The sequence below is a fragment of the Schistocerca americana genome, chromosome 6, assembly GCF_021461395.2.
Source record: "Schistocerca americana isolate TAMUIC-IGC-003095 chromosome 6, iqSchAmer2.1, whole genome shotgun sequence".
In the NCBI taxonomy this organism is placed as follows: domain Eukaryota; kingdom Metazoa; phylum Arthropoda; class Insecta; order Orthoptera; family Acrididae; genus Schistocerca; species Schistocerca americana.
This window is the reverse complement of record NC_060124.1, coordinates 105,697,165-105,769,253: the sequence shown is the minus strand read 5'-3', so window position 1 is coordinate 105,769,253 and position 72,089 is coordinate 105,697,165.

The following is a 72,089-nucleotide window of genomic DNA, read 5'->3' as shown; positions in this document are numbered from 1 at the left end:
GTGGGTCAGAACATGAAAAAAATACATAAAAATGTTCTCAGAATCGCGCAGATGTCGGCGGCATAGCGGAATCTGCATTTGTGCGTCTGCTTCTCGTGGTGCGATAATTAGGCTGCAGAGCATTTCTCCCCTACGCTCCACACTGCCCAACACGTTGAGTGACACACCGAAAGCGTCATCTCTTACTTGAAAATACCTTGCCTCGTGCCATGTAGTCCGGCTATCATGGTACCTCCTCAACTCTACTGTTGTTTCCTACGTAATCAACTTTATACCATATTTCTTTGTCGTAAACTGCTCTACTCAAATTGTTATTGATCCTTGTCCTGCCAACACCACGAGTAAGGTATTACAAGACTACATGTTCTGTACTATACAGTCGCGTATGCTTGTGTGCCGGTCGGAGTGGCCGAGCGGTGCTAGGCGCTACAGTCTGGAACCGCGCGACCGCTACGGTCGCAGGTTCGAATCCTGCCTCGGGCATGGATGTGTGTGATGTCCTTAGGTTAGATAGGTTTAAGTAGTTCTAAGTTCTAGGGGACTGATGACCTCAAATGTTAAGTCCCATAGTACTCAGAGCCATTTGAACCATTTTTATGCTTGTGTTGCGCCTCTTAATCTTATGCAGGTAAACTGAGTACGGGGCAAGTCCCGTATGAAAATAGATCCTTCCTTGTGTGTGGTTAATGTAGTCCATCCTCATTTTTTCCATGATGGTCGAAAAATTTCACGCAGTCTCAGACCCGAATCTAATGCGTCCTAGTCACTTTGCCATTAATCTAATCTCCACTGCTTTACTTGTATATTCGTGTCCACGTTAGACCCAATTATTTGTTGAGTCTTAGTTGGTTTTCAACCTGCAGCGAGTAAAATGCTGCCTCGTATATAGGCAACGAAATATACCTGAAATGACAAACGGTATCGCGGTGAGCGTAGTACCGAAAGCCCCGGTCAACTACAGGGCCATACCCATCTGCACCTGTCGAAGGATGGTCCTCTATCGCTGTTACCAAAGCAGATGCGCCCACACTCTATCCACGAGGACAGTATGACGACGTCTGGATCCCCGTGGACTGTTATTATCGTAAGAAGCAGAAGAAATGTGGCACATACTTGCTTAGCCAATTGCCAGGGTGGGGATTAGGCGGAGCATGTGGTGGGGCACAAATTCACAGAACTGAACGGCAACTAGCACTGTATTCTCCAACTCTCTCTAGACAGTGGGCACCGTGCAACCGCCTTCTTAGATGCATTCCATTTTACCACTAGATATTTTGCCACTTCTTTCCTGTAACAAAGACCTCTGGTTAGATACAAGAAGATCAGAACACCTGTTTAAAGGAATGAACAGTATATTATGTTGGATAAAATACGGATTAAGGTTACACAAATTCAGATAAAGATGAATTAGACTTGATTAACATCAAAACTTGCTAACGACAGAGTACCCTGTGTGTAGGAAGCAGGACAAACGTGCGATTCCGAACACGATCACAGGCGACAGATTCACTGACCGGCTGCATGTGATATCACTCGTCCCTGTTGTTTCCAGTGCGAAGCATGTGGTAGGCGACAGCAGCGTAATATGCCGCCGTATACCTGCTTCGGTAACAGATGGCCCCTCAGCTCAGGAAACAGTAGGACTGTACCGCCGAACTGCACCGCCACCGGAGACTGCTTTTACTAGCCAAATACGCCGAATTCATCAGCCAAAATGAGAGCTTTTCAGACTCAGATTAAGAGAAGTTCATGAACAGTATGGCAAAATATGATGCAGAACATAAAATGTTTTAGTGAAATATAAAGTATGGAAAGCCGTAGCGCAGGAGGTTTTATTTAAGCATATTATTCATATGTGCCCTGTTTATGACAATTATTATACGAATATGTAAGAAAAATGGGAAAAATTGAAGATCTGTTAGACGACCAACAGATTGACTTTAGGAAAGGTAAAAGCAGCAGAGAGGCATTTCTGACGTTGAGTTTGATAATCGACTCAAGACAGAAGAAAAAATCAAGACGTGTTCGTAGGATTTGTCGATCTGGAGGAAGCGTTCGACAATGTAAAATAGTGCAAGATGTTGTAAATCTTGAGAAAACTTGGGGTAAGCTGCAGGGAAAGGCGAGTAATATACAATACATGCAAGAACAAAGAGGGAACAATAAGAGTGGAAGACCAAGTACAAAGTGCACAGATTAAAAAGGGTGTAAGGCAGCGATGTAGACTTTCATCCGTACTGATCAGTCTGTCCAGTGAAGAAGCGACGACGGAAAAGTTCAACAGTGGGATTAAAATTCGAGGCTGAAGGATATGCACGATAATATTCGCTGATGACACAGCTACCCTCGGTGAAAGTAAAGAACAATTACAGGATCTCTTGAATGGAGTGAACACTGTAATGAATGCATAATATGAATTAGTAAATCGAAGAGGGACGAAAGAAATGAGAAGTAGCAGAAATGAGAACAGCAAGAAATTTAACATCATAATTAGTGATCACGAAGTAAATGAAGCTAAGGAGATCTGCTACCTTGGCAGCAAAATAAACAATGACGCATGGGGCAAGGAGGACGTAGAAGGCAGACAAGCACTGGTAGAAAAGGCGTTCCTGGCCGAGAGAAGTGTAGTAGTGTCAAATGAGGTCTTAATTTGAGGAAGGAATTTCTGATAATGTACCGTTGGAGCACAGCATCACACGGTAGTGAGACACGGGTTATGGGAAAATCGGAACAGAAGAGAACTAAAGCATTGGAGATGATGCCACAGAAGAATATTGAAAATTAAGTGCACTGCTAAGGTAAGAATGAGGTGGGTATCCGTAGAATCGGCGATGAAAGGAATGTATGGAAAACACTGACAAGAAGAAGGGACAATATGATATGACATCTGTTAAGACAGCAAGAAATAACTACCACGGTACTAGAGGGAGCTGTAGAGGATAAAAACTATAGAGGAAGCCAGAGACTGGGGTACGTCCAGCAAATAATTTGCTGCTCTGAGATGAAAAGGTTGGCCCACGAGAGGAGTTCGTGGCGCATCGCATCAAAACAGTCAGAAGACTGATAACTCAAAGAAAGCAAAGGAACAAAAAATGTAGAGCCGGCCGGGGTGGCCGAGCCGTTCTAGGAGCTACAGTCTGGAACCGCGCCACCGCTACGGTCGCAGGTTCGAATCCTGCCTCGGACATGGACGTGTGTGATGTCCTTAGGTTAGTTAGGTTTAAGTAGTTCTAAGTTCTAGGGGACTGATGACCTCAGAAGTTAAGTCCCATAGTGCTCAGAGCCAAAAAAATCAGAGGGCGCACACGACAACAGCCGACTGTGGAGCAGCAAATATTAGCACAGGTTACACGCTTGTAGGTCCTGAGTGCACTGGCCAACATTCCATGGGCGGTCATCTGTGATTGTTGGTGTCAGAGAGCTACAGCTTCACCTCTCCAAATTTTTGGAAACTTTACCGGTTTTGGCAGGGTCCTATTACGCGGCACGTCAACAGGGCTCTTGAGGCAAATGTTAGTAGCTCTAAAGGAACTTGAGGAGACAACATTTTCCGTTCAGACTGGTTCTGAAGGGAACTTCCTTGTATATAATAGTATAGACTCAAATTCGGACTGTCAATCGTCAGGTTATCGGACCTAGACATTGTATCTCAAGTCATTTGGCGGCTGGTATGCCTGATTAACCTATATTTTTTGTTGTTTGATTGTTGCGCCTAATTAATTAGTTCTGTTATGTCGCAGACAAACTTAAATTTAAATATTTGGGCCTGATCATTAAATTTTGTTTAAAGTGTAACTGCGCCTAATCAGTATGTTCAAACTGTTGTTATTACTATTATTGTCCCTGTTTACTTTGAAACTCTTCCTTGCCAAACTGAATTTTCGTATTTTTGGTCTTTTTTAATCCAGTTTTAAAATTCTATGTAAGGTGGCCACTGTGCCTGAGGAAACTCATGTTCAGAACAAAACAGAACACCTCGAACGACTACAGATAGGACGTCGATATTTACAGAATATATACATTATTGTGCTCTGCAGAAATGATTGACATTTGAACCTTGTTGGCGGGCAAATTCGAGGTCAACATCGATATCGCGGCGCAACATCACCTGCCGGTAAAGTGTTGTTGTAGCTACAAAGCGAAGGTAACTGATCAGTGTGACTTGAGCAGACGTGCAGCATATCTCACAGACGGATGCGCGAACCGTACCGTCAAATCAGAGTATTTGAAAGAGGACTCATTATTGGCATTAGAAAATGTGATGCGTAAGTTTGGGGAATTGCTGCTCGTGTGAGATGAAGTGTTTCGGCATTGAAACGGGTGTGAGACGAACAGTTCACGAAAGATCGTAGGACACGACGAGATGGGTCAGGTCGCACCACACAGACCACCCCCGGAGAAGGTCCACACCTCATCCGAGTGGCATTTCAGGACATATCTGCGCCCTCCTCGGTTCTAGTGGAACAGTGGAACACATCGTACAGTCCGTCGCCGTTTATTAAGGCCTGGGTTACGTGCGCGTCTTTCACTTCTCCGCCTACCTTTGACGAATGTGCAGAAACTTGTTAGACGGCAGTAGTGTATGAAACGACATCAATGAGGATAGCAATGGCATCAGATAGTATTTTCGAACGAAACGAGGATGTCTGAAACGAGGTGACTTAAATGCTAACAATCTCTGCTGAACATACTGATTTACATGTCCTGTGAATATGAAAGTCCAATCTCTAGCCGTTCCAGGTGTTCTGCTTTTTCTGGACATGATTGTACTTATTTGTTTTGATAAATATTGGTATTAAAACAAACCCATTTAATCATCCAGCCATTTCACTCAATTTTCTGTTACGACTGGTTACTTTGATTAGCTGGATTTTTGTTTATTAGTAAATAATTCTGTGTTGATAATATTCGAGCATGTATACTGTTCCTGATTTGTTTATTTCTGGTGTGTGATAAACGGGAGCCTGGTGTAGGCGGGCTGGGAAAATTAGAATTACAGCTTTGTTTTAGGGGCTTTGAGCCTCCTGGGAGCGTGGTCAACCAAGTACAAAAACCGAAGGAAGAGCTGCATCGCCAGGTTGTCGAACATCTACGCATCGGAATGAGGTGAGTGAGGCCGTCGACCTTGTTCATCTCCCTTCAGCAGAAATAGTGATGTGTTGGTAAATGTGCCAACACCTTGTAGATATAGGAGGCCGAAAGGCACGCTATCTAACGCAGACGGGCGTGAATTCTGGAACAGGATAAGTAGTGAATTCTAATAAGAAAAGTATGCAGCTCCTCGAATACTTATCTTTTATTCTTTGTTGTGAATACAGCATTCCGGATGAGACATTTCATACGATAACTATCAAACTATCACTTGCTATGTAAGGCTAATGGCGCCTTGCTAGGTCGTAGCCATGGACTTAGCTGAAGGCTATTCTAAATGTCTCTCGACAAATGAGAGAAAGCTTCGTCAGTGTAGTCGCTAGCAAAGTCGTCGTACAACTGGGGCGAGTGCTATTCCGTAACTCGAGACCTGCCTTGTGGTGGCGCTCGGTCTGCGATCACACAGTGGCGACACGCGGGTCCGACATGTACTAAATGGACCGCGGCCGATTTAAGCTACCACCTAGCAAGTGTGGTGTCTGGCGGTGACACCACATTTAGCACCGGCTGTGTCATTCCCCCCCCCCCAATTTCCCCCCCCCCCCCCCCCACAAGCAAGACGTCTGCGGGCTCGAATAACGTATTGTTTGCTTAGGTCGCATGATTTGCATTGCATGAAAGGGAGTGAACGGTTGGGTAAACAGATAGATCTGTTACAGAAACAAGCTTCCGCCTTTCCGGCACGTACTGAGGAAATGTCTGTCTCCAATATGGGGGAGAAATCAGAAGTGAAGCGCGTAGAACCTACTGCAGAGGAAACGAAACACCGTAGCCAGAATGATAGGGGAGTTATTGACAGACAGCGAAAGGGTATGTCAGGCCGCAAGTGCAACGATTTGATTGGTAAGTTATCTACACCTTCAATTGGGTTATTACGAGAGAACAGAAAACTGTCAGTTGATACCCCAGCTCAGATTCAGTATCTATTGTGCTTCCTAACTGAGTTTCAGGAACAATGTGAAAATTGTGGTTTGAGAGATATGTTGCGATATTCAGAGTGTACAGCGCAATTATCGATGTATGTCACTACAGATAGAGTGCTGCAGTATGGCTGATATCGGGAGTATTTCACTAGGCAATTGATATCCTCGTGGGCACTGCTGGAATTAGTGCAAACGAACTGCTGGTGAAGCCGCCAGCACGGAGTTTGTGGGATATCCGGCGAAATGTAAATGCGTCATGTTCGCCGTATAGCGAAGCAGAAGTTATTGGCATATTTCCGAAGGGATAAATCCGAAGGAGAGGTCTAGTTATTGTTAGTGACAAGACCAAAGACAGTTGCTGTTTTTCGGGCCGTATTACAGTAGATAGACGCTGTCCATTACACGTTGGTCCGATTACTTATTGAAGGGAACGCGAATTTTCATTCCGTTTCTCTAGAAAGTGATCTTATAACTTGTGCACCCATCTTCGTGAAATATGGACCAAGAACAAGTGAGTGACTACTTTTGTCATCTTGCTCCGAAGCAAGCCACACAATTACGGAGCGTTTATCAGGCTATCCCGACGTGCTTACCGATATTTTGAGAGTTGCACAATTCGGCGAGTACGAGATCGAACGTATCGACAATATCCCTGTTAGGGCTCCTTCATCCAGCCATGAAATGGGTCAAATCGATTGTTGAGGAAATGGTTAATGTCAGAACCTTTTACCCCTCCCATTCTCCGTACTCTTCACTCATTCTTAGTTCGAAAAGAATATGGGGATGTTTGTCCTGTCGTAGATTATCGTGCATCCCTGTTTTTCCTGGTTTTGTAAGGCGAAATTTTTCACTGCCTTAGATCTCAACCAGGCCTGCTAAGACATTCCGCTGTCTGAAGACTCTAAATCTATCACAGTCCTTGAAGCTGAATGGAATCTCTATGAGTTCAACCGCGTCTTGTTTGGACACGACTGGAGCGGTGGTATTGAACTGTCGTCTCCTGAACAGTATTTTTTTCAAATATTAAATTTAAATTTGTTTGACATTACGTGGGTGACTTGGTTATATACAGTGAGAATTTTTCTGCCAATTGAGGGGTGGAGGGCAGGGATCACAATTAAGCTTTCTAATAAAAATTTGCTCAACCACATACGTCGTTTTTGGGACATATAGTTTCTTCTAAGGGTATTACTGTGGATCAGATCTGCGCTGAAGCTATCCACAATTTATTGTCCACCATCTGAGCGTCCCAAAGCTATGTCGAGGTTCATTGGAAAGATTAGCCTTTTTAGAAGTTCGCCCATATGGCATTTCTATTGAATGAATTAAGAAAGACAGGAAGGAATTTTGAATTGAATCTGTCCCAGTAGCCGGCCTTCGGTGATCTTAATAGGGCGTTAGCATCGATAAACCCCTGGTCATTCCGTAAAGTTTGTAGTCGAAACGGATGCCAACGTCAGATATCGCGGCTCTTCATTTACAACAACTCCCAACTGAGAGAGGACCAGTAACATATGCCACTCACGGATTGTCAGGACTACTGACTAAATACCTTTTGTACCAGATGTAATGTTTGCCCTTGAGAAATCTCGTATATATCTGGAACACTGTCCCTTCATACTAGAACCAGATAACTAGCTACTGAGTTGGGTGCTGGAAAATCCAAGGCAGATAGTGTGGATTGACAGATGGGCAACTCGAATCTCCACCTTCCAGTTTAGAGAGCGCCATACACACGGATGAAATAATTTGATGCTGACAGCCACAGTCTTATGTTTCGGAAAGAGGATGACCCTGTGTTGGGTACAGGGAAGACAAAAGCGGAGAGGGTGGATCGCCAGATGAGCAGTTTGGGCCTTTGCCTTCTAGAGTACGTCATGTACATAGAGGGGATCAGATTTTTGCTGATAAACTTAGTCGTATGTTTGGCGAAGACGATGAGAACAGCAAGGCAGATGAATGGATCGGCAGATGGGCAGTTCGGATCTCTTCCTTCCAGTTTGGAGTGTGTTATATAAGCGGTAGTGATAACGTTGTTGACACCCTTAATGATGTACGCAGAGGGGATAATGGTGTTGCTGACAGCCTTAGTCCTATGTCTGGGAGAAAACGTGGCCCTTAGTTAGGAACTAGAAACACCTAGACGGACAGAGAGTGTCGTTACATGGGCAATTCGGATCTCTGCCTTCCAGTTTATAGTGTGTATTATATGTGGAGGGGACTATGTTATTGCCGACACGATTAGCCGTACGTTTGGGGCAGAGGATCGTGAATCATCTAGTAACGGACCATTTACGGCGGTAGGCAATACGAAGCGGAATTCGCTGGCGCTGTGCAGACTCGTCTTCCGTGGGTATTTAAGAGCATTCCGGAACATCAAGATGCCAATGTGGGTTTAAAGAAAATTAAGGACAAGATAAAGGCGGAAGAAAAAGTGAAGCCATACCGTTTAAATGGTAATATTTTGTGCTATCCAGTCAGGGTAAGTAAATGGGTTGGTTCAAATGGCTCTGAGCACTATGGGACTTAACATCTATGGTCATCAGTCCCCTAGAACTTAGAACTACTTAAACCTAACTAACCTAAAGACGTCACACAACACCCAGCCATCACGAGGCAGAGAAAATCCCTGAGCCCGCCGGGAATCGAACCCGGGAACCCGGGCGTGGGAAGCGAGAACGCTATCGCATGACCACGAGATGCGGGCAAGTAAATGGGACAAAATAGTTTTATCCCAGAATTACTACCCTTAATCTGCAAATATTACCACGAGTCGCCAGTCGGTGGCCATTTAGCAATATTAAAAACGAGAATGAAGATTCGCTAAAATTCTATCTGGTATGGGATGGACAATGTAATTAAAGAATGAGTTCTGTCTTGCAAGGTCTGTGCAATGGCTAACAGGACAGAGATTGCCGGCTTCTGAGACGGTGACGTCAACTAGGAAAAGGTTACACATAGCTTACTTAGGCCCTCTACCACGGTCGCGAATCGGGAATAAGTTCATTCTGGTTCATTTGGATGCGTTTACCCCTTTTCTTGCTGGTTATTTCTGACCCGCCATATGACCGCGTAAGGTACTATAATAGTTTACAGTCCCTATATAGTGAAATAAAAAGCAACCGTTTCATAAAAGAAATTTAATTTCTTTATCGGTTTCGAACACTTAGTGGCCTCTTTCAGAATGTTATACCTATCGAATTATTTGCTAGTATCAACAGTAAACGGGTAAAGGATTAAATTCCTTTTATGCAACTGATTGCTTATTGTTTCGTTTTATACGACTGCAGTTGCTGAGGGTGGATAACATACAAAACTTTATAGTCCTTGTTTGGTATCTTCAGGCAACCCCAATATTTAGCATATGATAGTGCTGTAGCATTCACGTCGAAACTGTTTCAGGATTTCTGTTTCAAGAAGAGCTTTTCGTACACCACCACACTACCCTACTATCCTAACTCTTCATTTACTGAATGGGTCAACCACAATTTCCGATCCACATCACAGTAAACAACCTTCAAGATCATTCTAGGTGGGAGCCATTGCTTGATTGCTTAGTTTCAGCCTTCAGATTCCCGTTAGACTTAGGTTTTGATACAAGTCCAACTCGCCACTAGGGAATTCTTTATTAGTCAACCAACTGTTACCTGACAGAATTGATGCACTGAAGGTCAGAGACGGCTGGAAGAGTGTAAGAAATAACCTGAAATGTAGTCATGAAAGAGAAACCCAACAACGAAGGTAGGCTTCATTCTTTTTTATCAGTCCTCCTAATGGTTTGATACGACCCTCTCCTGTGCCTTCTTTTCATTTTAGAGTATCAATTCCAAGCTACATTCTCAATTATTTCCTGAATGTATTCCAATCACTGACTTTCTCTACAGTTTTTTTTTCCCTTTACAGCTCCCTCTAGTACCATGGAAGTTATTTCCTGATGTCTTAACAAATGCCCTACTATACTGTCCCTTCTTCTTGTCAGTGTTTTCCATATATTACCCTCGTCGCCGATTCTGTGGAGAACTTCCTCACTTCTTTCCTAATCATCCACCTAGTTTTTAGGATTATTCTGTAACACCACATCTCAAATGCTTTAATTCTCTTTTTACTACCAAACGATGCTGTGCTCCAAACGTACGTTCTTATACATTTCTTCCTCAAATTAAGGCCTATGTTTGACACTAGTGACTTCTCTTGGCCGGGAATTCTCTTTTTGCTACTGCTGTTGTGCTTTTTATGCACTCTATCCTCCGTTCATCTTGGGCTATTTTGCTGCCTACGTAGCACAATTCCTTAATTTCTTCTACTTCGGAATCCCCATTTCTGATATTAAGTTTCTCACTGTTCACATTTATACTATTTCTCGTTATTTTTCCTTTTTTCGATTTAGTCTCAGTCCTGTTATCAGCGAATCTTACCATTGGTGTCCTTTCACCTTGAATATTCATTACGTCGTTGATTCTTCGATGTACAGATTGAACAGAAGGAGCGAAAGACTACGTCCCTGCCTCAAACCCTTTTTAATCCGTGCACTTTGTACTTGGTCTTCCACTCTTACTGCTCCCTGTGAGTCTGCTACTATAAAACATAGGTCTTAATTTAAGGAAGAAATTTCTGAAACTGTACGTTTGGAGCACAGCATTATTTGGTAGAAAGTAGAGAATCGAAGCATTTGAGATGTGGTGCTACTGAGGATTGCTGAAAGATACGTGGATTGATAAGGAAAGAGATGAGGACTTTCTCCGCAGAATCGGCGAGGAAAGAAATATGTGGAAACTACTGACAAGAAAAAGGGACAAAATGGTAGGGCACTTGTTAAGACATCGGGAAATAACTTCCATGGTACTAGAGGGAGCTGTAGAGGGTAAAAACTGTAGAAGAAGTCAATGGTTGGAATACATTCATAAGTGCAGAAGTTTCAGCAAATCAGTAAGGCCAAATATATAATAATGGTGAAGTTGCTGCCCGGATTTACGAGACCGGTGCAAATCCCTCGGTTGTGGCTCTAGTCACTCCGCAGATAAAAAAAATTGCGAGTAAACGAATATTTGGTGTATTTTACCTCAAGCGAAACACTATATTAGTGTTAAAAGAATTTAATGGATAAAGTGTCTGAATTTATGCCTATAAAGGTGTGGTTAGGGGCAAGTTCGATTGTTTCCTTATGTACATTAAGATTTGTATTCTTGACGATGAGGTCATGGCTCTGTAACACTCTACACAAGCCATTCGCAGTTAGAGTCTCTATTGTAGAGAAAGTTAGTAATATCGTCCTTCCAGTAAGCTGCTACCTCATGAGGACGGTTTTTCGCGCATGGCTTCGTATCGCGGCTGCTATCCGCACCAGTTTCAATTTCGCAACGGTCGTGATAAAGCGCGAACGCGGCGACCGCGGATTGCGAAGCAGTAAGGATTCGCACTGGCAGAACGCTTCTGGGAAATGAGTGAGTTGGTCAACAATAACGGGCCGCCGACTGCGACCGGTGCTGGCAGAGAGCTATGGCTTCATCTGTGTTAACACTTCGATGTGGCAGGGTGTTACTGTGCAGCTCGTGAACGGGAATCCTGAGGCAATTAGCAGCAACCCAGAAGCAACCCGAGAACTCTACAGTTTCCTCTCATCTGGTGCTGAAGGAAACTTCCATGCCTTTAGTTCCATAAACTAAAACTCGGCCTGTGAAGATTCAGATTACAGGAGCTAGAAATTCTATATCGAGTCCTTTGGAGGCTGGTTTCCTCGCTTACAAGGGGACGCTCCATAATGTAAATCACGGATTTTGACGCGCTTCAAATATGTTGCAGAGGCTCTTACCCTGAGTACCTGGTTTTTTAACGACGGGCCTTGGTTTTTGAGGAAATTGATTGGGAAGTTCATTGCGTGGTTTGTATACCTGTAACATTACATATATTCCGAGCAAGTCAGCGTAGCGCAGCGGTAAAGGTTCAAAGCTATTGCGCTGGAGGAACCGTGTGCAAATCTTGTTCGTGTATTTTTTTTTTCAACATAGACCGAATTATTCAATTATATTTCAGAGAATATAAACAAACAGTATCAGGTCTGCGAAATTATAAAGATATGTTCAGTTACTAATTTTTTCAAATATTCATTCCGTTTGTGGGTCGTAGTTGGAGTTCCAAATGTTCTCACAACGGTCGCTTCTTGTATTGCCTGAAATCGATCTCCGCCCATTATCGTCCCCTCTCCCGTGAATACTACATCGCCAGTTGCTCGCAAAGCTTCTCTAGTGCCGTGTGTTAGAAAAATCCTGTGAAATGGAAGAACCAAGTGTTTCTGCAGTAGTGCAGCCAGAAGAAGATCCACAAGTAGAGGAGTTGAACGAAGTACCAAAAGGTGAAATCACAAATGCCATTAAATACGCCGAAAATCTAATCCCCTATTTAAATCTCGTAGCGAATACGCCGCATAGCGAGATCTCTGTCAATTCCGTTGCAATTGGCGATGAGTTTTATATGGCAATGCAGGGTCTCTTGGCCCAAACACAGATCACTATTGATGATGAATTGATCGATTTCAACGAAGAAGATGAATTGGGAGAATTTGATGCGGTAAGTTTTATTTATGAATATTTTCTCATTCGGTCGAATAAAAAAGAACTCTTCACTTTGCCGTGTAGGGAGATAGAGGAAGATTACGATTACGTTCCTGAAGAGTTCGCGCCAGGCCGGCCGGCGTGGCCGAGCGGATCTAGGCGCTACACTTTGGAACCACGCGACCGCTGCGGTCGCAGGTTGGAATCCTGCCTCGGGCATGGATGTGTGTGATGTCCTTAGGTTAGTTAGGTTTAAGTAGTTCTAAGTTGTAAGGAACTGATGACCTCAGAAGTTAACTCCCATAGTGCTCAGTGCCATTTGAACCATTTGAGATCGCACCAGAACCGACAGATTATGTGCCTCTGTCCCACAAGGAAAAAGCAGTCGCTCTTACAGCAGCTAATTCTAAATGGAGTTTGGAAAGTCTGCAATCTCACTGAGTTTCTCGATTAAAACACAAATCCATACTATATCGATGGGAAGCTGATATAGGACGAGGTGGAACTCGTCTCGATAAATGGAGAACTATTGATTGTGAGACTTATGAAAGTTCGTCGAAGCAAGGCAGAATTTGGAATAGGTAAATCATATTGACATGAAATATATGTCTAGTATATCGTAAAAAAGAGAATGGCTTGTGAAAATAATATAAAATTTGTCGGAAATCTACAGCAGTGGGTGATGAACGCTGCTCTTGGATTGAGCGACTCAAGAAAAAACATAAGATTCGGCAAAGAAAAATCACAAAGTTCGTCAGCTCTAAGGAATGTGCGACGATAGACAAAGTTTTAGCAGCTGCCGAACAATTCTGCATACAAACGAGAATACTTATGGAGAATTTCGACCTTGACTTCATAATCAGTACTGATAAAACTGGCTGCCAGTATCAGGCAACGTATAATAGATCACGAAAGGGAACGAAAACCATTCTCGTCCGAAAAAAAGATTTAAACAAGACTACTCATTCTTACACGGCCCAATATACCATAACAGACTCAGGAAATGTGATGCCGTTCGGGAAATCACTTACACCCTAAAAGTGATCCCACTGAAGTGCCCTCGTTATTGCCAGGCCTGCGATGTTTATTTTTACCGAAAATTATTCAGAATACTCCCGACTTGATGAAAGACTATAGAGGGATCGCTTCTAGGGAAGATTCAGTAAAATTACATTCACTAATTCTACATCAATTCAGTGAACCCAAGTTTGAAAGCATGGTTAAATACGCATGGTTCGCATCAAAATTAGCGGATGAAAGAGAAATCTTTTTGAATGGAAAAGAATTGTGTTTCCCAGTATCGCTCATGAAGAAACCGTGCGCCTGCAAGACGGTTGCTTTCATAAAATGCGCGTGGTGCTGCGAAAATTTGTGCTTCGGTTGTTACTATGATAAGTATCATCCACAATATTATTCTGGCACATCAAGCAATGTGGACGATGAAAAAAAAGATTTTGTAATTTTGTATGACAGAAAAAATTAGTAACTGAATATGTCTTTATAATTTCGCATACGTTACACTCTTTGTTGATATTCTTTGAAATAAAATTGAAAAATTCCGTCGATTTTGATAAAAAAAAAACGTATACGAGTAGAATTCGAACACGGATCCTCCACTGCGCTACGCTAACTGGCTCAGGATATATGTAATGTTACGGATATACAAACCCCACAATGAACTTCAAAATCGATTTTCTCAAAAACCAAGGCCCGTCGCTAAAAAACCGGATAGCCAGGTACTCAGGGAAAGCGCCTCTACAACATTTTTTAAGTGCATCAAAATCCGTGATTTTTGGTATGGAGGGTTTCCTTGTTAGTTAAATTCAGTCTTGCCAATGTTTTTTGGTATATTGACCAATGCGCCCAAATACTGATTTCAAATTATTGGAGCTACTACATCGTTATCAAATTAAATTTTAAAAATTTGGTAATGTGATCATACAGCCTCATCTTCAAATTTAATGTAGATAATTCTAAACCAATGCCGATCACTGCTAAAATACTTATCCAAAGTTTACGGAACTTCCAAGCAGTAAAATGTAGATGTAAATTCAGTAAAACTGATGGACATAGATGAATGAAAGCTCGTTAGTCCACTGCAGCTGTGTTTATTGAAGGCCTTGTAGAGTAGCACTATTTTCAGTTGTGTCTTCCGGTGCATCTATTGCTGTTACATGTCGCTATTGTAGTTCACGATTGACAACATCTAATGATCGACGACGAATCGAAATATTCTCAGCAGTTGTGAAAAATTATAACTTTCGTGACCACCTTTGCGAAACCGATAGTGCGATTCTACAAAGACTTCAATAAATCTGCTGAGAGTTTAATGAGTACAGGATATGGATTGAGCGTAAATCGAAAAAAGACGAAAGTAACGAGAAGTTGCAAAAATGAGAGCTGCGAGACTCAACATCAGAATTGGTCCTCATGAAGTAGATGAGGTTAAGTAATTTTACTACCTCAACAGCAAAAAAATCCATCATTGACGGAGTAAGAGGGCCATAAAAAGCAACCTGCCACTGCTGAAAAGAGCATTCCTGGCCAAGAGAATTGCACCATTTCAAGCATAGGCATTCACCTGAGGAAGAAATTTCTGAGTGTGTACGTTTGAAGTGAAGCATTGTCTGTTGGTGAAACATGAACTGTGGGAAATCCGGAACAGAAGAGAATCTAAACGTTTAGAGGGTCTGCTACTAGTCTTTCGCCTCTCAATCTCTACATCGAAGAAGCAGTGGTGGAAATAAAAGAATGGTCAGGAGTGGGATTAAAATTCAAGGTGAAAGGATATCAATGATAGGATTCCCTTATAACATTGTTATCCTGTGTGAAAGTGAAGAATTACATGATCTGCTGAATAGAATGAATACTGTAATGGGTACAGAACATGCGTTGAGAGTAAATTGAAGGAAGACGAAAGTAATGAGAAGTAGCAGAAATAAGAACAGCCAGAAATTTAACACCAGGATTGTTGGTCACGAAGTAGATGAAGTTAAAGCATTCTGCTATGTAGGTAGCAAAGTAACCAACGACGGACGGAGCAAGGAGCGCACCAAAAGCAGACAAGCATTAACAAACAGGACATTCCTGTTCAAGAGATCTCTACTAGTGTCAAACATAGGCCTTAAAATTTGGGAAGAAAGTTCTGAGATGTACGTTTGGAGCACAGAATTATATTGTAGTGAAATATGAATTGTAGGAAAACCGGAACAGAAGAGAATCGAAACATTTGGGATATGGTGCTACAGACTAATTTTGACAACTAGGTGGACTTACAAGGGAACCTTCCCAACCCATCCCCCTCAGATTTAGTTATAAGTTGGCACAGTGGATAGGCCTTGAAAAACTGAACACAAATCAATCGAGAAATTAGGAAGAAGTTGTGTGGAACTATGAAAAAAATAAGAAAAATATAAAAACTGAGTAGTCCATCCGCATAATAAGCAACATCAAGGAAATAATAAGCAAAAGAACGCCGTGGTCTCGTGGTTAGCGTGAGCAGCTGCGGAGCGAAAGGTCCTTGGTTCAAGTCTTCCCCTGAACGAAAAGTTTAACTTTTTATTTTCAGACAATTATCAAAGTTCAGGCACTCACACATAATCATCTTCGCTCTCCAAAATTCCAGGACATGTTCAGATTTGCTTGGGCATATGCAGGATTTGACGGTCTACACACGGAAAAATTTGAAAACGTTAAAAGCATATGTTTTGACAGAGCACAGGGAAAACTGTGCGACTGGGAAACTGTTGCATTCATTTGTTGCAGTTTATGTGACAAACTCTTATGTTTTCATCACTTTTTTGGGAGTGATTATCACATCCACAAGAAAACCTAAATCGGGCAAGGTAGAAGAATCTTTTTACCCATTCGCTAAATGTACAAGTTAGGTGGGTCGACAACATATTCCCGTCATGTGACGCACATGCCGTCACCAGTGTCGTATAGAATATATCAGACGTGTTTTCCTGTGGAGGAATCGGTTGACCTATGGCCTTGCGATCAAATGTTTTCGGTTCCCATTGGAGAGGCACGTCCTTTCGTCTACTAATCGCACGGTTTTGCGGTGCGGTCACAAAACACAGACACTAAACTTATTACAGTGAACAGAGACGTCAATGAACGAACGGACAGATCATAACTTTGCGAAAATAAAGAAAGTAAAATTTTTAGTCAAGGGAAGACTTGAACCAAGGACCCCTCGTTTCTCAACTGCTCACGCTAACTACAAGACCACGGCGCTCATAAGGTCGTATTATCCTTGATGTTGCTTATCTTGCACATGGACTACTTAGTTTGTATATTTTGCTTATTTTTTCATAGTTCCACACAACTTCTTCCTGTTTTCTCGATTGATCTGTGTTCAGTTTTTCATGGCCTATCTACTGTGTCAACATATAACTAAATCTGAGGGGGGTGCGATGGGGAGGTTCCCTTGTTAGAAGGTAAAAAGTGAGGAGGTTCCGCGCAGAATCGGAGAGGAAGGGAATATGTGCGGAAAACGCTGAGAACGGACATGATGATAGGACATCAGTTAAGATACCGTGGAACGTCTTCCTTTGTATAGAGCAAGTTGTAGAGGACAAAAACTGTAGAAGATGGAGACTGGATTACATCCAGCAAATAATTAAGGACGTATGTTGCAAGTACTACTCTGAGATGATGAGGTTGGGACAGGAGAGTAATTCTTGGCCGGCCGCGGAATGCATGAGATGAGTCAGAAAACTGCAGAAAAAAGCGGCAATGAAATATGAGAATAAGAATTCGTGACACTATGAAGTGCGCAGTGAAACTGTATTTCGCAGCACGCTTCTATCTCTGCTGAGCCAGCCGGTCGCACTTCTGCACGTCATAGGTTCGATTCCAGCCATAGGACAACTGCAGAAGCATAATGGCATCCACAGCATCACTATGAGCTTTCCTGCCACGGTGTGAGTGAGTGAAAATTGGTCTTCGCTACGATGAGGAACCGAATATAATATGGAGGTCGGTGCCGGACGGCTGTGGAAGCGGCTTACAATCCTGCGACATATCACTTGGGGCCTGGTAGCAGTTTGACGGCCGAGATCATCGGCAGGCTTGGCCAGGAGTAGCTGGAGTCAGAAGAAGAGTCTTCAGTTCTGCAAAATTGACTTGAGACAGTACCAGAGGCTGTTATGTCCCAGCAGGCCTGATGTATGGGGCGCCGGCTGTAGTTGTTTTGGTTCAAGTAGCTGCCTCTGGCCGCAACTGAAAATATCGCACAGCAAGGGGAGTTCATTCATGGACAGACTGTCTATAATCAAGTGCGCGTAACTGGACCGATTAGAACTGCTGTGATGATCATTTTCGGCGTTATGGTGTCCAACATTCGTCTTCATTCTCTCCTGTAGCACACAACGTGTCCAGGGCGTCCACAGTGGAAACAGAATTTTGTCCCCTGTCCCTCAAATGCCAGTTCATTTACGGGACGTTTCACTTGGCATAGTTGTTTGTTATGTCTACTTTGGTAGGATGCTGGGTTGTCGTTTGACGGCTGCGCCGAGGGTCCGAATTAGCCAAGTGCATTTTTAAGGTGCGTTCGACTGGTGGTGGAGTTTGGTTCTAAAGATCGGTCCACCTCTAATTTTTTGTGATACCTCCTGATGTATCAAGCCTACACTTAAGGCTGGTATCTCTTGTGTACTCGGTCCGACATTTCTGGCTGCCATTCACTGAGGTATCTCTTCCCTTACATCTGGCATAACAGACAGGCGAGCTCACAGTGGTCTTCTACAAATGCCATGGGAACCACATTCGGCAGTCGATCGTATTTCTTTCGCCCGACGCTCTTTCAGACTCTTATACTCGTCTTCTGTGACTACTTTCATCAACTGTGCGGTTTTATCGGCTTCTGTTGATAAGAATGTGGTATAGGATGAAAACTATCTGTATATACGACTCTGTCGTTCGCCATCACGCTGGGCCTTGTTCTTTAATTTATTGTATTTTTGATAAGAGGAGTTTCCTTTGATTATCATCAAATGCTTTCTTCAGTTCGGCCTGGGCTCTGCCCCAGCTATTGACCTTTTCTTCGTAGTCCTCGAACCATTGTTTGGCTGTGCCGGCCAAATAGAAAACACTTCATGTCAGGCTACCAGTTGTATTTATCGATTCGGTCGAATATCTTGAGTCCGGAAAACATTGAAAGATGCCTGAAGTGCAGCTGACTTTCTACTGTTTTGCAATCCATCTGTGTCCAGAATACATGGGTTTTGGGAATGATGTACTGCATATTTTCTGATTTCTGTGCGTGTAGACGACGGTATTCATGTTGCTTGATTGGAGCCACTGTGATGTAAATAAACTGAAATACCCGGCACCTCTAACAAATAATGTCACGTCAAAGCCACAGTCAAATTCATATTCGGGCGCAGAGCGGTCAAATAATTACCGCACTTAGAACTGAAAGCACGTTTGTTAGTGACACCAACTTATAGGCGGAATGGAACTCACCTCCTGAACAGAGAGTGTAGTTATTTATACAAATATCGAATACTCCAAAATGCTGTCATTTATACAAGCATCGGATATTGTAGCATATACAAACGTTGCAAACATATGATACTTCAGAAACTTTCCAGAAACTATAAATAATAAGCATTTGCTGGTGGCTGTGTTTGAACTGGCGACCCACAATACGCCAGACATCTATGCTCACCACTGAACAGCATGTCACAATTCGTGACAATATGTTTAAAATACTTTAGAAGAGAGCAGGGTGGTTGCTATTTATAAAACTAAACCATTGTTCTGAAATGTTCATAGATAGTGGATACTTACGGGTCGTATCTACCTAACTACCATTGTTAAGTACTGGGTGGTTATAATTAAGGTGCACCTACTCAGAGAGTTCCAATGTAGGCTGTAATTGTCATATGGCAGCGAAACTCGGTAGACATTCTAATGCATTAATGCGAATCTGATTTATGCTGCGAAAAAAGGAAGAAAAGTAGTTCCAATCTTTGCCACTAGGTACAAATCTGGCTCCGTCAATGCAAGAGAGACGTATATAAATTTCCATATGTAATGGATTAGGAACGGGACTAGGGTAGAAAAAGTAAAACAAGTCAGAAAGGCATAATGATGGTGTTATTAACCGCTGCTTAAACAGCTTATTACCGAGCGAGGTGGCGCAGTGGTTATCACACTGGACTCGCATTCGGGAGGACTACGGTTCAATCCCTTGTCCGACCATCCTGATTTAGGTTCTCCGTGATTTCCCTAAATCGCTCCAGGCAAATGCCGGGATGGTTCCTTTGAAAGGGCACGGTCGATTTCCTTCCCCGTCCTTCCCTAATCCGATGAGACCGATGATCTCACTGTCTGGTCTTCTCCCCCACAGCAACCCAACCCAACAGTTTATTTAGTATGACCAGCAGAGACGTCGACGAGAAGCTGCATCCGTAAAATGACGTGACCTACAGTTACTCACAGTAGTTCCGATTGAATCCCAGCTGTACGTTTAGTGTACAAGATTCCATCCTTTAGAGTAAGTACAGACCGATCGTGTCCCTGGTAAATGCGTTCTTTTAGATACCACCAGAGTCACATGGATTCAGATCAGACGATCTTGCAGACCATGTATCTGAGAAACTTCTGGAGCTAACAAGTGCGTGGAATGTTGCATTAAGCATACATTTCACTGACCGAGCGACATATGGTGTTCCCTCATCTTGCATGAGAACAGTAGTTTCCACACAGCTGCGCTCTTAAAAAGCAGGAATAGCTTACGGACAAGTAGGGCTCGATAACGTGCAGACGTTACGGTACGCCAAACAGGTCCTACGGGTGTATTCTCTTCAAAGAGCAACGGACCGAGGAGAAAGTCCTTGTGAATCCACGCCAAACAGTCACATACGTCGAGTGCAGTGTCTCTTCCCACACAATACGCTGTTTAACAGTACCCAGAATTGGGCAGTTCTGTGTATTCACTACGCCCAGCAGTGAAAAACAGGTCTCGTGACTGCGTAGCGTATCGTCCGGTCACATGACTTCCACTTCGATCCGTGCCAGTAACAATACAGAAACACAGCAAATACAGAACGTTGCTGCAGATCATTAGGTTTCTGTTGCTACACCATCTGTATCTTCTACGAGTAGAACGTAATACAGCCCGCGGAACTTTCCGTACTGTTGACCACGGAATGGGAAATTCTTGTCACACAGCATGAGCATTAGCACTGCCCGGCGTACGTACTGCGTGGTCAGTTACAACAACATCGTCAATAGCTTGCACTGGGATAGGACGCCTCTCTCTTCCAGAGGCCACACCAATCTCACCGGTTTTTCCGAATCTCATTGTCATCTTCTTAAAATATTTAATGAAATATGGCCTCTCCTCAGACCTTCAGTGGACTGTGTTCTTTCAATGAGGCCCGGTAATTGTTGCCGTTCACATAAATCAGTTTCACTAACGCCACCCGGTCTCTGTTCTCAACAGCCAAACTTTTCACTCATCTTATGGCTTGTCAAACGACCGCGTGGATGCCATATCGTATGCAAATAGTGTAAAAAAATGGTTCAAATGGCTCTGAGCACTATGGGACTCAACTGCTGTGGTCATTAGTCCCATAGAACTTAGAACTAGTTAAACCTAACTAACCTAAGGACATCACAAACATCCATGCCCGAGGCAGGATTCCAACCTGCGACCGTAGCGGTCTTGCGGTTCCAGACTGCAGCGCCTTTAACCGCACGGCCACTTCGGCCGGCGCAAATAGTATACAGCGCCAGATTTGCTCCTGGTGATCAGAATTAGAAATAATTTTCTTGCAGCCCAAATCGGTTTCCATATTAACACATTAGCATATCAACGATGTTTCGCTCCATACGATAATTACAGTCCACGCTGCACTTTAATTGTAACCAACCGGTATTAACAGCGCCAAAGAAAATTTTTGGATCGACAAATCATTGCTATCGTCAGTATGATGTTTATGTTCTTAACTTTTTCAGCGGACATAATATTTATCTGTTTGGTTCTATGTTTGATGTAGAGGTTCAGGTTCTAGTCTTGATTGACGACTGAAATGTAATGCTAAGACATAGTCTCCACACTTCCATCAATTATTATCACGGCCAAGACTACCCTCCTAGTCGTATTTATGTGTAGGCCATGCCTGGTGAAATCATTTATATCTGTAGTTGCGACCGCTAGCAGCACAACACGTACGAGGTTTAGCTCCCATAAGTGTCATTTCTAATCCCACATTTATCTGTCTCACACCTACATTAAGGCGTGGAAGAGCATGCTACTGAAACAGCTCAACAGAAATATAAGACACTGAGTTGACGTGAACAAAGAGTTAATCATTTTATGTGTGTCAGGGAGATTGTGCTGTCCAGTCCACATTTATATTGTATGCTCCGTCTCTGGTAAACTGTTTCCCAACTCTCACCCTACCACTACTAGTCCTCTTTTGTAAAAGGCTCTACGTGTTCTACCATATGGTTTAGTCTTCATTTGATAACTTGGTGGCCTGGTACTCTGCCCCCAAAACTTTTCTCTGTGTCCTACTAAACCTCGCTCATGCTTGGCTACTGCCGAACAACAACGTTTCCTTCGTCCTAACGCTTTGCATATTACTAGGCTTACTGAACAAGGTTGAAATAAGCTGCAAGTTTCATGTTGGTAGGCCTACCAGAGTCTCTTCTCCACGAAACGCTGCAAGAACTTATAAAGTTCATCACGGGCGCCATTTTGGTTGCATACACACAAAACGACATTAAACTGTTAGAGTCTGCTGCCACAGTTTCTATGTAGTATTTTAGATGTGACAGAATAATGAATGAATAGTCGCTAAGATTTATTAGCGTTTTCGGCATCTCCGAAAATTTTGGCCCATGCCGCGGCTACCCAGCTAACGACACGATTTTTAAATATTAAACTGGACTTTTATGATGAGAATAGACAGTACTGACGTAATATCTGTCTTATTGTAAAGTAATCAACACGATTAATGAAGTTTAAATCAGATGTTAGAGCTCATTTCCATGTTAGAGCTCATTTTATTACGTCTCTTCAAATCACATTAATCATGGAATGGAAACACACAGCAAAAGAACGTACCAGCGTGACTTCAAACACTTTGTTACAGGAAATGTTCAAAATGTCCTCCGTTAGCGAGGATACATGCATCCAACCTCCGTCGCATGGAATCCCTGATGCGCTGATGCAGCCCTGGAGAATGGCGTATTGTATCAGAGCCGTCCACAATACGAGCACGAAGAATCTCTACATTTGGTACCGAGGTTGCGTAGACAAGAGCTTTCAAATACCCCCATAAATGAAAGTCAAGAGGGTTGAGGTCAGAAGAGCGTGGAGGCCATGGAATTGGTCCGCCTCTACCAATCCATCGGTCACCGAATCTGTTGTTGAGAAGTGTACGAACACTTCGACTGAAACGTGCAGGAGCTCCATCGTGCATGAACCACATGTTGTGTCGTACTTGTAAAGGCACATATTCTAGCAGCACAGGTAGAGTATCCCGTATGAAATCACGATAACGTGCTCCATTGATCGTAGGTGGAAGAACATGGGGCCCAATCAAGACATCACCAACAATGCCTGCCCAAACGTTCACAGAAAATCTGTGTTGATGACGTTATTGCACAATTGGGTGCGGATTCTCGTCAGCCCACACATGTTGATTGTGAAAATTTACAATTTGATCACGTTGGAATGAAGCCTCATCAGTAAAGAGAACATTTTCACTGAAATGAGGATTGACACATTGTTGGATGAACCATTCGCAGAAGTGTACCCGTGGAGGCCAATCAACTGCTGATATTGCCTGCACACGCTGTACATGGTACGGAAACAACTGGTTCTCCCGTAGCACTCTCCATAGAGTGACTTGGTCAACGTTACCTTGTACAGCAACAACTTCTCTGACGCTGACATTAGAGTATCGTCAACTGCACGAAGAATTGCCTCGTCCATTGTAGATGTCCTCGTCGTTCTGGGTCTTCGCCAGTCGCGAGTCATAGGCTGGAATGTTCCGTGCTCCCTAAGATGCCTATCAATTGCTTCGAACGTTTTCCTGTCGGGACACCTTCGTTCTGGAAATCTGTCTCGAAAGAAACGTACCGCGCCATAGCTATTGCCCCGTGCTAATCCATACATCAAATGGGCATCTGCCAACTCCGCATTTGTGAACATTGCACTGACTGCAAAACCACGTTCGTGATGAACACTAACCTGTTGATGCTACGTACTGATGTGCTTGATGCTAGTGCTGTAGAGCAATGAGTCGCATGTCAACACAAGAAGCACCGAATCAACATTGCCTTCCTTCAATTGGGCCAACTGGCAGTAATCGAGGAAGTACAGTACATACTGACGAAACTAAAATGAGCTCTAACATGGAAATTAAGCGTTTCCGGACACATGTCCACATAACATCAAAAAGATATTGATTAAATTGGGTTTCTGTGAGGGTGGTTGTTGTAAGAGGGGAGTTCAAAAACAATATTACTCATTATTATAATAGACTAAGAAACTATTATTGAATGCTGCACTACATTTCGGGAGGCATGACTGTTTTCTGGCAGAGTCGCCAAGCCTCTGTAAATGACGGTGCGAACGTCTTACCAGTCGTTCAGTTTCTCGACGTTAGGAATTCTCACCTTGATCACAGAGACCTTCGCCAATCACCCTGTGAACGACCTCACCGTTGGAGAATTTCTTTCCGCCGAGACGTTCTTTCAGGTTGCTGAAAAGATAGAAACTGCATGTTGCGGGATCTGGCTTCCGATCAGCGTCAGCAATGTCTGTGCGGTGTTTGTCAACCTGTTCGTCCATTTCGCTATGGCTAGACATGACATTACATATGGTCCATATACTACCACAGTTTCAAAGTGAAACAGTATGGAGTTTTTACCAAAAAAATTGTAATGTCATACGTATTTCAATTTCGGGGTATATTTTCAGGTGCCACACCATTTCACTCGCACACTCCGATGTATTTTTGATCCAAACCATTAAAAAAAACTGTCTCTGCAGGGAACCTCTCACGTGACAATACACTTCCCATGTTGCACAATTCTCTTAACATGGAACGATATGTGTAACTTACTTTACTCTCAGTTCGGCGCTAGCGGCCGTGCGAAGCGAAGGTCCGATACTTCCGCCTGTGCGGCGTATGGGAGTGATTGTTTACTTGTGGACGTAGTCTGCGCGCGGGCTAGCAACAACGATCATGGCGAACAAGTACAGGAAAACTACATTACGATTCAATTTCTGCAAAGACTACGAACGACCAAAGGAACGATTCATTCGAGAGGACGTCAAGATACCGCCAAACGATATTGTCGGAATTCACCTGTCCATCGTTAGTCCCACGGTGTATGTTAAGATGGTAAATGACGCGGCGTGTGAGAGAATTCTACAGGCGACAAAAGCAGGTCTCCGATTTTGTCATAGTGACGGGAATGTCGGCACGGTAACTGTAGAACATGCTGGTCTGGGTGTACGGACAATACGTGTTTTTGAGCTGCCATTTGAGCTCCCGGCTGACGAAGTTATCGAGGCTTTTAAGGCATACGGCACGGTACATGGTCACACAGCAGAACGCTGGACACAATTCGCCTCGTACCCCGTTCTTAACGGAGTGCGACAGATCACTATTGATCTTCAGAAGCATGTACCGTCCTATCTGACAACTGGTGGTTGTCGGGCAGTGGTGATTTACGATGGTCACCCACGTACATGTTCTGGATGTGGCCAGGAGGGACACCTCAGGTCGAACTGTATGCAACGGCGGATTACGTAACTGCCTTCAGATATGCGGGAGCCGTCGCCGGCGATGACAGTACTACCGATCACCTATGCCAAAGCCCTCACTGCGTCCGCTGACGACCGAAAGGACACAGCCCCGGTGGAAGATCAAGATGGCACTCTCCGAAACCTTGTAGCAGACGTCGGGATGACAGAGGATGCTGCTTGTGGCCAGGAGGGACACCTCAGGTCGAACTGTATGCAACGGCGGATTACGCAACTGCCTTCAGATATGCGGGAGCCGTCGCCGGCGATGACAGTACTACCGATCACCTATGCCAAAGCCCTCACTGCGTCCGCTGACGACCGAAAGGACACAGCCCCGGTGGAAGATCAAGATGGCACTCTCCGAAACCTTGTAGCAGACGTCGGGATGACAGAGGATGCTGCTTGTGGCCAGGAGGGACACCTCAGGTCGAACTGTATGCAACGGCGGATTACGCAACTGCCTTCAGATATGCGGGAGCCGTCGCCGGCGATGACAGTACTACCGATCACCTATGCCAAAGCCCTCACTGCGTCCGCTGATGACCGGAAAGGACACAGCCCCGGTGGAAGATCAAGATGGCACTCTCCGAAACCTTGTAGCAGACATCGGGATGACAGAGGATGTTGCTCCATCGAGCATACAATCTACGGCGACAACATCAGATGAGACCGAACTCCCACCAAGCACACCGATAGTATACGAAGCAGTTCCAGCCACTACGGATGCTGTTCCGTCTGGAACGCACTCTGTGACGACAACATCAGTTTCGACCGAACTCACGCCAAGTACAACAATGGGACTCGAAACACTTCCAGTTCCTACGGATGCTCTTCTGTCGGGCAGCCGTGATTCCCTACAATCTGAGGACACGGAAGGAAGATCACGCAAACAACATTCCCCGAAAAGGAGGAAACGGCGTCGTCACACGACATCTCCTAGGGATGACTCCCCTTGCCCCGACGACGATGTGCCTGTGGACCAAGACGACACAACAGCCTCTACGAAACAGGATGAGGCAATGGAAACTGTTCGATCTGACTCGCAGCGGTCTGTCACATTGACAGTACCGGGACGTGGTGACGCTGAAGAGGAATCACAACCAGTTGGCTCTCCAGACGCAGATGCTGTGGCTATGGACACGAATGTATCACTGCCTGCAAAGATGTGGTATGAGGATATTGAGGAGGCGCCGGACGTCAAACAGAGGCAGCCAGCACTCACGAAGACGGACTAATAATTGCTGAAGGTGAAGGGAGAGGGGCGAGAGAACATCTTCTAACTCAGCCCCCAGCGCCGATGCAGGGGGATGTTGTTGCGCATCGACAGAGTGGGATTCAACGCCATGCGAACCGCATTGCGACATTAAATATAAATGACGTGCGTTCACCGGCCAAAATACACCTACTGAAGGAAATTATTTGGGGATCTGATGTGGATACTGCTTTTCTGCAGGAAGTCCACATAGCTGCACTCCCATACATCGCAGGCTACCAATCCTATTCGTCACATGGAGATCACAATGGGAGTGGGGTGGCAGTTTACGTGCGAGATGGCTTCCCAGTGGAAAACGTGTGTTATCTTCCGTCGGCCAGGGGAATGGCTTTCACGTCGTTTGGGACACGCATCATCAATCTTTATGCACCGTCGGGAAACAATCGGCGGCGGGAAAGGGCGCGATTTTATGCAGAAGACATTGCCCACTATTCCATGGACGTTATGAATGTGTAATAATTGGTGGAGATTTCAACTGTGTTCTCAGCCAGAAAGACCAATGGCCGCAAGCAAACATCAGCCAGGAGTTGCGAATCGTAGTAAACGACCTTGTACTTAGTGACACGTGGGAATTACGACATGGAGATGCACCGGGATACACCTATGTGACAAGTCATTCGGCGAGAAGGTTAGATCGCATTTCTATCTCACGGGCTCATGCAAATGATGTCCAGGACGCGGAACGCTGGCCATTGGCATTTTCCGATCACAGCGCTTACATCTGTACGGTGCTTCTTCCCCGTAGAGAGGTGCGGAACAGTAAGGCCCCGTGGAAATTAAACATTCAACATCTACAAGATCCTGAATGCCGTCAACGGATCCTTGAGACATGGACGATGTGCGACCGAAGGGTTGGAAGGTGTGCGACGAAGCTTGATTGGTGGCTGACTTGTGCTAAACCGGCGCTTCGCCGTACGTTCATCTCATATAGCAGGAAGATGGCAGAATGGCGCCTCCGTACGACCGACTTTTATTTTGCAGCGCTGCGCGACCTGGATGATGGTCCGCCGGGACAGGACATCTGGATCGAACGCAAAAGGATAAAAGCTAAACTAGTGGCTTTAGCTCGGAAACATCTTCAGGGAACCATGGTGCGCGCCAGATGTCACTATACGATAATGCACGAGATTCCTTCCATGCACCACGTCGTGAATGAACGAAAGCACCGAAGTCGCGTTTTGGTACGGGAATTAATTACCCGCGAAGACCGAAGAGTGACACGTCAAGCGGACATTGTCTCTACATTCGTCGACCATTACCAACACATCTATCGGGAAGAAACAGCCCCTGTCGATGACCTCGATCGTATAGCCACGTACGTCTCCCGTACACTGACGGTGGAAGCCGCGGGAACCTTACTGGAAGCCATTAACTGTGAGGAAGTACATGATGCGATCGCAAAGGGTGCGTTGAATCGGTCCCCAGGCATTGATGGGCTTCCTGCTGAATTTTATCGAGAATTTCGCAACGAAATGGCACCGCGATGGACGGAAATGTACAACGAGATGTTAAATTCCGATGTGCCTATTCCACCGGCTTTTATGGAAGGCCTCTTGGTGCCAGTACATAAACCGAAGCCAGGAATTACGGTCACACATTATCGCCCCATCACCCTGCTTAATGCCGACTATAAGATCTTTGCACGGTTACTAGCGCCCCGATGTCGTATGTTAATTCGTAGCGTTCTCTCTCCCGAACAGACGACACCGGGTGGATCGGTGAATGTGCAAACAGCTACTGGCGAATGCTGTGATGTGACAGCGCTGGCGGAGGAGTGCCGGCTTAAAGCGGCGATGGTGGCGGTTGATTTTGACAGTGCTTTTGATAAGGTGCGCCACAACTATCTGTACGCTGTACTGGAACAAATGGGATTTCCAGACCGTTTTACTGGTGTCATTAGAAGGATTTATGGGGGCGCACAATCCTTGGTACAGGTTAATGGGCGTTTAGCAGAGCCCATTCAAATTCTACGATCCATTCGCCAGGGCTGCTCTCTTTCGATGCTGCTGTTCGCGATAGCGTTGGAACCATTAATTGGGAGGCTAACAAATTCTCTTTCTGGGATGGAACTGCGGGGCTACACCTTCAAATGTCGTGCCTATGCGGACGACCTCCTGCTGCTCGTTCGTTCTGAGGAAGAAGTGAAGACGATCCTTGAACTGTTGTTGGACCACAGTGTGACGGCGGGTAGTGCAGTGAACATGAACAAATCGGCAGCAATGCCGGTTGTAAGGGGCCTTACGCCGGAAGAAATCAGTCCGTTTCCTTATGTGCAACGATTCCGCTATCTCGGCATAGACTTTACCTCATCTGTAAAACATACTGCGGCAGTTAACTACCGACGTATTTTACAGACAACACGTACCATGGTCCGACAACATCTACGGCGCCTTGATCTTTTGCAGTGAGTCGAATATCTGAACACTTATGTGGTTTCTCGAATGGTGCATATTTCCCAGATCCTGCCCCTACCACTCACGCTCGGACGTCGACTTCAATCAGCACTAGGCTATTTTGTGATGATTGGATCGCCCCTCAAGGTGCGATACGCAACGCTCACGCTCCCTACGGACAAGGGGGGACTCGGACTTACGAATGTTCACTGCCGAGCGACGGCGCTCCTTCTAGCCACAATGTACAAGCAATGGCGTAGCGGGCGTGATTCCCTTACATCCCGCCTACTGGATCTCCTAGTTCCAGCGTCCCTTACACCTCCGGTGGCGGTGGGCAACATTACGCCACATTTTGCGCATGTATCAACATTTATCGTGGAACTTAGTTGTATCAGAGACGAGCTTCCGCGAACGAGACCGCCATGCGCGAAGGATTTTTATGTTTGGCTGCTACGACGGCACCAAAAATTCCTTCCTACCTTTGTTCGGGCACTGTGGTTCTCTGTCGCCTGTGGCAAGTTCAACACCAACCAACGGCTCCATGAAATTTGACTAGTGGACACTCCACTATGCCCGAAATGTCGCCAAGTGGATGACGACCATCACCGCTTAACTTGTATCGCGGTTGAGGACGTATGGCTCCTAGGAAGACAGATGGTGGCTTGCTACCTCCGTGTGATCCCGCAACATATTACACCTGCTTCCTCCTTACATCCGGAGAGTGACTACTTTCCGGCGACTAAATCACAGTCGATCTTCTGGGTCAAAGGTTGGACGATCGCGTACCTCTATGGGGATGCTGCCAAGTCGCGACTTGACTTTTGGTATTTCTTGCAGCAAGCCCACAATGAGGTTCATAGATGGTCACACTATCGGAAAACCTTTGCCAACTATCTTCAGGCAGTCTTCCTCGACCCCCCCACGCAGTTGGGATGTGCCGGGTGCAGTCAGTGTGCACATTTGACAGCTGATAATGAACCTCACGCTTCTCTCACCGCTCATTGTGTAATGCACATACTATACAATGAAATGATCTACATGTTCCTGGTAACAGAGTGATCTTTATGGGAAATAAATAAATAAATAAATAAATAAAAACAACATCCCTGTTCCTTTAAATTTGTGATTTGTTTACAACGATTTTTTTTATTTTTATTTTTTTATATATTTTATATTTTTTATTTTTTATTTAGTTTATTTTTTACAGAGGATGCATTTCATTTAGTGTTTGTTAAAAAAAGTGGTCAGTGCGACAGCACAAAAAAAAGTGGATACCGACGTTCCTTCTTAACTTTGAGTCCCGTGTTCGAGACCATATTGAGTGTTTTAACTTTTTTTCCCTGCCTCTCTATCAGAATCATCTACGAATTAAAAAAAAAAAAAGCGCGCTAACGCGCTGCTTCCTGGACTCGGGTAGGCGCGCCGGCCCTGGCCCTGGATCGAATCCGCCCGGAGGATTAACGATGAGGGCCGGTGTGCCGGCCAGCCTGGATGTGGTTTTTTGGCGGTTTTCCACATCCCGTTAGGTGAATACTGGGCTGGTCCCCATGTTTCGCCTCAGTTACACGACTCGCAAACATCTGAACACGTTCGCACTATTCCATGAATTACACTATTCCCAGACAGCAGGGTACACTAATTCCGTCCTGGAGGGTACGACAGGGTGGTGGCAGGAAGGGCATCCGGCCACCCCTTTCCACTAACCTTGCCAAATCCGTTGCTAGCACTGCCGACCCTGCGCCAGCGCGTGACATGGCACCAGTGAAAGAAAGAAAGGAAGATATGTATAACTTACTCTGTGAAGCCCCTAATTAAAATGCACTGAAGAGATAAAAGTCATGATATAACTTCTAATATCGTGTTGGACCACCTTTTGTCCAACGCAATGCAGCAGATCGAAGTGGCATGGACTCAACAAGTCATTTTAAATCCCCTGCAGAAATATAGAACCTTGCTGTCTCGAAAGCCGTCCATAACTGCGAAAGTGTTCTGGTGCAGGATTTGTGCATGGACTGACATTTCAATTACGTCCCATAAATGGTCGATGCGATTCATGACAGGCGATCTGTGTGGCCATATCATTAAAATTGTCCTCAATGTTCTTCAAACTAATCGTGAATAACTGTGGCCTTGTGACATGGCACGTCGTCATCTATAGAAATAACATCATTTTTGGTAACATGAAGATCCATGAATGGCTGCAAATGGTCTGCAAGTAGCCGAACAGAAACATTTCCAGTCAACGACCGGTTCACTTTGACCATGCGTCCTAGTCCATACCATGCTAACACAACCCACACCACTATGTAGTCACCACCACCTTGCACAGTACCTCGTCGACAACCTGGTCCATGGCATCATGCGGTACGCGCCACACTTGAAGACTACCAACACCCCTTACCAACTGAAATTGGGACTCATTTGACCAAGCCACGGTTTTACACTCGTCAAGGGTCCAACCAAAACGGCTGCGAGCCCAGGAGATGCACTGCAGGCGAGTTCGTGTTATTAGCAAAGGCACCCATGTCGGTCGTCTGTTGCCGTAGCCCACTAACTCCTAATTTCGTCGCACTATCGTAACGGATACGTTCGTCGTACGTCCCATATTGACTTCTACGCTTATATCAGGCAGTGTTACTTGTCTATTTGTAACGCCGGAAATGCATATCCTCCTATTTCCATCTATTGTAGTATAATTTGTTTTCCTTAGTTTTGTTACCTGAATATATGACATTTCTGTGTCTTTACATATTGTAATTGTTTTACTATTTGTATATATATATATATTTATGCATTTATGTCGATGTATAATTGGTTTGTTTCGTAAATATTATTTGTATTTTTACGCTGGGTCTTGCCTAGGGAAAACTGCTATCGAACGATTACATCGATAGGTCGTGTGAAGACTCAAAAGTGTGTCGGATCTTTGGTAGAGTTAACTCTGCCGCGTGGAGCGCGGGCAGAGCTGTGGGAGTCTGGCTGGAGTAGCGAGTGGAGCAGGTGTGTTGTGTGACGCTCCCGCGAGTTGCCGCGCTTTCGGGGTTTGGCAGCATGTAATTGCGCTCGACTCGCGATGATAGTTTCTGACATGGTGTCGCGGACGGAAAGCATTAGCTGGCGCACATCAAGAGGCCGTTTCGCCTGGTGACCGTGTCGAGAAGAAGGCGCGCCAACATCCAGCTTCTGCAACAGCGACGGCCGACAATGAGTGACTGTCGCCACCTCCTCGATCGACGGCTTCAAACCTTCAATCAACCAACAAGGAAGACTAAAAGCACGTAAAGTTTCAGAACTGTATGGCAGACCTCAGCTTTTCAAATTGTTCCATTTGCCTCGCAAAATTACAGCAACTTAGCATGAACCTTTGTTGCTCATTGTCCCAATTGCATTGCCAAGCAGGGTCCCTTCCTTTTCCGAAATGAACCCGAGTGTCGTTGAAATTCAAACGCCAGCATAATTCCATTTCACTGCTTTAATTTCAAAGTTCAATTTAAGTATTCATAGCTGGCTACAATAGTTAGATTACACAAGCACAAATTAAGAGTGCGAGTTTTGTTACCGTATTTTAGCTTACCTGTGACTGCAGCTCAGCTTGGTACGTACTAAATTTTACTATTGTTAATTGTTCAGAATCGTTTAATTCAAGTTCAAAGTTAAATTTCTTCTTTCTAAATTGCGTAGATTCAAGTAGCTTTAGAAATGATTGTTGAGGTAGTCCAAGACTAACTGTATTTCGATGTGCTTCAGAAAAAAAGCTCACTATTAACTTCAGTCACTAAATTAACTTTCGATTTTCCAGTTTCATTAATTCTTTTGCTAAATTAAGTGTAGCGAAATTTATTACTTCTGACAAACTTTCAGTTTTCACACTACACGCGTCAACCTTCAGTTGCCACGCTTCTAGTGCTAATTATATGTGTAATAACCTTTCTTTTTCAGTTATTATAGTAATTGTCCATAGGACTGGCGACGGTAATTTCCCCAAATCTCAAATATCTAATTACCGCTAGTTGATTGTTAACGTAACGGCCGCACATGTACTTTCTTTATTAACTTTATCCCTATTTCAAAATTAATTTCCACCAGTTTCACTTGCATTTTTCCTTTCATTTAGATGTAACCCTTTCCTCCCTCTTTACCGACAGGTTAACTTCGGTGACGATTGCTTTTCCAAAATTCCCATTAGGTACACGTGGTTTCATTTTTCACTGTCATTAAGGTCGATAAGTGAGGGGGAGGTTACATATTGACACTGACAGTTCCGCTCGAACGCCACTGCTTTCGGTCGCTAAATGAAAGCAGTCAGCCATTGCGTTGTCCGTGGTGAGAGATAACGCCTGAAATTCGGTACTCCTGGCATGCTCTTGACACCGTGGATTTCGGAATATCGAATTTCCTAACGATTTCCGAAATGGAATCCCCCATGCGTCTAGCTCCAACTACCACGACTACCATTCCCCGTTATAAGTCTGTTAATTCCCTTCTTGCGGTCATAATCACGTCGGACACCTTTTCACATGTATCATCTGAACTCCGCCAGTTCATTGCCCTCTTATACCGTCCGTAAGCGATGCTAGCGTCATCTGTATACGTGCATTCGCTATCCCATGACTTTTCTCAGAGCACCGTAAAGTCAGAATGAAACGTCATCCTGATATATATCAAACGATACTATTTGACCTGTATAATATGGATATGAAATCTGATTTTGTCCAAGGTATGTGTTTCAAAATGAAATTATTGTTTTCATGTTGGCCTTTTAACTAATCCAAATTAACTAAATTATTATCCATAGTGATACTAGGCATCTGAACCTAGTAATCTGATCTCCTGCTTCACCTGAGATAGACCAATATTTCATCAAGAAATTCTTTTCAAAAAACTGTCTGGAACTACGTGGTGCAGTGCTTTGGTCAGGGAAAGTATTCTCCGTCGAAAGTATCAACTCGCTGTGTATAAAACACGCTTTCTCACAATCAATGTTAGACACACGTGTCGTAATTTCTAAAAAAAAGTATATGAATATATAGTGAATGGAATGTCTAGAGCAGTAATTTTTGAGAAGATGGATGAGAAGAATTATATATTTGGGTAATAGATTTAATTTCAAGAGCAGATTCGTCCCTGTCTTGAAAGTAATGTTCTGTACCTCGTGTTATACGAACAAGGGATCGTGTGTAGATGTACCTGACGTATTTATGCACCTTAGGCCTTCGTGTCGTAGTTTCCTATCCGAAATAGAGACTCTCGGAACAGGTGCTGATAAGCCTTGACATGAGAGCCTCCACTAACTTTACAGAATTGTGTCAAGGCACGCACGTAGTAGCTGCTCACGTAACTGGGTAACTAAAATAACACTGGACAAACACGAGTCTTATTTCGTACGGATCTTATCCGAAATTAATCTCTAAATACGGCCTAAGTAAGCGGACGCCGCGTTGAAACTCACAGCAAGAGCTGTTTTCCTGAAAATGTGATAATAACATAGAAAATTACACGAAAAGGTTGAACTGAAGGTCGAACACACAAGCTAGTCAATACTAAGTGTTATAATACTGTGGAAACTACTGGAAACGTTTCTTTCAATGGAGGTATTATTGTACGCACGTAAAGTTGACCATTCTTTGTTGTGGTGGTGTTTCACATGCACCCTTGCATCTCCACTTCCAACTTCTGTACGGTGTTTGGCCTAAAGTACGTGTCGTATCAGATTCACGAGTCTCTCCAGTTTTGGTAAAAATATGGTAACTAAATTATCTCATTGTACACAACTGCATCATCTGTGAACTACCATAAGGAGCTGCAGACGTTCTCTGGGATTCATTTATGCACAGGGGCCTTCAAGTGTCAAAACGAAGCTTTTCGACACAACGGCACAATGTCCCGGTATAATTTTGAGATCAAAGGATTGGAAAAGGCAAGACATTTATTGCAAGCATAAAATAAACCTCGTATCTCCGTGTAAACCTGCGTCCGGCTCAAATAGTATAGCAAACAAGCACTGTGTGGGGCTGCCCTCAGCGCTGTTGCTTGTGGTCATTATGCAGCTGAACGTCAGAAGTTGCTCAGCTCCTCGTATCTGAAGCTGGAAGTTCTTCTTAAAGTCTATGTCTGTTTATTTAGAATCCTGTTTGCGTCATCAAATTGTTGCCAAGCAGTGAAAGGAGGAATTGGTCCCTTTTCAGAAACCGCACTACTCAACTTACATTTGTATGATATATCAGAATTACGTACTGTTAACATAGTGTCACTGGTACAGCGAAATCTTATGCAGACATTAATGTAACGAATATCACCGACAAACGGCAACAGCTACAACATTGGTTTTAAAACGGTCCTTAGGTAGGGGCTATAAAACAGATGTGAAGAAAACTAAATCAGAATTTGTAGTAGAAAAACAGGATTTATTTCCATAAACCTATGCTGTTATTCAATGAAAACATTCTGCGGACCGAGCACGTCATATATCTTGTAGGTCACATAAATAAACGTCACACAATTAAGAAATACACGGGAAATAACTTAAAAAGTGTGTTAGCTGCATCATGGCCTTAATTAAGCAGAAGATCACGCATAAACAGAAAAAAAATTCTCTTACTTTACAAATCGATGTAAAACTAGTAATGTGATATGGGTATCCCTGGCCCATATAAAGATACACTACACTGTCACACATGAAGAACGGACGAACTGACAGAAAAAAGATACTTCTAAGAATTCCAACTGTTCCACTTTTTCTTAGAAACTCAAGAATCCTTAATGACTTGGAAACAACGTTTCCGAAGAAATTTCCTCCCTATCTTAAATTTTTCACAGTTGAATATTCTACTCAGCGAACACAAAATTTCGTCAACGATTTACGTATTATATCTATATCCAATTTAAGTATAAACGCCCCAAGTCGGTCGTGTTGGCATGTTGCCAGCCAAAAAAATTTGGTGTACGAACAAAATCATGACTAAATGTTAATAATAGTTGGTTGGCTGCTTGGTGTGGTGAGTAAAGGGACCAAACTACGGGGTCATCAGTCCCTTTTTCCACATTCAAACAAGTCTTGGGTTAAAAACATTCTCAAAAGAAATCGCGGAAAGTAAAAGACGTGAAATTAACTCGAAACCACACTGGAGAAGAAAAAGAAAGAAACTAACTAAAGGGGAAAACGTACACTAAAAGGAAAAGGTAGTGGAGGGTATTAAAATAATATAGCAGTTTGCCTGGGGTGGCTGATAATAAAATTAAAAAGAATGAACCAGCCACCCAGCAACACACTAAAACCTCCAGCCTAAAAGACAAAGCCACAGGGACACAGATAGAGAAAAGACGAACAACAAGGCGACAAACAGCAAAGAAAGAGTGAGGGAGCGTGAAAATAGAGGGAGGGTGAAGGCCTGGGAGAGAAGGCCAGATGCACATCCTTAGGTTGTGTGATAAAAACCCCTCTCCCGAATAAAACGTAAAACTAAATCAGCCGTTGAGGCACCGTCGCCCAACACCGTAGGCAGGGTGCTAGGAAGGTTAAAGGTCCACCGCAGAATGACGACAATCAACAGGGAAGCACAGTGACACTGAGACGGGCCCTCGCAGTGGAGGAGGTGACCATGAGTCAGCCAAGTATTGCCGATGCGGAGCCGGCAAAGGACAATGGAGTCCCTGCGAGTGGCTAGCATGTATGATCTCCATACATTCGTCGTCTCCTTGATAGCACATATTTTATTTAGTGTACTGAGAGTGCGGCATTCAGTATCCCAGATCCCAAAAACTTTACCCTATAAGATCGGTTGGAGATCAGGCTCTGGCGGTCCAATGTCCAGAGATGGTTTACCAGTAGCTTGTTTGGCCAGTCTGTCAGCAAGTTCATTGCCTGGGATCCCAGCACTTCCTGGGGTCCACATGAAGGACACGGAACGTCCACTGTTTCTGAGGGCATAAAGAGACTCCTAGATAGTCATTACCAAAGGATAGCGAGGGAAGCACTGTTCGAGAGCTTGTAGGCTGCTTAAGGAGTCACTACAGGTGACGAAAGACTCACTCACTCAGGAGCGGATATGCTCAAGAGCACGAGAGATGGCTACCAACTCAGCAGTGAAAACACTGCAGTCATCTGATAAGGAGGGCTGTTCAGTATAGCCAGCGTGAGCGCAAGCGAAGCCAACGTGTCCATCGACCATCGAGCCATTGGTGTAGACAGTTTCTTAGCCGTGGAACTCGCCAAGAATATAGAAAAAGCGCCAGTGGTGGACCTTTCGCGGATCTGAGCGTTTTGGGCCCTGTGCTATGTCCAGACGAAGCTGTGGCCGCAGCATGGACCATGGAAGCGTATGTAAGTGGACCAGCAGAAAACGGGGTAAAGGAAATGTATCGAGTGCAGTAATAAGCGACTGGACACGGACTACAGTTGGAATCCCCGATCTGGGCCGCCATTGCAGGAGATGGATGGTCGTGTTAGGGAAAAGGAAACGGTAATTTTAATGGACAGGCGGATAATGTTTGTGGGCGGTGTAATTCCCAGGCAGTTGCTGTCGCCTAATCAACAATGGTTCAGAAAGCTCCCGTCGCAAGCCGAACTTCAAATGGTGTATAGAGTGCAACAGCTGCAATGCTGAGGGTGATGCTGCACCATACACCAGGCTCCTATAGTCAAGACTGGATTGCACAATGACTTTGTACAATTGCAGCAGTGTAGGGCGATCAGCACCCTAGTCGATGTGGCTCAGGCATCGAATAATATTAAGATATCGCCAGCACTTCTCCCTAAGCTGACGAAGATGGGGATGCCAAGTTAAGCAGATCAGTCCCAAAAAGCGGTAAGTCTCCACTACATTAAGTAGTTGGTCATCAAGGTAAAGTTCCAGAAGGGGATGGACAGTACCACGACTTCAGAAGTGCATGATGCACATCTTGGTGGCTGAAAACTGAAAGCCATGCGTGTGGCCCACAACTGCACCTTTTGTAGGGCTTCCTGCAGTCGACGTTCAGCTTTACCAATAGAAGAGGAGCAGAAGGAAATACAAAAAGCGTCAGCATATAGGAGGCGAGATATTGAGAACCCCACTGCTAGTGAAGAGCATTAACGGCAATTAAAAAGAGTGGGACGCTCAGGACAGACCTCGGTGGGAACCCATTCTCTTTGGTGTGGGACGAACTCTGGGAGACACCGACTCTAACTCTGAAAGTGCAGAGCGACAAAACGTTCCGTATAAAAATAGGGAGCAGGCCCCAGAGACTTCACTCGCGTGAAGTAGCAAGGTTGTGGTATCGCCAAGTGCCTTTAGTCAGATCGAAAAAGACGGCAATGTGGTGTTGACGCTGTTGAGGATGACAGACTCCAGGTAGACCAAGTTGTCAGCGTTGGAGCGACCTCGCCGAAAACCGTCCTGGGACGGAGCCAGGAGGCCCTGAAACTCGAGGAGCCAACACAACCGCCAGCTCACCATACTTTCAAACAGCTTGCATAGAATGTTGGTGAGGCTGACAGAACGATCGCTATTAACATCTAGCGGGTTCTTACCAGGCTTTAGCACTGGAACGATGATACTTTCCCGCCATTGCGCCAGAATTCGCCGTCGCTCCAGGTGCGGTTGAAGATGGTGATGTAGTGCTGATTATCCGCTGACAGATATTTAATCATTTGGGAATGGACGCAGTCTAGTCCAGGAGTTGTGTCAGGACAATCGGCAAAGGCACTGAGAAATCCCACTCACTGAAGGGAGCGTTATATGGCTAAGGATGGCGTGGAGCAAAGGGTAGGTGCTGTCGTTCCACCTGCTGTTTTAGGAGACAAAAGGTGGGCCGATAATACTCAGATGTAGAGGTGTGAGCATATTGCTCGGAAAGACCCTCTGCTACTACGTCTTGATCGGCATATACAACCTCACGTGCGGAAATTGCAAGTATACCAGCAGGGGTGTGATACCTGTAAAGGCATCTAATTGGTCCAAACCTAGGAAGTTCATGTGCCAATGCGGGAGACATATCAAACACTCCTGCTGATGAGCTGATGGACCTGGACTTGGAGCCATTTAAAGGCGGGACTGGGATTCGAATCCAATGCAAATTTTTTTCTTGATTTGAACCCTTCGAGATGATATTTCGCATTATTTCGTTGTTTCCTGACAGTGCCAAACTCCTCCAGGTATCTACGAATGGCATGATCCTAACTACTATTGAAATGGAACTTGATAGTTAGCACCTCTTCGTGTGGAGTCAAAAACAACGATATGCGCAGCGTTGGGATCGGAGACAGCACAGAACTATTCGTTGCATTGCCTTCAGCCGAATACATGCACGTCTCGCTACTGGTGAGGAAACAATAAATATTACTTGTCTATTCGTAGCTATGGGACAACAGTAAAAGGAGACGGGTTCTCCTTAAGCTGATATCTCCGACCACAGGTTTCCTATCTCAAATTCTTCAGTGGAGCTGAAATTTTTGCCTACTCGTACGGAAACACCTTGTATATTAACATGAATTTTGAAGTACGAAGACTAACCATTACTTCAGCTTCGCCAAAACAGTGCTGCTGCATGGCAGTAGCAAAACGCGGTCCACAGCAGTGCTGTCGATGCTGGAGTACCGGCTATTCCTCGTGCTTTGGATGAAACGAATATCGCACTTGACTAATCTGCGACCATACTATTGAGTGGACAGTTTAAAAATCATTTTGTTAATAACGGGAAACAAACCGATCCTCTCCGTCGACTCTGGGCATGGTGTGAGAGATGTGATTGAAAGCATTTGTTAGGACTGACCACAACTACACATTACAAAAACGAAAATGAAAATACGTGCCGAAACATGGAAGAAAATGCGTCTCACAGCTCTTAGGAGGGACAAATTTTATAAATACATGCGTATTATACTGAAGACAACAGCAGTATCTTTGGGTATGCACATGCAGCATGTATTTATAAAATTTGTCCCTCCAATGCCTCGTACGAAATCCTGAACATAGCCAATTTATCTATAGTCACAACGATGACACTATTCAAAGCGGCAGTGTCGCCACTCGTAACTTGTGGAATAGCGGTCAGATGAATAGCGGTCAGATGGGGAAAACGTGAGGACAGAAATGAATGATTTTCTTGAAATGGAAATGGTATGAAATGGTATGTGTGCACTCATGAAAGAGAGTTGTTACATGGAGCACATCAGGTTACAATACGGGATACCTTCTATTAGATCATATCGGAAACTAACATCATGGATTGGAAGAAGCAAAGAGTCCAGGAGCTGTACAATACACCAGCCATGCTGGATGACAGCTGTGTAGAGAATGTAGGAAGCGGAGATATATAACAGCAAGACTCATTACACTCAGGTTTTCTTGATGAAATATGTACCAAAAACTAAGTCCATGAACCGGCTGAATAGTGCAAATGCGTGCTGTGCGGACAAGGATATAAAAAATGCCATATTACAAAGTGTACTATGAGAACTTAATCTATGACTATATCAAAGACTACATACTCATAAGATTTGTATATTGACTCTAAATCTCAGCGCACTTCCATCATTTACAAAAAACAGAAAGACTAACATTTCTTAAAAATCCACACATCCACATATTCATTATCATTATTAGGTCCATTGTTATTATAAATTTTTCATGCGCTATACAAATTGTAATGTTTACTCGCCGAGAAGTCTGGTTATGTGTAAGAGAGGGATTCAAGACCCTAATCTTACCATGTGAAGAAATAAGAAAATTATTTCGATATAATAATCGTCGCAACAGTTTAGGTTTTGGAAACCACGAGATGTGTGTTTCAATATCCAGTAAGGGCCCTAATAACCATGCTGTGAGCTTCCCATTACCGTGTGCTGCTAATAAATAGTCGAAAGAATTTGCTAGAGAGTGTGATTCAGAACATTGAGTTGGTTCGTAGAGTAAAATTATTTCGGCGATTCGGTTTATTCGTTGAAATACGCGCGGAAATATTTATTAGAACTGTGGCCCAGACACCGTCAAGCTAGTTGATCAGTATAACTTCCGTATCGGAACATATTTATATTTGTACATAATTGAAGATCGGTGATTACCTGTTAAACTAATGCGGAAGATAGAACACAACAATAGTTTCTTAAGTACGAATGTGGAATGAGCACAGCTGTTAACACAAGAGTGGATAAGTTTAGGCAGTGTTAGAGAGTGTGTTACGTTCCAAAAGGATAGCAGGACGAAGCAATACTATTAATTTGTACTATTTGAAAGTGGCATTTTTAATGGGAAACTTCAACACTTGCAAAGTATAAGAGGCACGTATTCATTGTCGGGTTTATTTCGTAACCAAGTTTGATCTCTAGGTAAAGCACCCGTACTCGAATCTGATAGCCGAAAAATAACTAAACACTTTAATAGATGCTTTAAATTTGTCACCACGTTAGGGACAGACGTTTTACGCACTGTGTATATCATGTCTTACTCGGACTCAAATACCTATTCGCAATGAGACAATAAACAATATAACAATATTCTCACTAATCCTTTGTCCCAATCGAGTAACCCTGCACACCACAGTGCATTTACTGGGATCACGACTACCCAGTCAGACAAGGGGGTCTCCAGCCAGCCGTCTTTCGGGTGGGGGGGGGGGGGGGGGTGGCGGGAGAGAATGAGAGGAGGGAAGGAAGAAATGCCGGTACAATGATTAAGGTAGAAAAATTGTTTAATGACAAGAAAATTTGTAAACAATTAAAATTAATATAACGGATTAGTAAAATTTAATTAAGACATAATGTCCTCACATTACTTGTAAATTATTCCAGAACTTTACTAATATAATCTTCTTTACTGTCAAGAACAAGTTTTCTGTGGATGCTCACCATTTTTAAACCACTGAGGCGACTTTCTAACGTCGTGCGCCTCCATCAGTTTTTGATTCTTCTTAAACTGCTGAAAGATTGTTCCACACTACTCATTGTGCAAAGGACATAAATCAAAAATTTTAATGCTTTTTGTATTTCGCATAAGAAGTGATGTGACTTGGCAAGACAGCCAAGCCACTAGGAGGTAGCCGAAAGGCACGTGTTTAAGCTCACGCAGGCTGGCGTGAGGTCTGGAACAGGTAAAGTAATTATACTAGCAAAAAAGGTACGTAGCTTCTGGAATACTTAACTTTAATCCATAATTGATGAACATCGGTCTGACGGTACATGCATCACAAGATAAATAGCGAATGATAATGGCGCCTTGCTGGGTCGTAGCAAATGACGTAGCTGTAGGCTATGCTAACTATCGTCTCGACAAATGAGAGCGTAATTTGTCAGTGAACCATCGCTAGCAAAGTCGGCTGTACAACTGGGGCGAGTGCTAGGAAGGCTCTCTAGACCTGCCGTGAGGCGACGCTCGGTCTGCAATCACTGATAGTGGCGACACGCGGGTCCGACGTATACTAACGGACCGCGGCCGATTTAAAGGCTACCACCTAGCAAGTGTGGTGTCTGGCGGTGACCCCACAAGAAGTATTCCGTTTATTTCAGGATATCAAGAACATTTAGTTCCCATGAGTTTTGTCTTTTATGCCACAATTTTCGCCAAAGTTAAGTTTCACTTTTTACTTTCGATAAAACATACAATTTATCGAAGGTTTCACAAGCTTCTATTAAATGATCTTTCGACGTCGTCATCATTTGCACAGGATGGAACTGAGATGAAGCAAATGTTGGGGTGTTTTCTTGAGCAAAACGCACTTAAGGGAGTTAATAACAGAGTATAAATAGTGTAGTATTAAAGACTTCCTCTAGAATTCGGGTGGACTTCCCGCTGAAAGGCTCATTCGATGTTGCTATTCCTCAACTATGCTCTGCATAAAAACTTTGTTTTGTTCCTCACTCCACATGGTTTGGAAAAGTTAGGTAACAACTTCCCTCTCAATACTGATTCACTGAAATGTATAACAATATCATTGATGGTAACCATAGTGTTCCGAATCCCAGGAAGACCGTTGAGATTACTGATTACTAAATTCAGTTTATGCGAAGAGCAGTGAAAGAATAAAGCCTTAGTGTACTTTCTGCGCTAAACTCCGTGAACACCAGCGTTTTCCGGCCATCGTCGAACAATCGTCAAATCCCGAACCAACGTGTTTCACAGAGTCTACATTTTCTTTTCCCAAAAAGTCATCAATGGTCGGAGTAACTGATTTCGTTTATAAATTACAGAGTGCAGCAATCAGTCGTTGATTTTTAGATTTTATTACGCAAGTCCAAATTTCGGCTAGTGTCTAGCCATTCTCAATGCACTATTTTCTTTTCTCCATGCATGTAAGTCTCTGTTGTTCGGGCATCAGTCACATTTCTTTGAATACTACTCAGTATATTATGACGACTGATTGCTGCACGGTATAATTTGTAAGCCACATAACAGTCGCTGAGTGCACCGACTTTCCGAATGGAAGGTAACCTGATGAATTGATTTAGTGTCAAGAACATTCAGCTCGATCAACTCAACAATTATTTCTTCGACATTATCGGAGTTCTCATCGAAATATCGGTAATTGTTCAGTTCCAGAAATGTAAGCGACTTCATCTGCTAATACAGTATACTTCAGAGCCGCGTCTCTTTTTTTCAAGTTGTTCCTTTTATAACCCCTCCACACTTTCTTCTCCATATTTCCGATCTCTCAGAGCTAAATAGCAAGTACCACAGCATCTAATAAAGGAAATAATGGATGCCATAATTTCCTTGTTTTCTTTTAATTTTTTTTGGGAGTATACATGCAGACTGAAATGACGAATGAAAATTTGTACCAACGCCGGGAATCGTTTTTTTTTTTTTTTATTTTTATTTTTTCATCTGCCCGGGGCGGACGTCAGAAGACACCCCCTTCAGTTCCTCGTCGATCCATTAACTCAGTTTTTTTTATTAGAGAGGGCTGCTAACACTCTGACCGAACACGCTGAGTTACCGTGCCGGCTCACTAGGCAAATGCGCTAACAACCATGGCACCCTGACACTGTGGCTATGCATACCTGCATGGACTACCCTAACACACCTCCCTCCATTCCATTCACGCCTCAGGAGGAGATCCGTGTTCGAATCCCAGCCTTGATACATTCATTCGTTGCTTCGGTCTGCATATACTTATAATAGATATTTGAGGCTTGAAAAGGTCTCTGGAATCATGTTGTTTCATCTGATTTTCTTGGGTTATTTACTAATTCGTGCATCCACTGGAACACGTGCAAGGAATGCTCTAGCAGCTTCCAGTGCCGTTCTATGGAAGTGGGACTCGATGTGCTTCTTGCACTGCTCGTGAACCTCTTTGAACTTGCAGACAGAGTCTGGCTCCAGCTGCCAGAGACTGTGGTCATGAGTGTGTGTGTGTGTGAGTTGCGTTTGCGTGGATGTGTGCGTGTGTGCATGTTGTCTATTTTTGACAAAGGCCTCGTTGGCCGAAAGCTAACTTTCAGACAGTCTTTTTGTTGTTCCTTTCTGCGACTCAACATGTCAGATCTATGGTGTATCGACTATTATCCGCTGTTTAAGAAGATAGTTGCACTTCACAAGAATGAAGTTTTCTAAAACCGTGTTAAGTATGTGTCAATAGATTGTTCCCTTCGAGGTAACTCATAATGTTCTAACACCATGTATGTTCTAAAATCCTGCTCCATGTCGACGTTAATTGCGTTCACAATTTTTGGCGTCGGGTGAGCAATCAAGTTGAGAGAAGCTGTCCCGCAGTGCTGGTAACACATACTCGTACGATTCACGCTTCTTACTGCTAGCTGCCGCAGTTCTACGCAGTTTTAAATTGCATACGTTGGAAACAGTTTTGAGTGGCAAGAAAATATTCTAATACTGTAGGCGACTTCCGAACTCTGGTGACAAGAAACAAGAGAAAGGAACAAGTTCCACTACACAGTGCGCTATGCTTGTATCGCCATTTTCTAGCGCAGTTAGCGAATACCGTCGTTGTCATGGATTGTGTCCCAAGACTCGAATTTGAAATACCCTGGAATTTGTAGAGGAGGGGGCTGATGACTCCCTCTCCATCCCTCTGGAGACACCCATGCAGTTACGTACTAGGAAAGTGACAAAAAGTACTAGCTAATTCTGCCTAATAGTTTTCCAAGCTTCAACAAGAATGTACATTGTTTGCGTTAGGATTTTTCGAAGAGTCCACCTCAAAGGTCTTAGAAAAAGAACTAGTAACCATCAAAACGAGGAATAAGTTCCTCCGAAGACATATTTCGTCGTTCGCGAGCACTGTGAACCATAGAATTATGACGTCAGTCGTTGCATGATGTTTCTTTACCATCGCCATACTGCGCGTATTTGCACTGATGATATCCAGCGTGGGCGGTTACTGACATTTGCGTAATTGGTATCGAGCAGATGTGGGCTCTCTCGATGTTTGCTGAGCCGGTCCCGTGCGCAGCGCCGTAGGTACTCGATTTATTACCACGGTAACCATGCGGATTACGGCCGCCGTGTGTGTGTGTGTGTGTGTGTGTGTGTGTGTGTGTGTGTGTGCGAGCGCTCTCCGGCTATCTATTGATGTGCGACCGACTGTGCTGTGTAGTCCGCCTGGCTCTAATCCGGCCATTATTTGCACAAGGAGCGAAGCCGTATCAGCTCTGCTGTGGACATTCGCTGCCTATTGTTTCCGCCGCAGTTGCTCGTGGTTCTGCGGCTGACGCATAGTAGATAGTGGTTTCGTTTGAAGGAAATTTGTTGTTTGCCTTTATAAGAGTTCGATTGGCCTATGTTCATTCTTTTGCGCAGGAGAACAGAGCAAGATAATAGCCACGTACGAGTGCATTAACATCGAGCAACAAGTGGAGAACGTCATGGCAAGGCGTGACCAGTGACAGACACTTGTTGGTATGAGAAAAAACCCGTAAGAAAAAAGTTTTTTTTTCTAGTAGAATGAGGATGAAAGCTACACAAATTTTTAAAGCCATACTGCAAAAGAAACTCATTAGCGTACAAAAAAAAAGTTCAAACAGTAGTGGAGAATAATACTGAAACGGAAAAGTATTTTATCCGCCGAAGAGAAAACACGACGGAGTACGAGGGTGGTTCAATAAGCAATGCCCCATATTTTTTTTTAAAAAGGTCATTTGTATATATAGGCAAACGTCCTTGTCGGTGTTTTACATTATATTTGATGTTTGTTCTGTACGCCTGTGAAGTTTCGAACCGTTCTGGTTGACGTCAGAGCCGTAGAACAATGTCAAAGTGGCGTCTACATACGACTGACGTTACATGCAGCGTGCTGTTATTGAATTCCTATGTGCAGAAAAAGAAACCGTGGTGAACAGACTGTAGCGCGTAGAACCGCACGGCCACTCCGGCCGGCACAGCCACTGCTCCAGATATGCTAAATCGTGCAGATGCCATTATTAGTGCCGACTGGCGTATCACAACTCGGTAATTGGCTCTACAGATGTCGGTCAGCATTGGAAGTGCATCTACAATGATGGAGACTCTCGGATATTCAAAGAGGTTGAAAGGTCTCTGTTGGATTCCTTTCATGTTAATTTTAAATCTGTTGTCATTTACGGCATAAATTCCTCTTCTAAATTTACTATGGTGTTTCTGACTATCTGGGGGGAGACTGAGCAGTGAAACGTGTTACTTTTACACATAAACAAGAACGAGCTGTCACACTACTACGCTATAAACACAGTTTATATGTAATTCATGTCACACAGTCTCATACGGAACCTATATCCGCTTTCTTTTATATACTGTATATGATAAGATACTGTCATCCCCCTTCCCTTCTGTGTGAGAGGATGAATGAGCAAATGTATTTCTAGTTGCATGCTTGATGGTAGCAGGCAAGCCTGTCTGCTAGAGAACCGTAGGACCAACGTCGGAACAGGTAGCTACGCTTTCTAGAAGCAAAGAGGTTTCTATTCTTAGTATGGTCCTGTCTATCCCTTGTCATGTTGGTATAGGAAGCTGCCTCTCTGGTCACTTCCGTTTTGTATCGGGAAGCACCCTTGGTAGGGGATCCACGGCAGTCTGTAGTTCCCTCCTCCCATTACTATAACTATGTGAGTGGTGTGGTAGCCATTTGTTTCATGATTAATTGTGTCACCCCTGTTAGTATTCGTGTAAGTAAGACATTTTTCATTGAGCGAGATCTGTATTGAACTGATTTGATGATCTGGGGAAGTTAACCTTGCTTTACTGAGCAACTGTTTCACCAGATATCCAGTCTAGCTACCAAATTCCCAACCAGACTAACATTAATTATAATTTTTTAATAGTCATACGACAACCGGTGATATATATATATATATATATATATATATATATATAAAAGAGAATTTAAATAAAAAGAAATAAATCAGTTTATATTTGGAATTTTTTTTTAACATTGATCATTGAAATTTCAGCATATTAAACTTGATTCATAACTAAACTGGTGCCTTATTTAGGATTGTGAAAATGTGAGATTGTAATCTTACGGAACACATCAAATATGGAGCCAAGATAGGGAGAATGCATACAACACAACTGCAAAATAACACACGAAGAACGTTGAAACATATGCAAGAGGAAATTAACCACAACCAACCGATTCAATTTTCACCCAAAGAAGTTACGTTCGTACCACAATCCTGTCCGTCATGAAATTACCACACACCGGTATACTAAATTCATACTAACTCTCTATGAAATCTTCCCGAAAAGAATAGCTGAGGGCTACTTTGATGATTACATGACATGCTTCACGTGGTCAACTTGGTTTACACAACGAGTGTAACTCCACAATAATTTTGATAATTAAAATAAATTAGATCGAAAAGCAATTTACAAAAGAAAAACCTCGAACTGGTTACTATCGTCTTACTACTAACCTGATGGGTCAAACAATTGTATAAGCACGTGGTACTGGTCTCACAAAGTACACCGCACGTGGGTTGAACATAAAGAAAAGTTGCTATATTGAAAAATATTGTCAAGACGAGACGTTATAATCTCACGCACATTCGCAATTAAGACTGATGATCTTAGTTAGAGTTACTGATCAACACGTGGTTCCACTTTACTCACAAAGTAGTGACAAAGCAACTACCGGAATATATTCTGAACTTCACACTCGAATTACACTGCGTTGCAATTTAAGATAAGATTAGAAATTTTAGAGCTAAACCTGAAATAAAGGTGATTAAATTTTCAGTTAGGCTGATCTTAAGAAATTCATTGTCCTATGGACTTAGCAGACACGCGCTTAGCCGGAGATCTTACCACTTCAGACGCTCACCGCGGACAGACTGCCCTGCGCTCCTACCGAGCGTGCTTCCCAGATACAAACGGAAGTGACCAGAGGGGCAGCTTCCTATGCCAACATGACAAGGGACAGACAGGAACATACTAAGAATGGAAACCTCTCTGCTTTTAGAAAGCGTAGCTACCTGTTCCGACGTTGGTCCTACTGTTCTCTAGCAGACAGGCTTGTCTGCTACCATCAAGCATGCAACTAGAAATACAGTTGCTCATTCATCCTCTCACACAGAAGGGAAGGGGGATGACAGTATCTTATCATATACAGTGTATAAAAGAAAGCGGATGTAGGTTCTGTATGACACTGTGTGACATGAATTACATATAAACTGAGTTTATAGTGTAGTAGTGTGACAGATCGTTCTTGATTATTTGTAAAAGTAACACGTGTCACTGCTCAGTCTCCCCCCAGATAGTCAGAAACACCACAGTAAATTTAGAAGAGGAATTTATGCCGTAAATGACAACAGATTTAAGAAATTAACATGAAAGGAATCCAACAGAGACCTTCAAGGTGCTCACGATGGGTCCTACGAATGCTCACAGCGGACCCACAAGGTTCAAAGAAAGGCCATTTCATCTGAATTGTTGGAGCTTTTTCAGACCGACAGAGAGGCCTTTCTGTTTAAGACAACCCCCTCTGCCAGAAAAGTCATGGTGACAGTCTTCTGGCGTTGTGATGGCGTCATTCTCGTGGATATGATGCCAAGAAGGTCAACCATCAATTCAGAGGCATACGTGAAGACTGTGAATAAACTCAAGAACCGTTTTCGACATGTTCAGTCAGTCAAGTATCCAGCAGAAATCTTGCTCCAACACGATAATGCACGCCCACACACAAGTATGAGAACCCGCGAACACATCGCTATATTGGACTGGACATCATTGCCTCATCTACGGCCGGCCGGGGTGACTGAGCGGTTCAAGGCGCATCAGTCTGGAACCACGCGACCGCTACGGTCGCAGGTTCGAATCCTGCCTCGGGCATGGATGTGTGTGATGTCCTTAGGTTAGTTAGGTTATGTATTTCTAAGGTCTAGGGGACTGATGACCTCAGATGTTAAGTCCGTTAGTGCTCAGAGCCATTTCAACCATTTGAGCCTCATCCACCCTACAGTCCAGACCAGGCACCTTCGGACTGCCATCTGTTTGGGCCGCTTAGAGATTCTTTACGCGAAACACACTTTGCAACGCCTACAGGACAGCAGGGAATACACGCTCTTCCGCAACGTTGGCTTACGGGCGTAGAACGTGATGGAGGCCACGTAGAAAAATAGTCATGGACAAGACATGTTGATGTATATTGTTACCAAATTTTGACTCTTAACAATAAATATGTTCTGAGAAAAAAATGTGGGGCATTGCTTATTGAACGACCCTCGTACTACAGGGTTTAATTTTGTATCAACTATTATTCCTATAATGATAAATGAAGCGGAGTTGATACATTTTTAAAATGTTACGTTGGAGCTATTTCGGTTAGAAAGTCACTAATAGAAGAAATTGTCAACAATGTTTTACAAAGAAGTAGTGAGTGGTTCTCTGTAATGAACTCTGTCTTAGTTGCCAGAGAAACATATTCAAATCTGTGTAACAAATAGAATAAAACTAACAATTTCTCAGGTATGTTGGCCAGTGAATAGGGTAGAAAGCTGCAATGTTTTTAGCGGTGTAGCATTACAGGTGTTTAGGTGAGGCTACTCGGCCGCCTAGGGTTGGTCTCCCATGTTTTGGTCTCTCATGTCTTTGGTAGTGCAGTACTACACGTGTTTGGGCGGGCTATTGAACCGTCTATGGCTGGTACTGAGGACAGGTGAATTTGATTGCTTGACTGGGTGTGTCGGTGGATCAAGAATGCTGCGCGGCCACTCCGGGGAAGTACCAAGCCAGTCAGCACAAGGCCGTATATGGGTAGTCCTAGAGAACGGGGACTTAGACGACAGTTGCTCGCAAGGCCTAAGTGCAAATAATGTAACAGTAATGGCAGCGTTTAAGGCAGTCTAAAGTATGGCTACATACAACACTTAGAAATTCAGTAATAAATGACAGGTCGCTAGCAGAGCAAGTCTGAGTACTCTCAGAAAAATGAGGAGCATCCAACTGTGTGGAGTCGGTTGTGGTAGGAGTATAAGCCTATATAACCAAACTCTGGTGACCAACGGAGTGAGAAACTACCCCAAATGATCATGCAAATCAGTTCAATACAGATCTCGCTCAGTGAAAAATGTTTTACTTACACGAATACTAACAGGTGTGACACAATTAATCATGAAACAAATGGCTACCACACCACTCACATAGTTATAGTAATGGGAGGAGGGACCTTCTAGCCATGATTGGAAACAAATGGTCACTACAACAGTTATATTTATTATCTTTAAACTTCAGACTAACCCGCTAACTTTCGTAAACTACCATTAACAACGGACAAAGGCTTGTAATCTCCGCGTGACACAGTACTCGTTAAAGCCTGTACTATGGTAAGTGAGCGGGGTTCACCTTATGAGAAAGGATTTTCGTATAGATATCGACTGCGTGTACCTGAATGGTGGCAAATCAAACTTCCACCCACTCTGTAATAACAATGATCCGTCAAGCAAGTTCGAAATACAATTACACGTCAGTATGGACCAAAAGCAACGCTGAAGATGCTACCAGTTTGATAATAATACTGTCGCCGGCCTAATTAAGCATTAACTGAGTTTCTTCCCTGTACAAGTTTATGTACGTTCAAGCAAACCAACAAGTAGTAATACTGCCTAATATAGTAGAATTTATAACCTGAAAATCTATTGAACTGATAATTTCAAGTTCTGTACTGATATGGAAAAACCATGGATACATAACACTACACTATAATGTATACTACAAAACTTTATACTGTCTATTAATCTGATTAAAATCGGGCATAGGTTACCCTAGAAATAGCACTTTCGTGCCACACACAAAATGTCAATTTCGATAAAGATAAAACACTGATAAATTTTGACTTTTTATTGACTTTAACTTTTGCTAGTCAAGCCAATTTTGAACACTTCAGAATTCAAATGAATTAAAAAGGGGGGGGGGGGGGGACCCTGAAACTGTTATGATCACTGCATTTAAAAAAATGATTACTGAATTTATTATGCGTTCAAGATTTCCAGTATATAAGTTACTACTCTTTTCATCTTATTTACTGCTCATTTAAATACCTTTATATATATCTCGAAATAATAAAGTTCATTACTATATCAATATTAAAGTTATCTTTCAACTTCTTTAGACGATCGTTATTCATTTACTGGTTCATTAATAAAACATTTCTTTAAACACCATTCTAACATAGCTAGGTCTGCAATTAATTATTACAGACACAAAATTTTAATTTTAATTTTGGGTCACTCGGATTGCACAACATTTGGAAAGGACCCTGTCTAAGTTAGTTGCGAGGATAATTAAATGATGGAAAAGTTCTGGTAAAATTTAGGTTATTATTGCACAGTTCACTCTCTGATCCACACGATTACAGTACTAAAAGTTTCAACCTGCTAGTATCGATGCGGCGGTTGGCGGGTGGCGAGATGGCGAGGCACATAGCACACATACAACCACAGCTATTGCTCTTGATGTATTGGCACTTTAATTCTTCTTAGCGTCACAATACTTCTCCATTTAGTGCCTATGGAATTTTGCCATGCTGTGTGGGTGTTGGAACGGCATATCCGAGTCTCAGTGAAGCTACGTCGTCCAGGAGAGCCTCCTCGCTTCAGAAGGTGTTGCTCAAACCAGTGCCAAACTCCAACTACTACTGCTGAGCCCGTTGTGTGACAGTCCTGGTCCCACAGGTCTCTCACCTCGATGTTTCTGGCATCTAGCTGTCCTGTTTCCCGTAAGAGTGGGCTTCTTGAACGGAGTCCATTTCGTCATAGACCTGGTATGTCTTCCTTTATGGGTAATCCCAGGTTCTTCTGTAGCTTGAGGTATTCCCTAAGCAAGACCTCGTTTCTGCGGGCTGCTGGTGGATAGACGTTGCTCAGCAGTGTAAGCCAATAATTGGGTGTTAGTGAGATTGTCCCAGTTATTAACCGCATAGTGTGGTTCAACTGGACGTCGATCGAATTGGTGCGACAGCTGTTTAGCCACAACGGGGCACAATACTCGACTGCTGGGAAGACCAGCGCAATGGATGATGTGCGCAATGTATCTGCTGAAGTTCCCCATGTCATTTCCAGACAATTTTTGAATAATATTGTTACGAGTACTTATCTTGGCAGCGGTATTTTTAAGAAGATTTCTACATGAGTGCGTGCAGTTAAGGGTGACCCTTATTACGGCAAAGTGTGTATCTGTTTAGTTTCACTCTGAGCTCCATCTCAACCACAAACAAGCTAACACGGAGCTCGGAGTAAAACTTAACGGAAACACTCTTTGCCGTAACAAGTACCCAAAGTATCTTGACCGTACACCTTCATACAAATCATTAGGGGAGAGACGATTGTAGGCCTCTTTGCTGAAAGCTGTAGTTGAACGCATTACAGCAGTAAGGACTCACAGATCTAGGCCTAGGTATGCGTGTGTAGAGAAGACTGTTGCTGATGTAGAATGCAAATGGGGTTCCGAAATGGATTGGTTATCTCGTAGGCGAGAGTGTGGCGACCTGCATCAGAAAATGTTAAGCCGTATTCACTCTGACGAGAAGTGCTCTCCGTGATCTATGAATGAAGCGCTCCTAACAGCAGTTGTCGGCTACTTCTGGCACATCCAGCACACAGATTTTGCTCCCAAAAGCAGACACCCGCGATGTAGCGATTCTTATATATTGAGAATGCAAATCTCGAAGAATGTCGTGGATGTGTAAGAGCACTCAAATCCGCCTAACAAACGAAAGGAGAGCTTTAAAACTATCTCATTTTCCCCTAGAAAACTACAGTCAGCTCTCGATAATTTGACACTCGCTAATTTGAAACTCTCAATAATTTGATATTTTTCCGTTCCCTTGAAAAAAGCTTGATAAACTGAAAAAAATCAATGCGTGTTGGTCCCATCGATAATTTGAAGTAAAGAGGGCATCTCGCCAAGAAGGAAGGAAGAAAGAATGGGTTTAACATTCCGTCTACATCGTCATTAGAGACGGATCACACGCTTGGATGGGGTCAAGGATGGCGAAGGAAATCGATCGTGCCCTTTCAAGGGAACCATCCCTGCATTTGCCTAGACTGATTTAGAGAAATCACTGAAAATCTGGATGGCCGGACGCGGGTTTGAACCGTCGTCTTTCCGAATGCGAGTCCAGTGTGCTAACCACTGCACAACCTCGCTCGGCCATCTCGCCAACATTTATCGGCAGGACTCAGAGCTCTCTTACTCTCCACCACTTGAAGTTCCCTACTTATATGATTCTCACTAAGGTCCACCTACTTCTCTGATTCCCAGTACAGGCTCAGACCATCTAATTTTTGTTCCTCTGACATATCCCATTCAGTCTGCGGTCTGGTTTCATACTGTGTTGTAGTCAACATGTGTTTCTGAAACTGTGAAACACCATGAGTGCTAGAAGGAACAAGTGTCTTTCGGTTAATGAAAAAGAGCTTATTATTGAAGCTATTTTACCATCTAACTCATCGATTATTTTTAAGAAACAAAGACCGTGTTACCGGAAATGTCTCAGGCACAGGAAGAAAGAAATCACGTCAGGGTGCATTTCCCAGTCTTGAGGACTGCTTGCTAAAGTAGATATGTCAGTGTAGAGGACAAAAAGTTTCCGTGGGTGGTTCCAAATCTCTTCTCTCAGAATTCAAGGATTTCCTACAAGTGACTCTCGAATTTTAAAACAACGTCGCGCCATCACGTTAAAACAAACTCCGGAGAGAGTGCCAAAGTGCACAGTTCTCTTTGTATTGAATGTATTGACGAATCAAAACAACTTTTGAATGCCTCCGGCCCATATTCAACGCAGATGAAACTGGGCTCTTTTTACAAATATCTTCCTAATCGCACTCTAACATTCAGACACGAAAAGTGTCGAGGAAAACTGAGCGAGAACGAATAACGTTCTTAGCGGATGAATCACAGAAGTTGGAACAACTCAAAGTGGGGAAATCTGGGAAACCATGCTGTTTTCACCTACATCTACATGATTACTCTGCTATTCACAGTAAAGTGCCTGGCAGAGGGTTCAATTAACCACCTTCAAGCTGTCTCTCTACCATTCCACTCTCCAACGGCGAGCGGGAAAAATGAGCACTTAAATTTTTCTATGCGAGCCCTCATTTCTCTTATTTTACCGTGATGATCATTTCTCCCTATGTAGGTGGGTGCCAACAGAATGTTTTCGCAATCGGAGGAGAAAACTGGTGATTCAAAATTTCATGAGAATATCCCGTCGAAACGAAAAACGCCTTTGTTTTAATGACTGCCACTCCAATTCACGTATCATGTACGTGGCACTAGCTTCCCTACTTCGCGATAGTACAAAACGAGCTGCCCTTCATTGCACTTTTTTGATGACATCCGTCAGTCCCATCTGATGTGAATCCCACACCGCACAGCAATACTCCAGAATAGGGCGGACAAGCGCTGTGTAAGCAGTCTCGTTAGTAGACATGTTGTACCTTCTAAGTGATCTGTCAGTGAATCACAGTCTTTGGTTGGCTCTACCCACAACATTGTACATGTGATAGTTCCAATTTAGGATATTTGTAATTGTAATCCCTAAGTATTTAGTTGACTTTACAGCCTTCAGATTTAATGAAATAAAATCGCTTCCCACAACTTATCGCCCAAACAACAACTCGTAGTAGGGAAATCTGCAAAACCATGCTGGTTTAAGGGAATAAAATCAATTCCCACAACATATCACTCAAAGAAAATCATTAACATTCATAGAACTATTTATGAATGTCTGACCTATATTATCAGTTGTGTGAATACTGAGAGACGCAAAATTTGATTGTTTTTAGATAACTGCACCGTACATAACAACCAACCTTCATTAGATCAGGTAAATTGTTTTTTTCTCAACATGACATCAAGATTTCAACCACAGGGCATAATAAAAAATTTTTAAATTCTCTATCGCAGAGAAATTGTTTCACTCGTGTTGGATAGCATTGAAAAAGATGAGAAAGTGAAAGTGTCAGATTGACCACTGTAACCACGACCTTATGATAAGGCCTGGGAAGATGTCAGCCCTACCACGCTTCATAAGTTCTTCAGAAAGCGCCAGTTTCTAACGCAAAGGGAAGACGCGAAACAGCCATCGCAGTCGCGAGAATTGTCGATTTCCATCCCGCCAGACTCAGGATGGGAACTTCCTCTCAGTAGTGGTGAGGTAGCCTTTGAGGAGTTCGTCCATGTTGACGAGATCGGTGTCATGGGCTTCTAACCATATTCAGCTGCTGGCATGTCAGTATGAGGACCGGGATGATAACGAAGAACAACCACCAACTCTTGTCACACTGAGCGAGGCAACGTCACCTGTCCATTCCCCACGCTCCTACGTCCTCAGAACGGAAACGAGTGACGATTTCTTCTCAGCTCTCATCAACATCAAAAATTCGCTGGACAATGCTATTCGTAGATGGAAGACGTGTTCTCAAAGGAAAATCACCGATATTTTTGTGAAAACGACGCGTAACATTTTCATTGGTATGTTTTACTTATGCTGCATACATGTTCCATGTGTGTGTATGTATGTATGTATGTATTATTTTGTACATTATTAAAACACAGTTGAATGTACATATGTAATATGCATGCACTATAATTAACTTTCCATGGAACTCTGGTGTATTTGAACTTTTTCCTCCATCTCTCTCGGTTATATGAACTCCAGTTATTTTGAACTCTCGGTAATTGGAATTTTTCCTTTGACTTTCAAGTAATCAGGAGTGTACTGTATTTTAACAAGCAAAGTTTCCGACATGAGCGAGGATTTCAAATTTTATGTCCGACAAGGACTCGAAGATAATTTCCAAGCTGAAATAGCAGTTGTTGTTGCTGCCGTTGTGGTCTTCAGTTTGCTGCATCTCTCTGTGCTATCTCGTGCAAGCCTCTTCTTCTCCGAAGAACTACTGTGACTTACAACTTTCTCTATCTGCTTACTGTGTTCATCTCTTCGTCTCCATCTAAGATTTTTACACCCCACGCTATCCTCCAATAATAAGATCCCTTGATGTCTCAAAATGTATCCCAGCAACTGATCCCCCCCTTTTAGTCAGGTTGTCCAGAAACTTCCCTTCCACCCAATTCTGTTCAGTACCTCCTCAGCAGTTGCGACCGAGCGAGGTGGCGCAGTGGTCAGCACACTGGACTCGCATTCAGGAGGACGACGGTTCAATCCCGCGTCCGGCCATCCTGATTTAGGTTTTCCGTGAATTCCCTAAATCGCTCCAGGCAAATGCCGGGATGGTTCCTTTGAAAGGGCACGGCCGACTTCCTTCCCTAATCCGATGAGACCGATGACCTCGCTGTTTGGTCTCTTCCCCCAACCAATCCAATCAGTAGTTGCGTGATCTGCCCTTCTTCTCTTTAGCATTCTTCTGAAGCACCACATTCCGAAAGCTTCTATTCTCTACTTATCTAAACTGTATATCGTTCATGTTTCACTTCATACGTGGCTACACTCCATACAAATACTTTCAAAAAAGATTTATTAACAAGTAAATCTATATTCGTTTATAACAAATTTCTTTTCATCAGAAATGCTTTACTTGCCATTGCCAATCTACATTTTATAACCTCTCTATTTCGGCCAACACCGGTTTTTTTACTGCCCAAATAACAAAACTCACCTACTACTTTAAATTGCTCGTTTCCTAATCCTCAGCGTCACCCGGTTAATTCGACTACATTCCATTATCCTTGTTTTGCTTTTGTTAATATTCATCTTACCTCCACCTTTCAAGGCACACTCCATTTCGTTCTACTGCCCTCCCAGGTCCTTTACTGTCTCGGACAGAATTAAAATGTCATCAGCAAACCTCCAAGTTTTTATTTCATCTCCCTGACCTTTAATTCTTTCTTCAAATTTTTGTTTGGTTTCCTTTATGGTTGCTCAGAGTTTAGACTGAATGACACCAGTGATAAACAACAACCTTGTCTCACTACCTTCTCAATCACTGCTTCCTTTTCATGCTCCTCGACTTCTTTCTGTATGAGTTGTAAATTGCATTTCGCTTCCTGTATTTTACGCCTGCTACCTTCAGAATTTCAAGAAACGTCAGTACGCCCACCAGTAAGATACATAACTCCAAAGTTCATAATTCAAATTTATTTGCCTCTTAATTTATCTCAAAACAAAGCTGGATTTCTACATGATTACTGGAGTTGCAAAAAGTGAAACATGAGGATGGGTTTATATTACCGTCATATACGTTTGCAATTTTGGAAGTGGCAGCAATTTTCACCACTGGTGTACTGGTTTCCGACATGTGACCTCACTTTACTACAGTACATTTTCGTAGCTCGTGAGTTCTAAGACAGAAAACTCAAAATATTTCGCTTTAGTTGTAATAAACTGTATTTATGATTTCTCCTCGGTTCAGCTTGTGAGATAAAAGGCAAACTTGTATATTAATGGATGTTGTTTCGTCTCACCTTGCCGACGCCCAGAGGCATTTAATGCATTGTCCCTACAAGTAAATTTCTCTCAGCTTGAAAGCTTACGTTGCAAAGTCGCGGATATACTCCTGAGCCATGTCCACGTTAGCCTCAAGGCCTCGACTCAGGACGGCTTTAGAGATGGTGACTGAAACCCTCGGGTAAAACCTGCTAATGTTTAGTGTAGAAAAATTGGTAATTAAACTTAAAGTGAATTAATACTCCTCGTAATTCTATGGTCACAGCTATGTCTACGGTTATAAAGGCTTTACTGATTTTTTTATTAAAAGTAAATATACGTTATTATCAGAGCCCTCTCTCTCACGCTAATAAATCCATTGAAATATGGTTTAATTGTCAGGTATTGACATTCTGTAAGCGCCGAAGCAGCTTACCGGTGATTTGTTACATGAGAGTAATTTGCCTGTCACATTCGAGATCAGAAATATTTATAGAGGTAGCGTGATACGCGTGACCTACAATGCAGACAATCTCTGTACTTTAAGTATCTACAAACATAATTTTCCTGCAAATCGCTTACTTTTTACCTTGATTTCCTTCAACTTTCATATTCTGTTATCGGAAAATAACTACTACGCTGTACATATCCTCAGAAACAACGCTTAACTAAAGAGTCTGAAATTGCTGTTTACGCTTAAATAGTGAAATAACTGTGTTTTTCGGGTGAAGTAACACTACCGTAGTGCAGTATAGTTTTTCTACAAGACCAGAGAACACAGCAGTCAAATATCAGTATGGAAGACCACAGATCTGTTTGGTATCTATGATTACAAAAGTATTACGCCTCTTATAATACGAATTATAACATAAATTATAAAAAGAACTGACATGAAGTGAAAACACTAATCGAAATTTTAGTTACTGAGCTGCGGAATCCATTACACAAGAAAAATTCTGAACAGATTCATTAAATCCGAAGAATCTTAAAGTAGGAGAGAGCATTTTGTATTTGAAGCCTTTTCAGACTTTTGCGACTAGCCACCCCTGTAGTAAAAGTTTAGTAAATTTTCCTGTTCCGTTTTTAAGTGGTGGCATTTTTGTTTTACATGCTGCAGTCTCTTTCTGAATTTGTAAACATTATTCCGGGAAATTAACATTTTTTTTCAAATTTGAAAATATGTTCCAGTTCAGAAAAATTTGTCAATAGGGCATTTAGTCGTCTGTCCGTTACGTTGTTACTCTACTACACACCAATAACAGATCAGTAAATGAAATCAAACCAAGCAAAAGTGTTATCAAAAACCAGTTACAAGCTAAATACATTTGAAAACTGAAACGAGCACAAATTTCCATTTTCAATACGGGTAAGATTGTTAAGACATTATCAAGAATCATTTAATTTACAAATACTGCTTGTTCCATGGTAGAAGGCCTCGTTCTGTTTCAAGGTACAAAACGGTACACGACCGATGAAAAATGTTTTAACCATCCTCACGATGTACAAATAGTTTTGAAAATACGTAGAATTTTACTTACCATAAAACTCTCTGACTGAAGAATTAATAATATTTTCCAAATAGCTTTAATGTATTATGGAGCACTTAAATACATAAAACTCCAAATATTTACAAATATTGTGCTGAACACAATCTCTTATCTAGCAGCATCAAAAACTGTAGAAAATGGCGCAAAATTAGTCACTAGAGTGAGTTCCGAGGTACACTCTCCTCTAGGTGCAACACTCTACTCTACTGCATTCACGTCAAACAATCATTATTTTTTTCTTTCAAACACAGAAAATGCTGAGTGTATTTTACACCAGAAATGCGGCTTCTTATTCCATTACATCATCAGGACACAATAAGAAACGTTGATGATGTAAGTGTTCGCATACTCGACATCGAGGCGTTTAGAGCCCATACTGCAGTAAGGGGAGATGAATTTGGCTGAAATTAGCAACAGTGTTCAAAATTATAAAATAAAAGTATAAAATATTATATAACTTGTCTTGTGTATTACACCCGTACACACACAAACACGCACACACACAAACAATCACACACACACACACACACACACACACACACACACACACACACACACACACACAATCAAATACATACAGGCGCGCAGATTGCTGGGGGAGGGGGGGGGGGGTAGGAGAGGGGAGAGATAGGGAGACACACTAAAATCTTGCCGTGTGACAGTTCCAAAGAAATTGACATATTAGGTAAAAGGAATAATTAAAAGATTAAAGCTGATACATGTGGTTAGTTGGTTGCTAAACGAAACAGAAAATACGCCAGCCACTCTCCAACACACTAAATCCTCCAACATGACTGTAAGGGTCGGAACGTGCACAATTCAAAAATCTTTAAAATGCATTTTATCGTCGGCTAAAATATAGGGAAGGTATCCTATAAAATTTACTGCTGCCGCCTCGTCAGAATATAAAATAGCTCTTTCAAACGTGTTGCATAGAAAATACACACTCCACAACCTCCTAAAACTTATGGATCGTCTCGCTGCAGGAGTAGCCCTGTGTCAGAGGACAGTGAGCAATGTAGAGATGGGCCATTGTCATTTCATCCGGAATGAGGATCGCCTTGGCCTAACATATTGTTTCAAGCACTTTATCTCAATTTTGAGCACTTTCAGCGACTCTTCATCTGAGTGTTTTATGACTTTCTGTCTAAACAGACACAACGAAAGAAAATGGATGCATATTGAAATTGTTCTACCTCCTGGGGATGGTCCTCGCTTATTCGGTTGTTTTGTGCGCATTCTAGGTATGCAGCGTGAGTTTTTACACCTGCTCTCTACTAACCAAACATTCTCCATAACGCGCAGACCACTTGGTCCCCATGAGCATGAAGCCGATGTTGGGTGTTTTGGAGACTGTGAGGATGCAAATGATGTAGCGAAGTAACACTACACTAGAAAGGAATAAACTGATCATGCACTATGATGTAAAAGGGAGAAGCAATAGCTGACAGTATTCTAAAGATGAGTAAATGAGAATTGTGAATTGTAGTAGAAACTGAAAACGCATGGGGTCATACAATTATTTCGTATGAGAATACAGCGAGGGAACCAGTATTATTTCGCTCACGTTACCGATGCCTATTTGTGGCCCATATCGTCGCTGGAATATTTCCCCACGCCTCTCTGCTTCGCTTATATGCCTTTCCTTATCGATCACAGACCCACAGAGTATCTAAGAAGTGAGCATTCGGATGCGCAGAACGAGAATTCTGACCGCAACATCTGCTGCAACTCTGGTCACGTTATTTTGGGACGGAGAATTTTAGACCGTTTAGCACTTAGCGTGTTTTGAGTGCTTTTACCTCGCTGCTACAGAAAAATCACCTTCAGAAGTACCACGGAACTTCGTATACATGCTTGACAGGCGTCTTAACAGTTTGATACAAGGAACTGAAGTTGGTTTGAAGATGAGAAGAGCAATGGTAATGTGCTTTTTCGCCACAGTATCATAGCTCAGATTCCACTTTCTGTACAGTTTTCCATGACGAGATAAGAAGCGACAGCCAATAATTTCTTTTACTTTTTGTGTTCCACTTATTCATCATGTCGAACTTCTAATTAATCACGTTACAATACTGAAACTATAAAATTGTTACAGTAAATACAGTAAGAGATTTGTAGCACTTGATTATCCATTATCATTTTGAATTTTTCTTTATTTACCCTTCTGCTTTTTGTAGACAGTTATAATATGTTCTCGCCATCTTATCAGAAAAGTAACGCCATGCATTATGCACAAAAGAAACACGTGACCAATGCTCGAATTTGAGTAATAAAAGAAGTGACAGAGTTTTCTATTTCACTTTTTCATATTGTTGAATTTGTTCTAATTAATCACGTTACAACGACACTGTACTCTTAAATATACACAAATTGGAGGAAATTAATCAGACTGCCATGTACAAATTTTATCTGCATATGAACAAGGCAGTTTACTCAAACACATTTGCAAATTTATGAGGCACTTGCATCGTAAACACATAGCTACAAAACTCGCAGGAAGACTTCGTAATATCATGTCTCGATATTTTTCAACATAGAAAGTGCCTCATATCAATATGATATTTGCAGTTATACATTTGTTGCATATACCTATGAAAACTCGTACACCTTACTCTATACATGTACCCGTTACTCCACCAGGCGTTCAACCTGTGGGTGGGCGGTGGTCACAGATTTCAGGCTCTCCTGTGTAGTATGGCTCTTACCACCACTTATTATGATGTGCTTATGGTAACTAACGGGTTGTTATAAAGTAATCGGCTTTTGGAGAAACGATATTTGATTTAGTGGCAGAAGGCACACACACTCTGTCACATGTATCACCATATCTAAAGAACTACGTTCGAAGTTTGTCATAATTAAAAGTAAGCTTTTCATATTTAAAAATCTGCTTAACTCTCTAGTTGAGGACAGGTGGTGATACGAAGAATAAAGGGAAAATAGTCGTCATTTGTGACATCTGTCAGTTTCCTTATAAATATGGTGTTTCTACGACACACCTTGGCAACTGCTTATTTTTCTTGTGGTTTTAGCGTATTATCTCGTCCTGTGATTTTATTTAACACTACCATATGCCTGCTATTACCTGTTATCTAAACGTTTATGTGCAACACAGTTTATACTTCTGCCAATGTTACTTAATAGGACTGCGTTTAAGAATGAAATCTGATTAAAAGCAAAGTTATTTAGAGACCACACTAACATTTCCAAGCAGAGGAAAGGTGTATTCTTCACCTGACGAACAATGCTGCAACTCCTGCCACAAAAATAAGTTCTTTGTTACCTCTGTAACAAACTGCTCCATCCCTTGTTGACGCAAGTTTGTAGCCAAATGATTTACTGAAATAAGGACCTACACTCATTCCTTGTGCCTTAACACTTGTTATCCCCACTATTATATTACGTCAGCGTTACTATACAGCGTTATTACGTACATCGCAGTTTGTCTTCACAACAATGCTCTTTCTCGAAATTAAACTTGTTCGAGTACCTTCTGTATTCAATATTCAGCACTATCATACGCCCTCAGTATTCTGTCCCAAAACAATAATTATCTCAATATTTCTTAGTGTAATTGGACCTCACCAGCCTATCTTCACTCACGTCATCAAGCACTACTATACCCCTTAGTCACGTTCGGCCCCAACTCTCAACCGCCCTCAAATACTCATCTACACTGCAACTTCCCTGCTTGGTGCTGTACTCCAGGGACGCATCCAGTCGGCTGACACTATGGATTAGTGTTATGTGATGTGTGATGATTTCCACTTACTAGAATGCATGGCTTCAGACGATTTAGCGATGCATGCAATACTTTTTCAATTATTTCGTTTTCTGAGTGGTGTTATCCCTAAGCAAACTGGTACATTCTCTGGGGTTTGACTTCATTAATATATTGCTTTCCATATACAAAGTTTAATTGTTAATCACTGAATGCAATTGGAGACGAAATCAGAGTTTTTCACTTTACAACACTTTGTTGATGTAGCTTTGCAGTACAATTTTTGAGAAAAAGTGGAAAACGTTCCAAGTCCCAAACCTCACATTTATCAAGAGAGTCAAAAACAATTTAGTTCTTTTTGTGCATGACTTATTTCTATTCAAAAAATTCAAAGGGTTTTCGGATATCACAGAATTATGCTGCTCACCTCATCACTGCAAAAATTAAGGTACAAATTAGAAAATAAATAATTTATACGGGGCACCGTAAGTGCCACACCAGGGAGATGACTGTTTCTAATTGCTAGTAAGAAATTTGTTTGTTGCAGGTGTCGTTAATACAGAGACACTACGCTATATTTGTGACAAGTACTAGAAACACAGCAGTAATTTTTTAACTAGAAGAACTCTTGTCAACAAAACCTATTTCACATTTTAACTGACTCTTTTGTCGCTCCTTGGCAGAACAACATAGTAGTAAACTGAAATAACCATATTGCATGTGTTCTACAGGATTAATTTATTCATGTTATCCAGTTTTCGGTTTACAGGGTCATCGTCAGACTTCAACTACCGCCATTTGAACGTTTCACATTTTATCTGATTATTCAGTAACTTCTTGCAATAACAACGAAGTAATAAATGAATAGCACTGCGTTGCTATGTTCTGCAGGATCGATTTATTTAAGTTAACTAGCTTTCAGTTTGCAAGGCCATCTTCAGACTAACTGAATATCGTCGTTGTTTCACAGCGATTGTTATTTAAAGTCTGATGATGGTGGTGCTGATCGAAAACTGTTTAACTTAAATAAATTAATCTTATAGAACATACGCAGCACAGTGCTTTTCATTCACCATTTCACAAGTTTTTTTTACATGTTTTGCAATAGAAAAAGAAAACTGAATTCATGAACAGAAATCACTCAGCACTGACTTCTGTTTCTTTGCACAACTACTTTCTTGAGATTAGGCGTTGCAAAGTTTACCATAAAAATGTCTATGCTGTTGAGAAAGAAATGGCAACATCGGCTGCAGGTCTTTATGTTTTGCATCTGATAAGGAAGGCGGTCTTTCAGATGAAGTAAAGCATGGAATTCTTTTCGCTCTTTTGAGTAATTTTTTTTTTTTTTTTTTTGAGATGGGTGAGCAGAATACACATTGTTCATAACGTATTTGTAGATCTTATGCTCCTGCATTGATAATAGTTTTAAACATTATTCCTGAAATGAAAGAAATGAGTTGCATGCACTGGAATTACATGGAACGGCTCAAGGGTCTTAGCAGACGCAACAATCTTGTGTGAATCTTGCTGTACAAAGACCTCTACGTATGGCTCTTGGAACTCCTGAGGGAAGCACGAAGACCATGCAACTTCTAATACTGATTGTTTGAAACATTTTCTCCGTGATACTTGGAGCAGTTCAAGGGAAAGTTAGTAGTGGCAGTAGTAACAACAGTTCAGTATCTGAGTTTTTACATAATGAAAGATCAGCACTATACAACTATTTTGTGTAAAATATGTTAAAAATAGTTGAAGTACGAATATCGTTACCTTAGTTATAAAGTTTCAAGTTAAAACGACTTGCATAATATGATATCTCCTGAGGGATGGGAAACAAAATCAAGTTGTATGTCAACTAACTTGCGTTCAAAAACCTTATCATTTATGGCCGGAACTAATCATCAAGTGCGACATGACCATGACATTTATTCCTTCATGTTTCTTTTAGCCACTCATGAGACAGAAGAGGGAGAGAATGTCGTGAGAATAGGGCATGAAGAGCCTCATATTGCACACGAGATTATTATCCGGTTCGTGATAGGTTTACAGGTAGGCATGGAGTTAACGAAACCGTACAGACAGAGACTAGCAAGAGGAGAAACCGTAACTCTTAGTCCCATCATCTGAGTGGTTTCAGCCTAACACAATACCCTAAATGTATCATTCTAAAACCAGCACGAAAATAGTTAAATTTCACACGCAGTGGTTAAAAGAAAATAAAATAAGTCAGTCGCTACTCCTAGTGGCGCTAATCCCATCTGGTTTGAACGCGACATAACTTATAATTTTCAATCCGCATCACCATCTAACACCACGTTCTACCAGAACTTATACACGCACCGTTTTCTGGAGCCAGGGTATTCTCTCTCCGAAAATTAACAAAACTCCCCCTCTCACCACTTTCAAAGGGGATTCTTTATTTAAGGACGACCTCCGACCACCTAATGCCACTAAAAAGCGTGCCACACTAAGCCATCCAACAGGGGTTAAAAAGTGCTCTGTCTTCTGTTTCTTCCACTACTACACCTTTCCAGTCTTCCATGATTATTAGATCCTCCTCTTCCATTGCGAAAGGAATTACCTGTTCAATGTTCCTATGTACTCTCTCTCTCTGTTTACTTTCTGCTTGAGAAGTCATCATTGATACCTGAACTATTGTTGTTGGCGTTCGCTTGTTGTCGATTCTGATGAGAATAATTCCATCATTGAACTGCTACTGGGGAATGTGTGGTCCGTAGTAGCAGTGAGAGGAGAAAGTCCGACTGAGTACTGCAATAAATTTCAATCAATAACTGGCCACTGTAGTTTATTTTCTACGCTATCTTTCTTTCTATGACGAACCTTATTCCTGTTTCTGTTTGTATTACCTTATATTGTTCTAACTATAAATTCTTATTTTCTTTCCATTTCACATTTCTGACGCCCACTATATGTAAACTGAGCTTTTGAAGTACTTTTTCGGTTTTCTAGCTTTCAAACTACACTTAGATGTGTAACAAATGTATCGAAGAGACTGGCTCTACTACACATGTCCACCCTCTTCAGGAAAGTTGCTTTGGAATATGAGATTTTTCCGGGCAGCTTTGACCGAGGTCAATTGACCGAGGATACCAAAAAAGTTCAAAAACGGGAAGCTATTTTGGATTATAACTAAACTGGAAAGATACTGTCACGAAAATGATAAGCTAATGAGGGTGGTAAGTTCAAGGAACGTGCAACAATACCGTTAACACAGCAGCACTGAAAACGAAGTGTTGATAAAGAAAGTAACACTTTTAACGTTTCCCATTTCCACTCGTCAATTGTCCCGTGTGCCGTGTGATACTCTCAAAGCGTATGGCGTTTATTGGCGCCTGCCAGCCTTAGCTATTGACGCCTGACACACGAGCGGTGCAGAAGGGACTTTATATATCTCTTCTGGGGTGGTCGTCGTATTGGACGTCGTGGAGCACCCTCGGCGTGACGTATTCAGCTGCCAGACGGATGTGGCGGTGCCGCAGCAGTTGGCAGGAGTGCGCGGAAGAGTCGCGTGGGCGAAGCGGCGGCTCCGTGGAGCTCCCCGGCCTCATCTGGGACGGCGTGGGCGGCTTACTCAGGCCACCACGTTTCCAGCTCTGCCCTTCTTTTTCGCTGTCTGCCCTTTGTTGCTTGTTGCTGCTTTCATTGGGACAGAAGGAGAGCCGCATCTAGCCGCCTCGCCTTTAATATCTTACCCTTAATACTGCTCTTAGCAGCTGGGACCTCGAGGCGCTGCCTTTGTACCGAGAAAATAACCTTACTTTTCACAATTTTTTCAGGACCCGCTGTATATTTTCACTGTGCAGGAAGCAACCTTATTTTTCCCTTAATTATCTGTCAATCAAGTTTCGTTGTGTATTTGCCTAATTTCTTCGTCGGATTTCTTCTGTTTTTACGGTGTATTATTTATAGGACACTATGTCTGGGAAGTCTCGAGGACTCTCGCACTGAAGGTTCCGTGAAAAAATTAATTATGTATGTAATATAGACAGTTCATTCATTCCGGGAATCGAGGATCTTGAAGATTTTTGCTTGTTATCGACATTAATACTTGCATGATATCGGTCTCAAGGACTCCAAGACTCTCCAGAATTTTTTTTTTTCTTTCAAGTCTGAAGTAGGATAACAAATAACAAAAGAAGTATTTTTTTCGTGTCATTTTTTCCTTTACTCGTACTGTGAAACCTTTCACCTTGCCAAATTTCATGATACTACGTCAAGCGGAAGTACCCCATAGGTTTTGATGGCTGAATTTCCAAGTATCAAAATATGTGGCATGGATGGCCGTGTCTTTTGACTGCATCGACTTACAATCTTAATATTTTAATACCACCAAAGGACTACAGACCTCAGAATGTGACACAAATTTCAGCTTGATAAGTCTACCATTTCCTGACGAAAGGGGTCTTAACAGACGGAGGGACAGACGGACCGTCGGACAAGAAATGACAATAAAAAGTTATTTGTGTTGAAACATCACCTTAGAAAAATTTTATAAATGACAGTGCTGGAAAGCCTCAACGTTATTTGATTTTCAAACAGCTGAGCAAAACTGAACATACTCAGACATTTCTCTCTTTACTTATTCTAACACACAATATTTTTTCTGCGCAACGCAATCTGACTTTCAGTAATCCCTCCAAAAAAGGCCCTAACTAACAATAACCTATACCTTTCATGTATCACTTACCTCACAAAAATCTTCGTTACTCAAACTACTGCAATATAGCGTGCGCCAATACTGCCAGCTGAATAAAAGATAACTACTGAAGGCACCAACTACTGATAGGTATACTTAGCAAATGAAAGATTTTGATAGAGAACAAACAATATATTTACCTCATTAATGTTCAAAAGTCATCGTATATATATATATATATATATATATATATATATATATATATATATATATCAGTTCATGATATCCAATATTACAAATTTACTCCTTCTGATGGACACACGTCCAGATCGTCCGCTCTCAAAATTCTGCCATCTCTCTCCCCACATCCACCACTGCTGGCGGCTCACCTCCAACTGCGCAACGCTACGCGTTGTTCACACCCAACTGCGCAACACTGCAATAGCAAATATTCCAACAATGCAAACCAACCACACACTGCACACAGCACAGTCAGTGATTTTCATACAGAGTTTTACGTGGCGTTACGAACATAAAAACCTAAACAGCCTACTTACAGTGTGATATGATTGCATATTAACAATTTCGGATTTCTGCCTCTACTTGTACTGTGAAACCTTTTTTCATGTCAATTTTCGTAGCTCTAGACCAATGGGAAGTACCCAACAGGTTCTGATGAGTGAGTGAGCCAGTGTAAATACATCTGACATAAGTGGCGGTATCGTTTGATTGCATTCACTTAATAGCTTGTGCTTATTACACCGCCAAGGGACAATATACCGTAGTATGTTACATAAAGTTCAACCTGATACGCCCACAAGTTCCTGAAAAAAAGGGGTCTTAACAGACAGACGGACAGTCTGATAATGACAGCATTTTTTTTCTTCGTGATTCTAGGTCAACAGATGTACCACGTAGGTTTTGATGACTGAGTTTGCGAACACCAAAATATGTGACATAAATGGCCGTATGTTCTGACTGCACTAACTTAGAAGCTTCACTGTTTTACACCGCCATTGGAGCATAGCTCTCATTTGTTGCATAAATTTCCTTTTGATACGTCTGACCGTTCCTGAGAGGAAGTGTTTTGAACTGTCGGACAGACAATCAGATTGACCGACAACAAAGTGATTCTACGAGGATTCCGTATTTTGCCCTTTGACGTTCGGAACCCTAAAAAATGGTGATACTCTGCGATAGTGTGAACTCTTATTTCCACAACACAGCATCTGACCATCTGGGTTTTAACACGGTTTGATACGAATAACCTCCGAGAGCACATCGGGGAGCAAATATGCGTTTGAGTTTAAATGCTGTATGTTTTGTTTGCAACATTCACTATACAACTATTTCACGCATTCGTTTGAATGGGGGCTACATAATTGCTCGTATCACTTTTGGACATGAAATGTTCTCAGACAGTGATTACTACAGCGCAGGGCAAGGTCTTGTTGGCCTTGGTTCATCTAGTGGGCCACTGAACCGTTCACTGCACACATAATGTTCGCCCTGAATCGTCACTGATTATAATTAAACATTAATCACAAACAGCAATTATGGAAAATGTTGATTCCACAATTCTTTACTGTGTATTACGTGTTTCGAAGAACCATCGTCAGACATAAGATAGCGGATAATGTACAGAAATTATGAAAATTAAGTAACATATACTAGTAAAATGCTTGATCATGACAGTGTATGCTCAATTATTATGATTAATAAACTGAGCACGTGAACAGTATATAGTAGCACAATTCTTATTTCATAAATCTGCATATATTAGTAAATTTGTCAGTTCAGTGAATGAAAGTGTCAAACAGGCTGTAGTGTATTAAACTTAAAACAAGTAAACTACACCAACAGATGGCAGAGGCATTAAACAAAGACATTTAACATCGACTATTAATTATACTTAGATTACTTGCTCTGCAAAACGACGTAGGAAAGTGTATGAAAGAAGATATTTGTGCCGATTTGTTGAATAGTGGTAAAATGATAGTAAAATGTACATGGAAATATAACAGGAGCACGGTAGCTGAAAACTATTTAATTGCATCAGATTCATATACATTGTATGTCAGTTATCACGTCTTGCTGTATCAGTACATAAAATAATACATGAAGATTAGATTAGGTTAGATTAAATTCAGTTTTCGTTCCATAGACCCAAAAAGTGAGATGATTTTCGTGGGTGTGAAACAAGTCAGAAAGTATAACATAAAAACAAAAAACATTTGAATATAATACTTACTACCCTGATCATTTGTCAGGAAATTGCCGAAATATGTGAATACAATGCGGTAAAATTTAACAACTAATATTTACAGAATTAACACAGTCAGAATGAAACATTGTTTTGCACTATTAACAAATTTATCATACACAAAATACATAATCTTAACTGTTGTGACCAAGTGCTGTCAAAAATGAAATCTAACAGACATTTTCACTTAAGCTCACTTAACAGTCTCTAATAAGACATTCTTCTACAGAGAAGAAGGAGTTGCCTGCCAAAAAGTCTTTCGAACTCTGTTTAATCTGTGCTTTATCTGAAACCAAATTTTTAATGATTGCTGGCAATTTATTGAAAATGTGTGTTCCTGAATATTGGAGCCCTTTTTGGAACAAGGTAAGTGATTTTAGGACTTTATGTAGTTTGTTCTTATTCCTAGTATTGATACTACATATTAAGCTATTGATTGGAAATAGAGATGTATTATTTGCAACAAATTTCATCAAGGAATAAATATACTGAGAAGCAGTGGTTAGAATACAAAGTTCCTTGAACAATTTCTACCTGATGTTCCTGAATTTACACCACAAATGATTCTTATGACACGTTTTTGCAACCTTAAAAACTTTTGCTCTGTTGATGAGTTGCCCCAGAGTATGACCCCATATGACATAATAGAATCAAAGTGAGCGAAGTGAGCAAGTTTTTTGTATTTATATCTCCTACAACTGACACCTTTCTCACTGCAAATACAACCTTGTTTAGGCGCTTAAGCAATTCTATGGTATGCCCTTCCCAATTGAATTTATTAACAAGTTCTAATCCTAAAAATTTAATGCAGTCAACCTCTTCAATCTTCATGTCTTCATATGTTATAGACATGCTGGAAGGAAATCTCTTACAGGTTATGAACTGTATATAGTGGGTCTTCTCAAAGTTTAATGACAGTGAATTACCTTTAAACCAGTTATGAATGTCAGTGGAAATTTGATTAGCAGTAATTCTAAATCTGTATTTGACTTGCTACTTATTGCAATGTTTGTATCATCTGCAAACAAAACAAGCTTAGCATCTGGCTATGTAACAGATCAGAGGTCATTAATTTACGCAAGAGAAGAGGAACACCACATGAAATTAATTTCCAGTCAGATGAAAACTGACTGCTTACTGCACAGACACAATGACACCCTTTGTTTCCTGTTACATAGATAAGACTCAAACCATTTCGCAGTATTGCCGGCGACACCATAATATTCCAATTTTCTTAAGAGAATGCTGTGGTTCACACAGTCAGAGGCTTTTGACAGGTCACAGAAAATGCCAGTAGCCTCTAATTTGTTATCTAATGAATTAAGTACATTCTCACCATAAGTGTAAATAGCTTTCTCTAGATCAGAACCCTTAAGAAATCCAAAGTGTGACTTGGATAATATATGATTTGTCATAAGATGCTTAAGGAGACACTTGAACACAACTTTGTAAATATTTTTTTTGAAAGCTGGGATGAGTGAAATTGGTCGATAGTTTGATGGTATCTCTTTATCCCCTTCTTGTGAAGAGGCTTAAATTCAGCATATTTTAGCCACTCTGGAAATGTTCCACTGATAAGAGATTGATCACACAAATAATTTAAGACAGAACTCAACTCACATGAGCATTGTTTGATTAACTTCGTTGATATGTTATCATACCCATGGGAATACTTAGATTTTAAGGATTTTATAATGGATGCTACTTCTTTGGGAGACTTGAGTGTCATTTCCATCTAACTGAAGTTATTTTGAAGACTGGTCTCACGTACTCCATTGGACTGTTTACTGAACTTGGTAGCCCTAAGTTGTCAGTAACAGAAATGAAGTACTTGTTTAAGAGGTTTATAACACTACATGCACTTGTTACCAAAGTCTCATTTATTTTTAGAGCTATCTATTTCTCTTCCTTTTTGGCCCCACCTGTCTCTGTCTTCACTACATGGCATACTGTTTTTATTTCGCTGCCTGATGTAATTATCTTTTTCTTGTAACAAAGCTGCTTCGACTTATGAATTACTTACTTCAATATTTTGCTGTAT